General features: G+C 43.5%; 5 protein-coding genes across 6 annotated transcripts in view; 2 read left to right on the top strand and 3 right to left on the bottom strand.

Annotated features, from left to right (window-relative positions):
* The window catches only part of LOC129829724 (arf-GAP with GTPase, ANK repeat and PH domain-containing protein 2-like), a 47121-nt gene extending 36672 nt beyond the window's left edge, over positions 1-10449 (top strand). Inside the window, exons 8-17 of the mRNA XM_055891602.1 lie at positions 326-502; positions 749-829; positions 934-1038; positions 5059-5335; positions 5476-5607; positions 6185-6336; positions 6643-6733; positions 7021-7243; positions 9135-9426; positions 9626-10449. Coding sequence (XP_055747577.1) covers positions 326-502; positions 749-829; positions 934-1038; positions 5059-5335; positions 5476-5607; positions 6185-6336; positions 6643-6733; positions 7021-7243; positions 9135-9426; positions 9626-9757 — 1662 coding nt within the window. The 3' untranslated portion in view covers positions 9758-10449. The remainder of the gene's footprint in view (positions 1-325; positions 503-748; positions 830-933; positions 1039-5058; positions 5336-5475; positions 5608-6184; positions 6337-6642; positions 6734-7020; positions 7244-9134; positions 9427-9625) is intronic.
* Positions 10450-10562: 113 nt separating this feature from the next.
* Positions 10563-14867, top strand: LOC129829723 (zinc finger and BTB domain-containing protein 39-like). The gene is made up of 3 exons (XM_055891600.1): positions 10563-10654; positions 11054-12733; positions 12919-14867. The coding sequence occupies exons 2-3, from the start codon at positions 11084-11086 to the stop codon at positions 13831-13833; spliced, it is 2565 nt and encodes an 854-aa protein (XP_055747575.1). The 5' UTR covers positions 10563-10654; positions 11054-11083; the 3' UTR covers positions 13834-14867.
* A 1113-nt stretch (positions 14868-15980) lies between these two features.
* Positions 15981-18451, bottom strand: LOC129829722 (G-protein coupled receptor 182-like). Its single transcript, XM_055891599.1, has 2 exons — positions 18361-18451; positions 15981-17850 (listed from the first exon to the last, which is right to left on the bottom strand). The coding sequence occupies exon 2, from the start codon at positions 17845-17847 to the stop codon at positions 16756-16758; it is 1092 nt and encodes a 363-aa protein (XP_055747574.1). The 5' UTR covers positions 17848-17850; positions 18361-18451; the 3' UTR covers positions 15981-16755.
* Positions 18452-18517: 66 nt separating this feature from the next.
* LOC129829721 (phosphatidylinositol 5-phosphate 4-kinase type-2 gamma-like) lies at positions 18518-48343 on the bottom strand. Of its 2 annotated transcripts, XR_008755441.1 has the most exons (11): positions 47902-48343; positions 42227-42324; positions 41920-42016; positions 39643-39792; positions 34833-34979; positions 34418-34456; positions 30402-30515; positions 29944-30208; positions 29635-29738; positions 26026-26161; positions 18518-18605 (listed from the first exon to the last, which is right to left on the bottom strand). XR_008755441.1 is itself a non-coding variant. In XM_055891598.1 (10 exons), exons 1-10 carry the CDS (start codon positions 48052-48054, stop codon positions 26081-26083), a joined length of 1248 nt encoding a protein of 415 aa, XP_055747573.1. In that variant the 5' UTR covers positions 48055-48342; the 3' UTR covers positions 24791-26080. The 2 variants fall into 2 exon arrangements, 1 of the variants encoding a protein (XP_055747573.1); XM_055891598.1 differs by lacking the exon at positions 18518-18605 and having other exon boundaries at positions 24791-26161; positions 47902-48342.
* A 6729-nt stretch (positions 48344-55072) lies between these two features.
* Positions 55073-59736, bottom strand: LOC129829720 (insulin-like growth factor-binding protein 5). The gene is made up of 4 exons (XM_055891597.1): positions 59108-59736; positions 58049-58083; positions 56847-56966; positions 55073-56575 (listed from the first exon to the last, which is right to left on the bottom strand). The coding sequence occupies exons 1-4, from the start codon at positions 59436-59438 to the stop codon at positions 56462-56464; spliced, it is 600 nt and encodes a 199-aa protein (XP_055747572.1). The 5' UTR covers positions 59439-59736; the 3' UTR covers positions 55073-56461.
* Between the last annotated feature and the right edge of the window lie 11446 nt (positions 59737-71182).

The following is a 71182-nucleotide window of genomic DNA, read 5'->3' as shown; positions in this document are numbered from 1 at the left end:
CATAGAGATCTGACATTTACTAAATTATACTGATTGGCCCAAGGCGGGAGTTTTTTGTTCATCTGGGGGCTTAAAAGAGGCCCTTGATGGATTCAAAGAATGGTTCAAAAAGTTTGGGAACCACAGATGTAGGATTTATTCTAGTAGATACCAAATGTATTCAGGAGGAAGAGCATGTTGTCTGGTCCGTTTGTCTAGTTTTCTCTGTTTCATCTCATTTGTCCACACCCCATCCTCTCTGTTTTCCTTGTGCCACTCTCCATCTGCCCTCTTGTCCATCCCCCTGTCTGTCCCCCTGTCCCCCTGTCCTCCCTCTCCCTCTCAGGCCAGTAATGGAGGACTGAATAGTGGCTACCCCTCCTCTCTACCCTGCACCCCTGTGATCAGCCACAGAGAGCTGCGGGGCGGGGCAGGGGCGGTGGCAGCAGTAGAGGGGGCTGGCAGTATCACCTCCTCAGGGTCCATGAGAAACATCCCTCAACGGCGGACCTCTCTGTTCAAGGTCAGTTACTGTTCTCAGAATCTCTGGTGATTAAATTATTGGAATATTTCATCAACGGAACAATGTTCCAAAGATCCATATAATTCAAACAAGCTGATTTCAAAACAGAGCTAAAATAAATGTACAGTTTAACATACAGTAATAGTCACACAGTTTCGCATCTGTCCTGTACACTTGTGTCAGTCCATATTTATACCTGTCACACTCTCATCTCTAACCCTATAATGTTGATACAACTTCTCTCAGAACCGTCGAGGCAGTGGCAGTGAAAAGAATGTTGACCCGAAAGGTGACGTGGGCAGTGGCCGGGCCATCGCTATCAAACAGGTCAGTGTGACACACACTGGATATTGTGTATAATGAATAGATTAGTTCCAGTTCTTCTGTCATGGAAGGGAACTTAATGACATTGAACCCATTGTTTGTAACAGAGTATACTATGGAAGCGGAGTGGGAGCTCACTGAACAAAGAGTGGAAGAAGAAATATGTCACTCTGTCCAACAACGGCTCCCTGGTCTATCACCCCAGCCACAATGTAAGTCACACCACAATCAACCAGACCAACACCAGTAACATGATCTCATCTTAGTTATAAGATAACAAAAATATATACAATACCAGTCAAAAGTTTGGACACACCTACTCATTCGAGGGTTTTTCTTTCTTTGTATTATTTTCTACATTGTATAATAATAGTGATGACATCAAAACTATGAAATAACACACATGGAATCATGTAATAACCAAAAAAGTGTTAAACAAATCAAAATATATTTTAGATGTTAGATTCCTCAAAGTAGCCACCCTTTGCCTTGATGGCAGCTTTGCACACTCTTGGCATTCTCTCAACCAGCTTCATGAGGTAGTCACCTGGAATGCATATCAATTAACAGGTGTGCCTTGTTAAAAGTTAATTTGTGGAATTTCTTTCCTTCTTAATGCGTTTGAGCCAATCAGTTGTGTTGTGACATGGTAGCGGTGGTATACAGAAGATAGCCCTATTTGGTAAAATACCATGGCAAGAACAGTTCAAATAAGCAAAGAGAAATGACAGTCCACCATTACCTTAAAAACTTCTTGTCAATAGGGGGGCGCTGTTTTCACTTTGGAAAAAATCGTGCCCAATTTAAACGGCCTCATACTCTATTCTAGATCATACAATATGCATATTATTATTACTATTGGATAGAAAACACTCTCAAGTTTCTAAAACAGTTTGAATTATATCTGTGAGTAAAACAGAACTCATTTGGCATCAAACTTCCATACAGGAAGTGAAAAATCTGAAAACGAGGCTCTGTTTCAGGGCCTGCCTATTCAACTGGCTTTTATTTATCGATATGCATGCACTTCATACGCCTTCCACTAGATGTCAACAGGCAGTGGAAGGTGGAATGGGGTGTCTAGCTTGATCTGAGGTCGAATAAGAGCTTTTGGAGTGACAGGTCCGGTATTTTCTTTGTCCTCGAAGGCGCGCAGGGGAGCTTGACATTGTTTTCTGAAAGGCGTTCGGTATACACGGCGAATATCTCCGGCTCTGATTTTATTTGATACATATGATAATAACATCATAAAGTAGGTTTTTTCAACCGAGTTATCAGTTTATTCAACGTTTATTGGGACTTTTGGAGTTTTCCGTTCTTTGCGCCAAGAGAGGATGGGAATGTTAGCAACCTTGGCTAGCATTGTGGCGCGAATTCGACAGAAGAAATGGACATTCTAAAACCAAACAACGATTTATTCTGGACCAAGGACTCCTTGTACAACATTCTGATGGAAGCTCAACAAAAGTAAGAAAACATTTATGATGTTATTTCGTATTTCTGTGGAATATGTAGAATCCAACAGGGCGGAGAATATGTGAGCGCTGTCTCACAATAATGTATTTTGTATGTTGTAGTAAAGTTATTTTAAAAAATCTAACACAGCGGTTGCATTAAGAACCAGTGTATCTTTCCTTTGCCATACAACAAGTATTTTTATGTAAAGTTTATGATGAGTTCTTTGGTCAGATTAGGTGAGTGTCCAAAATATCTCCGGACATTCTGGGAAAATGTTGCTACGTATTCACAATGTATAACCACGATTTGCAGCTGTAAATATGCAAATTTTCGAACAAAACATAAATGTATTGTATAATATGATGTTATAAGACTGTCATCTGATGAGGTTGTCCAAAGGTTAGTGATTCATTTTATATCTTTTGATGGTTTTTGCGAAAGCTACCTTTGCGGTGAATAAATGCGTTTGTGTGTTTGGCTATTGTGGTAAGCTAATATAATTCTATATTGTGTTTTCGCTGTAAAACACTTAAAAAATCGGAAATATTGGCTGGATTCACAAGATGTTTATCTTTCATTTGCTGTACACCATGTATTTTTCATAAATGTTTTATGATGAGTATTTATGTATTTCACGTTGATCTCTGTAATTATTCTGGCTGCTTTGGTGCTATTTTTGATGGTGGCTGCAATGTAAAACTATGATTTTATACCTCAAATATGCACATTTCCGAACAAAACATAAATGTTTTGTATAACATGTTATAAAACTGTCATCTGATGAAGTTGTTTCTTGGTTAGTGACTAATTTTATCTCTATTTTGTCGGTTTTGTGAAAGCTACCTATGCGGTGGAAACATGGTGAAAATATGCGTTTTTGTGTTTGGCTATTGTGGTTAGCTAATAGAAATACATATTGTGTTTTCGCTGTAAAACATTTTAAAAATCGGAAATGATGGCTGGATTCACAAGATGTTTATCTTTCATTTGCTGTATTGGACTTGTGATTTCACGAAAATTATATTATATGATATCCCTGTCCCGTTAGGCTAGGCTATGCTAGTCAGCTTTTTTGATGAGGAGGATCCCGGATCCGGGAGAGAGAAGCGGTAGAGGTTTTAAGACACGAAGGTCAGTCAATCCGGAACATTTCAAGAACTTTGAGAGTTTCTTCCTGTGCAGTCGCAAAAAACATCAAGCACTATGATGAAACTGGCTCTCACGAGGACCGCCACAGGAAAGGAAGACCCAGAGTTACAGCAGAGGATAAGTTCATTAGAGTTACCAGCCTCAGATTGCAGCCCAAATAAATGCTTCACAGAGTTCAAGTAACAGACACATCTCAACATCAACTGTTCAGAGGAGACTGTGTGAATCAGGCCTTCATGGTTGAAATGCTGCAAAGAAACCACTACTAAAGGACAGCAATAAGAAGAGGAGAATTGCTTGGGCCAAGAAACACGAGCAATGGACATTAGACCGGTGGAAATCTCTCCTTTGGTCTGATGAGTCCAAATTTCAGATTTTTGTGAGATGCAGAGTAGGTGAACGGATGATTTCCACATGTGTAGTCCCCACCGTGAAGCATGGAGGAGGAGGTGTGATGGTGTGGGGGTGCTTTGCTGGTGACACTGTGGGTGATTTATTTAGAATTCAAGGCACACTTAACCAGCATGGCTACCACAGCATTCTGCTGCGATACGCCATCCCATCTGGTTTACACTTAGTGGGACTATCATTTGTTTTTCAACAGGACAATGACCCAACACACCTCCAGGCTGTGTAAGGGCTATTTGACCAAGAAGGAAAGTGATGGAGTGCTGCGTCAGATGACCTGGCCTCCACAATCACCTGACCTCAACCCAATTGAGATGGTTTAGGATGAGTTGGACCGCAGAGTGAAGGAAAAGCTGCCAACAAGTGCTCAGCATATGTGGGAACTCCTTCAAGGCTGTTGGAAAAGCATTCCAGGTGAAGCTGGTTGAGAGAATGCCAAGCATGTGCAAGGCTGTCATCAAGGAAATGTGGCTAATGTAAGGGGTGCGTACTGGCGGCAGAGAAGTCAGACGCACGAGAGCAAAAACTGTGTTTCCAACGGTGCAATTTAATAATAAAAACCCACCCGGAAACCAGAACAATCAATAAATGGGTACAAAACCCGACGCACACCAGACATAACGTGCACAAGCACTTACAATAAACAATACCGGACAAGGACATGGGGGGAACAGAGGGTTAAATACACAACATGTAAGTGATGGAATTGAAACCAGGTGTGTGGGAAGACAAGACAAATGGAAAATGAAAGGTGGATCGGCGATGGCTAGAAAACTGGTGACGTCGACCGCAGAATGTCGCCCGAACAAGGAGAGGGACCGACTTCGGCGGAAGTCAGACAGCTACTTTGAAGAATCTTACAATCTAAAATAGATTTTGATTTGTTTAACACTTTTTTGGTTACTACATGATTCCATATGTGTATTTCTTAGTTTTGATGTCTTCACTATAATTCTACAATGTAGAAAATAGTTAAAAATAAAGAAAAACCCTTGAATGGGTAGATGTGTCCAAACTTTTGACTGGTACTGTATATATATATTTTTTTTATGATGTTAAATTAGTTGAAATCTATTTTGATGTGAGAATTCACTGTGTTGAGAACTGTAATACACAGTAAAATTGCAATATTTCGGAAAAAAACTACATTTAATTTCCAGTCTAGTGAAATTTAGCAAATCATCCTAGTTTAACAGGTATGATCTTGGTGGTTTCAGGACTATATACAGAATTCTCACGCTAAAGAGATCGACCTACTGCGTGTCACAGTGAAGGTTCCAGGGAAACGCCCACCAAGGGCAGTCCCCCCTTATGGGCCCTCCCCTGGCCTGAACGGTGTGGCCAAGGATGCTGCACCCACAGAGAGCGCCAGTGCCCCATTGTTGCCACCAAGCCTTGTGCCTGTTGAAGAACAGCCTGGTGCGTTGTCTTCTCCCGGAGATAGAGGAGTAAAACGTTGTCCATCAACACTGTCCAGCAAGTCACATAGTGCTGGTATGTCAGAAATGTAATAATAATAGGTTTCTAATATACAGTATGTCAATGTGGGCTTTGGAGCATGATAGTACCAGAGCTGCAAGTTCCCTCAACACATAACAAACAGTGTTTTATGCATCTTTGTACCCCAATGTCAGATGCTATTGAAGGAGCAACCAGTCCCCCTTTTGGAAAAGATGGTCAATCCTCTCCAATGATGGACAAAAGGAAGAAAACAAGGAAGAAGAGTATGAACCAGAAAGGCGACACAGCCATTGGACAGGCTGAAGGTGAGCTCTGGGCCTCCTACTGTACATCTCTACCAGATTATTCTGCACTCTTTATATAAATCTATTTTGCTGTTATTTTCCTTAATCTCCTGCTAATCTGGGCTAAACTGTTGTCCTGAAGCCAAGCACAAAATGTGGAAATTAAAAAGCTTTGGTACGTTGAGAAACATTAACAAGACAGGTAACAACAAGGAACAGTGAGGAGCTGACTGGCTCACTGAATCTACCTGTGTTTTATGCCTGTTTGTCTGTCTGTCTCTCTACCTAGCAAGTGTATTACACATTTTGTATTGACCTGTGATTTGTAAGGTTTGTTGTTGGTTTTCGTTACTTTCTTTCTCTCAATCACCCTTTTTCAACTTTTTGCATCATGCACAATGTTTGCCTGCTCGGTGTCTTTTTTTAAAATGATCAGCGAACATCTCATGGTGATGAAGTGAGTCTGTGTTTATGCTGGTTACATGTGCTTTTTGTGTATGTACTGTAAAGAAGTGTTAACCAGGATTTGAATTTACTAAGTGGGGCAGACTAATGGTATTACATTTTCCCATTTTCCCTTGCCAATGTGTCTTTGTAGATGAGGAGAATACTGGCTTCATCATCGTGTCCAGCACGGGGCAGACGTGGCACTTTGAGGCCCAGAGTCTGGAGGACAGAGATGCCTGGGTGACGGCCATAGAGAGCCAGATACTGGCCAGCCTGCAATCCTGTGAGAGCCTCAGGAACAAGGCAAGGAACTGACTGGGCAGCACCCTGGGATGTGTGGAAATATGTACTGTTTAAAAATAGTATTCAAAGATGATTTCTTATAATAGACTATACAAATGGAAATAGTTTAAATAGTTTTGAATGTTTTATAGTATATAACATGTGTATATGTTCCCTGTGGAACCCTACTGGGGTGCGAAGATAAAGCTGATTGGCTGTGTACTGGCAGGCATTGCGGTCCAAGTTGCTGATTCCTTAGAGACGTATTCAGTCACAATGCACATCCACTTCATACTTGTGGAATGTCAACTATGTGTTCTTTCATAGGCACGGAGGAGCAGCCAGAGTGAGGCAGTTGCCATACAGGCCATTCGCAATGCCAAGGGCAACAGCTTCTGTGTGGACTGTGGAGCACCAAGTGGGTTTCTAGACTTGACCTCCTCTCTCACTCTTTATATATCTCTCTAACTCTCTAGTTAAAAACGTATTCTATTCAATGTCCATGCATGTGCAAAGAGTTCATTATTATACTATCTACCAGATACGGCCATTCATTTTTTTCGGTATTAATGAAAAAGGAGTCATTAGTGCAAAATGATTGATTACGTTAGAAGCAGCCTTTCTTTTACTCAATCCCTTACTCTCGATCTCAATCCCTTACTCTCGATCTCAATCCCTCTGCTCTGGTTTGGATGTCCTCTCCAGACCCCACGTGGGCCAGCCTCAACCTGGGTGCGTTGATCTGCATCGAGTGTTCAGGGATCCACCGTAATCTGGGGACACACCTGTCCCGCGTCCGCTCTCTGGACCTGGATGACTGGCCCAGGGAGCTGACACAGGTCCTGACTGCCATTGGCAACCACTTGGCCAATAGCATCTGGGAATGCCACACCCAGGGCAGACACAAACCCACACCCAACGCCACACGGTGAGGGTCCTGGTTCAGTATAATAGATAGGAAACATCTGGATGCTTTATTTATGGTCACCTGTTTCGTGAGAGTTCAAAAGAAAAGCCAATATTTTTGTCCAATGAAGACCATTATTTGACTAGAATAAGATTTAAATAGTTGAATCCAAGAATGAGTTGCAGACGATCAAATCGAAGTTTATTTGTCACGTGCGCCGAATACAACAGTGAAATGCTTACTTACAGGCTCTAACCAATAGTGAAAAAAAGTATTAGGTGAACAATAGGTGAGTAAAGAAATAAAAACAACAGTGAAAAATAACAGTAGCTAGGCTATATACAGTAGCGAGGCTACATACAGACACCGGTTAGTCGGGCTGATTGAAGTAGTATGTACATGTAGATATGGTTAAAGTGACTATGCATATATGATAAATAGAGTGTAGTAGTAGCGTAAAAGAGGGGTTGGGGGGGCACACAGTGCAAATAGTCCGGGTAGCCATTAGATTACCTGTTCAGGAGTCTTATGGCTTGGGGGTAAAAACTGTTGAGAAGCCTTTTTGTCCTAGACTTGGCACTCCGGTACCGCTTGCCATGCGGTAGTAGAGAGAACAGTCTATGACTGGGGTGGCTGGAGTCTTTGACCATTTTTAGGGCCTTCCTCTGACACCGCCTGGTGTAGAGGTCCTGGATGGCAGGCAACTTAGTCCCAGTGATGTACTGTGCCGTAATCACTACCCTCTGTAGTGCCTTGCGGTTGGAGGCTGAGCCATTGCCGTACCAGACAGTGATGCAAGCAGTCAGGATGCCCTCGATGCTGCAGCTGTAGAACCTTTTGAGGATCTCAGGACCCATGCCAAATCTTTTTAGTTTTCTGAGGGGGAATAGGTTTTGTCATGCCCTTGTCACGACTGTCTTGGTGTGCTTGGACCATGTTAGTTTGTTGGTGATGTGGACACCAAGGAACATGAAGCTCTCAACCTTCTCCACTACAGCCCCGTCGAAGAGAATGGGGGCGTGCTCGGTCCTCCTTTTCCTGTAGTCCACAATCATCTCCTTAGTCTTGGTTACGTTGAGGGATATGTTGTTATTCTGGCACCACCCGGCCAGGTCTCTGACCTCCTCCCTATAGTCTGTCTCTTCGTTGTTCAGGCCTACCACTGTTGTGTCGTCTGCAAACTTAATGATGGTGTTGGAGTCGTGCCTGGCCACTCAGTCGTGGGTGAACAGGGAGTACAGGAGGGGACTGAGCACGCACCTCTGGGGATCTCCTGTGTTGAGGATCAGCGTGGCAGATGTGTTGCTACCTACCCTCACCACCTGGGGTTGGCCCGCCAGGAAGTCCAGGATCCAGTTGCAGAGGGAGGTGTTTAGTCCCAGGATCCTTAGCTTAGTCATGAGCTTTGAGGGCACTAGGGTGTTGAATGCTGAGCTGTAGTCAATGAATAGCATTCTCACATAGGTGTTCCTTTTGTCCAAGTGGGAAAAGGCAGTGTGGAGTGCAATAGAGATTGCATCATCTGTGGATCTGTTTGGGCGGTATGAAAATTGGAGTGGGTCTAGGGTTTCTGGGATAGTGTTGTTGATGTGAGCCATTACCAGCCTTTCAAAGAACTTCATGGCTACGGACGTGAGTGCTACGGGTCTGTGGTCATTTAGGCAGGTTGCTTTCGTGTTCTTGGGCACAGGGACTATGGTGGTATTACAGACTCAGAGACATGACACTGACATGACACAATCAGGGACACTTCACTGACATTGAAAATATCAGTGAAGACACCTGCCAGTTGGTCAGCACATGACCGGAGCACACGTCCTGGAAGATACTGTATGTTGCCACAGAGATCTCTCTCTTGATCCATGAGCAGTTGCCATGGTAACTCACCTGTATGTTTGTGTCTCTCTCACAGAGAGGAGAGAGAATCATGGATCCGTGCAAAATACGAGCAGCGTGTGTTTGTGGCACCCCTGCCTGCTCTAAGCCCCACAGGCCCAGGGGACACTGCGATGTCTGTGTGTCTGCTGTCCGCGGTGACAGAGAGGGATTTGCCCAGGCTCCTACTGCTCCTGGCCCACATCAACAAGGAGCAGATCAACACTGCCCTGGCCAACGGAGGAACACCCTCACAGCCACAGCCTCACACCTCCCTGCACGCTGCCTGTCAGCTGGGTGATGTGGTAATGACACAGCTGCTAGTCTGGGTAAGGCCCTGGTCTGGACAAATTATTTGTTGATGATGATCTTCCCCAAGCACTGGACACAAATTGTTAGCCTTTAGCCCAAGTCAAGTGGTGTCACATGAAATTAATTAATTAATTCACCTATTCTCAATTATTATATTTTGGGGTAATTTTATACCGAATGTAAATGGTGAATTGCTGAATCTCTCCCTCCCTGCAGTATGGAAGTGATGTGAAGGCCAGGGATCCTCAGGGCCGGACAGCCATGACCATGGCTAGAAAAACTGGGAGCAAAGAGTGTGCTGACATTCTCCTGCAACATGGCTGCCCTAACGAAGTCTCCCCCAATTGACACACGGGTGTCTCCCGTAGACCTAGCACTGCCAGCCTCAGCAGCCTGGGTCATGCCAATTCCAAGAAGAGGGTTTCGTATCTTTAACGCACACAAAGGCTGGTGAAAAAAGCTTCTATGGATGTGGTTTTGAAAGTGAGGAAGGCAACAAGAATACAAAGAAAGTACTCCACTTACAAAAGTAAAACCCAGAAAGAGAACATATCAAGCAACTAAAAAAGCAATATTCATTCAATTTTTAAAGGCAAATATATTGCTGAAATTGTCAATGGTTGTCTGTTTACAAATACAAACAAACGAGAAAATATGTGGGTTAAATCTGTAATAAACTATATCTGTTTAGATAATACATTTGCCTGTTTTACAATATTGAGAAGTCATACTGACATACAATGACCGATTATAATGATTTTGTAATATATACTGTACTTTTATGTAATTTTGCCTTCTGGAACATCTAAGACTTGTTTGTAGCCATGCAGGGTAACACTTACAATTCAACAAAATTGACTGCAATTGTTTTCTTTGATTTCCAGAGTACTTTATCAATAGACCATAGGATTTTATCTGACTGTATACTTTCAACCATTTTCTGTTTCTTATTTGTTACAATGTATCTATTTGTCATCTATTTTTCTCACTGTTTCTATTTGAAACGTTTATGAACTGTAAGTAAATAAAATATCGACAAAAGTAAACGTTTGTTTTTATGGCCCTCTGGCTCCTGTGTGCCACTGTCATCCAACCGCTGGGGGGCAATACTGCCAAATATTTGGCATTCAAGCAGCCTTCCAAGCATTATTTTACGTCATTGTTGTGCGACTGATAACGACCGATAATAAAAAAGGAAGCTAGCGAAACCGTTGACTAAATGGTCGAACATACTGCCTTCTATTGGTAAATAATATCAACATTATTTATGAAAGACTCTGTCTATCCTTGTAGAAAGGTGTTTAGAGGTTTGCATTTTGTAGAGTTTGGAATTGGATCATGGCAAACGTAGAAAACTGATCTGCAGCTAGCGTTAGCTGGCAAACTAGGTAGCCTAACAAATTAGCATTCAATGAAACTTGAAACGTTACAATGTTTCCCTAGTTTATTATGTATTCGAGCTCTAATAACTACCTGTTAGTTCAATAAGTATTATCTATTTGTTTTACAAGCATGGCACTCGACAAAGCTGCACTCCCCTTAATCTCACAATCAATCAATGGCGCTTGATACTGGATTATGTTATTGCGGACTGATTTAGGCTAGACAATGACGCTGTTGGCTTCCCCTTGTCTCTTCTCCTAGTTGGGATTTGAGTAACACCGCCAGGGAGGGATGAGGATTCGGCTGCAGGGCTCAGGCCACGCCGCTGGCCTCCTCGCCGAACTCAACCACTGCCGTCTGTCTCGCCTCTTCTGTGATGTCATCCTCCAGGTGGGGAGCCGCGCCTTTGCAGTGCACCGCGCCGTGCTCGCGTGCGCCGGAACCCACTTCCGCAGCCTGTTCTCGGGCAGGGGGACCCAGATCGTAACCTCAGGAGCCGGAGCCACGACAACGTACACTCTGGATTTTGTGTCCCCGGCCAATTTTGAGAAGGTGCTGACTTTCATCTACACGGGAGAGATCTTCACAGACCTGATAGATGTAGGAGTGCTGTATGAGCTGGCAGAGAGGCTGGGGGTGAGAGAGCTGGTGAGGGCCTGTCACGCTACCTTCCCTGACCTGCAGCAACCGGGCTCTGGCTCTGCAGACTGTGTGGTGGATGGAGACCTGGACCCTGACATGGTTGCAGCTGCTGCTGCTGGGTCATCCGTGTGCTCGTCCTCTGCAGCGTCTTGTTCCTCCCTGTCATCATCTGCTGGTCCCTCGGCTGCTCCTACTCCAGCGGCGGCCCCCTCACCTCTCCCCCAGGGCAGCAGGGTGGCCAGGCTGGGCCGGGGTGGTGGACACACAGCCCCTCTGTCCTTGTCCCTCAAAGCAGAGGACGTCCAGTCTCACCTGGGCTATGGACAGATGGCCGAAGACAAACGGCTACAGCTGACAGGAGATCAGCAGAGTTCAGTAGACATGTCCACTGTAGCTGTGGGGGCTACACCTGGACCTCCCCTGCAGCTGAAGACTGAGGAGGTGGTGGTGGGAGACGGGGTTGGTAACGGTGAGGAAGAACAGATGGTAGTTAGTGGGAGTAGGGCTGGTTCTGTACCTCCATGTGTGTCTGACTCCTGCTCCTACCCCGACTCGTCAGCCCAGCTGGGAGAGGACATCTGTGGGGTGAGGGAGGCCCCCATGTCCTCCTCTGGAGACCCCCTGGACAGCCTGCAGATGGGAGTGGTGGAGGCTGGGGTGGGAGGGGTGAGCTCTGACCACGCAGGGGTCATCTTTGGGGGGGAGGATGATGAAGATGATGATGAAGAGAACGAGGAAGAGAGAGAGCATCTGCAGGGAGATGAAGAAGGGACTGATGGAGGAGTGGACCAGTGGAGACAGCTGGCTGGAGAGATCATCGAGTTGAGCGATGGCGAGAACTACATGGAGGAGGAAGATGAGGAGGAGGAGGATGAAGACGAGGAGTTGGTGTGTGTGGAGAACGGAGCAGCGGTCAGTGCAGGAGGTGTGAACACTGGCCAGGTGTCGTCGGTGCAGGGTATAATGGCGTGTAAAGCCTGTGGAATGGCACTGTTGGCAGACTCCGCTTCCCTGAGGGCCCACGCAGAGACCCACCTCTCTGAGACAGGGGCCTGCAGGGTGTGTGGGGCATCTTTCCCCGGAGACCGTGGTGCCAGCATCACCCACGCCCTGTCCCATGTGGTGTTCTCTTGTGACATGTGTCATCTCCAGTTCAACAGCCAGGCCAAGTTGGTACGCCACCGGCGCCAAGCTGCAGCCAGGTACACCCTCCCCAGTCAGCTCCACAACGCCACCCAGGGGCACAACGGGGAGCTGCAGTGTGCTGTCTGTAACAAAGCCCTCACCAAGGACTTCCAGGTCAGTTTGGTTTGCTCCACTTTTCCTGAGTGATTGCGTTTTGGCTAATGGCGACGGTAAAATATATAGATTGACATAGCTCAATCAAATTCATTGAACTTGAGTACACCTATTGCATTGAAGTGGCTAAGACATCTCTTATCCCTCCTTGTATTGTTGACATACTGTCTCTCTCCTTCCCCCAGGTCATCAGGGATCACCTGCTTAGTCACGTGTCTATCCAGTCACTGAGCTGCGGTGTGTGCCAGCTGCCCCAGCCCTCCCTGTGTGCCCTGCTGTGGCACGCCCTCACCCACCTCTCCCTGCCAGTCTACTCATGCCCGCTCTGCGCCTGCGGCTTCCTAGATCGCCCTCTGCTGGACAGACACATGTTCCTGCATGCTGAGGAGGCCGCCACTGACAGAGAGGCCATGAGGGCTCATAAAGCAGCCGGACCAGAGGGAGAGGAGGAGCTGCGTTGCTTCTTATGCCCACAGACCTTCCGCTCCGCCTCAGCCTTCCAGTACCACCTGAGCTTTCACACCAACGAGGCCCAGGGCAGCCAGGGGTGGGCAGGGAAACGAAAGGCTGACCAGATAGAGTACCCTTCCTCTTGCTCCTCCTCCTCCCCCCTGGAGGCAGGCAGCCTGGGGAAGCTGGGCAACATGGGCTTCGGCCTGGGCTCCTTCAGCCTCTCAGACAAGCTGCTCCAGGGGGCTGTGGCGGCTGGCTTTCCCACGGGCCTCCTGTCCAATGGGAACTCCATGGGTGGCACCATCCCCCGGGAGAAATGGTACCGCTGTCGCTTCTGTGGCAAACGCTTTGCCCACTCTGGCGAGTTCACCTACCACCTGCGCATCCACACTGGGGAGAAGCCGTACCAGTGCAAGGTGTGCCTGAGGTTCTTCCGAGGGCGCTCCACTATGATCTGCCACCTGAAGACCCACGCCGGGGCACTCATGTACCGCTGCACCATTTGCGGCCTCTACTTTTCCACGCTCAAGCTGGTGTCCTCCCACATGGACGTCCACAAAGACCACCTGCCTCCAGACTTCAACATAGAGCAAACCTTCATGTACAACGACCACTCCAAAGAACCCCTCCCCGCCCTGGACACCTGATCAGCTACTCCTCTGGTGTCTCTTTCACTTCCTTTTCTTCCCCCCGTCTCTTTGTCTGCCTGTCTCTCGCCCCTTCTCTCCCTCTCTTTTCCACTCGCTTTCAATACCTCTTTCTGGTTGTGGACCATATCTATAGCCGTGTAGAATGTATTTCACTTGTTTTATGTCTGTATTTCAGATGGTATTATGGATCGAAGAGACCTGTTTTGTAGCATAGTGTAGCTGGAAAGGTCATCTTTCTTGGAAGAAGCTTAGCCACTTGGTGGCAGTATATCTATTGTGGTCTATGGAAGGAAGGACGTGCTACTGTTTACAACGCAAGTCCATTGGCTTTTCCTAAGTTGCAGTCAAACTTTGTCTTAAGTGTCTTCTTACTCAGTTTTACAAAAAATGAATAACATTTTTCTATCACTGTAAGCATTTTGTCAGTTACATGTTCATCCATTTTTATATTAAACACGTGACCGACCATTCATGTGTGTCTGAGTGAAACACAATATTTGCCACGCTGCACCAAGCATATGTAACCATTAACATAGGTTAAGTGTACCCGACCAGTCATACTTTGTAACTGAAGAATGGGAGGATGAATGAGGCCTTGCTGTATCTGTTCCCTAGGAAACCATTTAGGTAGATCTTCCTCAAAGCATTTGTTATGTTGTGATAGACTATAATGCAGACATTATATAGTAGTTCATATGTGTTACTGATCAGATGGTATGAACGGTAGTTTCCAACCAGAGTGCCATTTAGTCACGCAAGAGGTTTAAAAATTCACAGGAAGTCATGTCTGCCTTGTCTCAGCATTTCAAAGGCACTACGTTATGAGTATTGTGTTTTGTAGACTTGTGGTCCTTCAAGTGCTCACTGGGTATGATGACATTTAAACAACTATTTGGTGTCTCACCTCATCAGTTGGATTTAAACTATTTTATTTATTATTTTATGTACTTTTTTTAAATGAGAACTATGAACGTTGGCCTTTATATCTCGTTTCTAGTTCTGAAAAGAATAAAGTAAATATAACAAATAAATGTTGATCTCATTGTCTAGTTACTTTGACCTAACCCTAATGCTTTGTTTTTTCTTCATTGTATTTGATCTGTTATGTCCGCTGCCACAGAATAGTACATTCATCATTACATTTTAATGATGCATATGCATTATGCACAATTTGCGTGTTTATCTAGATCCTGCTTTAGGGACTGGTGACCTTTGAACCTGTAACGGTGTTCTGTTCTTGGTATGCTGCTTCCTCCCATTGTGCTGTATGTGAAGTGAAACCTAAGCCTTTTCTCCCTCTTATTACCATGTCAACATCGTTAAACCAACATAAAATTCCTTCCGGACTTCCCAGTGAAAGCAAACTCAGGCAAGTATTAAACTAAAAAAATGACTGATTTTGTGCAATCAGACCTGTGTTGAAATAATACTCAGGCTGTTTTTTTATATTACTTTCAAAGACATTTGGAAGTATTTAGATATTTATTATGAAAAGACTAGTTGAATATTGCAATGTATTTGGAAATACACTAACGTGCATTTAATAACCCATGCATTTGAAGATAAGTACTTAAATACTTTAAAAAGTAGGCTATTTATAGGAAATTTAAATACTTTCAATAGAAGTAGTTGATTTGGGACAGATTTGAAAATACTAAAATAAACAGAAAATAAGTATAAATAACTAATCAAATATATAATTTTACCCAGGTCTGCATAAAAATAAAAGTTATAACATTTAAGAGATGTTTTCCAGATACAGATTAAACCTAGTCCTGGACTGAAAAGTTAATTTAATGGAGAATATCCATTGAAAGTGCTATTTAGTCCAGGACTATGCTTAATCTCTGGGAAACCAGCCCATAAAAATGTAAAGATGGTGCAGTGAAATGTGTTGTTTTAAAAGGTCAGTCATAGTAGTAAGGCAGTCCGTAGCAAATTAGGGTTAAGTGCCTTGCTCAAGGGCACGCTGACAGTTATTTTCACCTTGTTGGCTTAGGTATTCGAACCAGCGACCTTTTGGTTACTGGCTCAACACTCTAGGCTACCTGCCTCCTACTACGTGAGCTATTCATAGTCTTGCCTTAATTTTCCCTATTGTAAATAATCAAAAGGGGATGTGGATATTGATATTAACACAATCATTATGTTTGAAATACTTTTATTCAGCTTTCAACACATTTACAAATTCAGCAGAAAAAAAACAGTTACTGTGGAAATTAAGATTTGTTTATGTGTTTGTGTAATCAAAATGTTTTACATTTAGCAGTTGCATTTCAATTTTACAAGTTGTTTATACTCAATAGTTATAAGTATCAGTCTTATCTACGTTACACAGAGGAAAATGTTTATTTGCGAGGAAGCTTCTCTTCACCCTGCGATGTAATGACTAATTCTGTCCTCCAGAAGTTCCTAGATATTGGTGCCACAAGTTCCTGTGGAAGTTCAAAGAAAAAAAATCTGAAAGCGTTTCCTTCCTTCCTCTGTTTACAACATTATTGATGTGCTGAATGAGAAAAACGGGAGACAGATGAGGGACAGAGAGCCCATCATTTACATTACTATTTCTTAGTGACCAAGGCTGAATCCTGATTCTCCACAATTCTCCCTAAATGTGTACTTGCACACTGCTGGTCATGTTCTCTTTTGTTTTATAATGGAAGAAACTCCCTTCAGCCAATGCTTACACCAATCAAATACTTTGAAATGAAAGTGTGCAAGTGTACACTTTGGGAGAAGGGTGAACAATCTGGACCCAAGAGAGTCAGACTAAGAAACCTTGTCTTGTGCCCTGTCTTTTAGCCTGTGAAGGCAGCACACGCTTCAGTAACAGCTCAAGTGCTTTTTTCCCCTTTCCTCCATTGTCCTTCAGTGATGATAGCTAGTTAAGTCTCAATGTGACACTGGTGCTTCCTTTTTCTACATCCCAGCAACATCAGAGTGACTGGTGCTCATGTTGCTAAGCTTGCGTTGTTTCTTCCTAGTGTCTGGTCCTCCTGCGTTGGGTGCATTTTCTTGGGGATTCGACCCTCCTGGGCCCTCCCTGGGTGCATAGTGGACCACAGCGTTGATCAGGTTGGAACGGAAGCTCTTGCTGAGGAAGTTGTAAAGGACAGGGTTGGCGATGCAGTGGAAGAGTGACAGGCCCTCAACCACACTGTAGGAGTTGTAGAGCACCTCCACTGTGTTGCAGCTGAACACGTGAGGGTCCAGATCATCCACCATCATCAGGAACAAGACCATGTGGTACGGCAGCCAGCAGAGGACAAACACCAGGGAGTAAACATGCACCAGCCAGACGTCCCGTTTTCCCTGCACGTCTGGAGCGGAGCGCACCGCTCGGGCTATCAAGATGTTACAGGTGACGATTACGGAGGCCGGCCCAAGGAACTGGAAGATGAGGCAGAGGAAGGAGACGGAGACGAACCACTCGGTGTAGTTGTTCTCTGGCAGCATGTAGCAGCCCGGCTCGTCCCACTCCAGCAGGTCCATGTGGACGTTCTCCAGCAGAGCCAGGAACAGGGCGAGGAGCCAGAGACCACCGCAGAGTAGCCAGCGGCGACGTCTGGCCACGGGGAAGCAGGCGGGAGACGAGGGCCTGGACAGGGACAGGTAGCGCTCCAGGGTCATGAAGGCCAGGAAGAAGGAGCTGCTATAGAAGTTGATCACGTAAATGAGGTGGGTGACTTTACACAGGAAGCGGCCCCACAGCCATACCTTGTCCATGGTCACCTCCAGCATGTAGAAGGGCAACATCAGAACCACCATCAGGTCCGACAAGCTCACGTTGATAACGCAGAACAAGACGCCGTTGGCCGAGTGGCGCCGGCGCCAATTGACCCAGACCACCAGGGTGTTTTCAGCCAGCCCCACCATGAACAGCAGCAGGTAGAGGAGGAACAAGGCGATCCGCTGATAGTCCTTATCCAGGTTGAGGGTGCACTCGTAGACGAACCAGGGCGTGCCATTGAAGAAATTTAACGAGGAGTTGTGCAAGTCAAATTCGTTCATTGTCTATTGAAAGCAGAGGAAATTGTTAGCCGTGTTAGGAGTTTAGAATTCGGATAAAGTCAGACATAATGTAAGCAGTGGAGGACGTGCAGTGGTGAAACATGCATTTCTGTCTGGTTTTGAGCTGCAAAATGAAATGTGAGGAGCATTTCACACCAGAGAATTGTCATGAAGAATATATATATATATATATATATAGTTATTTTTTTTATCTACCTGAGACAAAGTCAGACACTATGGCGTATGTGTATACTAGCTAATTTGAGATAATCATAATTTGCTGTTCTCCCCCCCAGTTTTCCTCTTTACTTATCATAATGCAGCCCAAAAATGCATGAATAAATTACTTTGTGTAGACCATAATGAGATAATTAAATAATAAATATGAATATTCGCAAATTAAGTTTTTCATTTTTCACTCTTAGAGTCTATCAAGTCTAAACTCAAATCATTGAAAATTCTACTAGAGGTGAAGAACAGCAGGAAGCCATACTGTTGTGATACATACAGTACCTTGATGTGCTGTGGCGAGGAGAACCTGGTGATAGATGATGAGTGGTTAGGAAAGGTCCCTCAGGGCAGGGGGTTCTGGTGGTCTGCCTGCCTGGGGAGTTAGCTGAGGCTTGGAGGAGCGAGGAGGCTGGACTGGCTCTGGGGTCCTGGAGAATCTGTGCTTAGTTCAGGCTGACTGGACTGACAGACAAAGCCCTCTCTCCTCCCCCGTCCTGTCTTCTCAGTGCCAGAGTTGACCGGACATCCTAAGAAGGGGGTGGGGGTTGGTAGTGTGGAGAAGAGCAGGAAAGCCTTGATGGCTGTGGAGCTGCTAGGGGGGAAATACTGGCCTATGTCCCAAATAGCTCCCCATTCCCGATTTAGTGGAGTACTTTTTATTGCCTTGTTAAAACTAATGCACTATATAGGTAATACGGTGCCATTTGAGAAGCTGTTACGGGGTCAGTGTGACTAGATGGAACAGGGGAAGCAGCCTACCTAGAATCTCTACCTTTACCTCCATAACAGCTGCAAATTTAGCATTGTTGCTTAGTACATCACACATATTGTATGCTCCTCAACACTTTATGATATTTTCCTTCACATATAAAGTAAGTGGTAAATACAGTGCATTTGGAGAGTATTCAGACCCCTTGCCTTTTTCCACATTTTGTTAAATCAAAAATTGATTAAATAAATGTTTTTCTTATCAATCTACACACAATACCCCATAATGATGAACCAGAAACAGATTTGCAAATGTATTACATTTTAAAAACGAATAACTTATTTACATAAGTATTCAGACCGTTTGCTATGAGACTCAAAATTGAGCTCAGGTGCATGATGTTTCTACAACTTGATTGGAGTCCACCTCTGGTAACATGATTTGGAAAGGCACACACCTGTCTATATAAGGTCCCACAGTTGACAGCGCACGTCAGAGCAAAAACCAAGCCATGGGGTCGAAGGAATTGTCCAAAGAGCTTCGTGACAGGATTGTGTCGAGGCACAGATCTGGGGAATGGTACCAAAATAATTCTGCAGCATTGAAGGTCCAAGAACACAGTGGTCCCCATCATTCTTAAATGGAAGAAGTTTGGAACCACCAAGACCCTTCCTAGAGTTGACCACCCGGCCAAACTGAGCAATCGGGGAAGAAGGGCCTTGGTCAGGGAGGTGACCAAGATCCCGATGGTCACTCTGACAGAGCTCCAGAGTTCCTCTGTGGAGATGGGAGAACCTTCCAGAAGGACAACCATCTCTGCAGCACTCCACCAATCAGGCCATTATGGTAGGCCAGATGGAAGCCACTCCTCAGTAAAAGGCACATGACAGCCCACTTGGAGTTTGCCAAAAGGCACATAAAGGACTCTCAGACCAAGAGAAACAAGATTATCTGGTCTGATGAAACCAAGATTGAACTCTTTGGCCTGAATGCCAAGCGTCACGTCTGGAGGAAACCTGGCACCATCCCTACGATGAAGCTTGGTGGTGACAGCATCATGCTGTGGGGATGTTATTCAGCGGCAGGGACTGGTCAACGTAGGAAAGTACAGAGAGATACTTCATCCAGACGCTTATAAGAAATCCTGCTATGCCCTCAAATAAACCATCAAACAGGCAAAGCGTAAATACAGTACTAAGATTGAATCCTACTACACCGGCTTTGACGCTCGTCGGATGTGGCAGGGCATGCAATTATTAAGGACTAAAGAGAAACACCGCTGTGAGCTGCCCAGTGACGCAAACCTACCAGACAAGCTAAATGCCTTTTATGCTCGCTTCAAGGCAAGCAACACTGAAGCATGCATGAGAGCATCAGCAGTTCCAGACGACTGTGTGATCATGCTCTCCGTAGGCGACGTGAGCAAGACCTTTAAACAGTTCACCATTCACAAGGCCGCAGGGCCAGACGGATTACCAGGACGTGTACTCACTTCACTGACATTTTCTCCCTGACCAAGTCTGTAATACCTACATGTTTGGCTGCAGGTAGCCAAGTGGTTAGGGCGTTGGACTAGTAACCGAAAGTTTGCAAGATTGAATCCCCGAGCTGACAAGGTAAAAAAATCTGTCGTTCTACCCCTGAACAAGGCAGTTATTTTCAATGACAGCTTAGGAACAGTGGGTTAAGAATTTGTTCTTAACAGACTTGCCTAGTTAAATAAAAGGTCAAATAAAAATAGACCACCATAATCACTGTGACCAAGAAAGCGAAGGTAACCTGCCTAAATGACCACAGAACCGTAGCACTCACGTCGGTAGCCATGAAGTGCTTTGAAAGGCTGGTCATGGGTCACAACACAATCATCCCGGAAACCCTAGACCCACTCCAATTCGCATACAGCCCTAACAGATCCGCAGATGACGCAATCTCAAATCCCACTCCACACTGCCCTTTCCCACCTGGACAAAAGGAACACCTATGTGAGAATGCTGATCATTGACTACAGCTCAGTGGTCAACACCATAGTGACCACAAAGCTCATCACTAAGCTAAGGACCCTGGGACTAAACACCTTCCTCAGCAACTGGATCCTGAACTTCCTGACACACACACTACTGAGCCTCATTTTGACTTGTTTTAAGGACATTACATCAAAGTTGGATCAGCCTGTAGTGTGGTTTTCCACTTTAATTTTGAGTGTGACTCCAAATCCAGATCTCCATGGGTTGATACATTTGATTTCCATTGATATTTTTTGTGTGATTTTGTTGTCAGCACATTCAACTATGTAAAGAAAAAAGTATTTAATAAGAATATTTCATTCATTCAGATCTAGGATGTGTTATTTTAGTGTTCCCTTTATTTTTTTGAGCAGTGTATATACTAGGCAGTTTCAGAGGAAGGCCCAAAACATTGTCAAAGACTCCAGTCACCTAAGACATAGACTGTACGGTACCAGTGCGCCAAGTCTAGGTCCAAAAGGCTCCTTAATAGCTTCTACCCCAAGACTGCTGAACAATTAATCAAATGGCCACCTGGACTATTTACATTGACACCCCACCCATTTGTTTTTACACTGCTGCTACTCACTGTTTATTAACTATGCATAGTCACTTTACCCCTACCTACATGTACAAATTACCTTGACTAACCTGTACCCCCCGTACATTGACTCAGTACCGGTACCACCTGTATATAGCCTCGTTATTTTTATTTAATTTAGTTTTATTTAGTAAATATTTTCTTAACTTTATTGCATTGTTGATTAAGTAAGCATTTCACGTTAAGTTTGTTGTATTCAGCACGTGTCAAAAACTTGATTTAATGAAAGCCTGCTCCAGAGTGCTCAGAATCTCAGACTGGGGCGAAGGTTCACCTTCCAACAGGACAACAACCCCACACAGCCAAGGCAACGGAGTGGCTTCGGGACAAGTCTCTGAATGTCCTTGAGTGGCCCAGCCAGAGCCCGGATTTGAACCCGATCAAACATCTCTGGAGAGACCTGAAAATAGTTGTGCAGCAACACTCCCCATCCAACCCGACAGAGCTTGAGAGGATCTGCAGAGAAGGTGAAAAACTCCACAAATACAGGTGTGCCAAGCTTGTAGCATCATACCCAAGAAGACTCGAGGCTGTAATCGCTGCCATAGGTGCTTCAACAAAGTTTTTTATTTGACCTTTATTTAACTGGGCAAGTCAATTAATAACAAATTCTTATTTTCAATGACGGCCTAGTGGGTTAACTGCCTTGTTCAGGAGCTCAGAGACAGCTCAGGGATTTGATCTTGCAACCTTTCGGTTACTAGTCCAACGCTCTAACCACTAGGCTACCTGCCGCCCCAAAGTACTGAGTAAAGGGTCTGCATACTTATGTAAATGTGATATTTCAGGTTGTTTTTTTAACCTGTTTTTGCTTTGTCATTATGGGGTAGTGTGTGTAGATTGAGGGAAAAAAATAAAAATAAGGCTGTAATGTAACAAAATGTGAAAAAAGTTAAGGGGTCTGAATACTTTCTGAATTTCTCTGTCCAGTTATTCTGTGGCGAACAACAAAACTATAATTCTACCAATGGTCTAAGATTAAACTTGAGTAAAAACACAGTTTAGTTGGTATGAAGGGGGCTGTGTGATAAACCAAAAAAAAAAACTTGCCACTTAACATAAGACAATCCCAGGAAGCCCTTTTAGCCGTAGAGGAGTGATGAATGGCAGAGAGTAGGGGGACATTGGAAGCCTGTGGTACATGAAACCTCACTGGAGTGAGCGAGCCCTTTTATCTGAACCCACCTCCATCTCTCCCTGTCTGTGATGTTAGTCTCAGCACCCACTTTGAAATCACTACTTTAACTACAGTAGCTTGGCAGCCACTCTGCACAGCCAGTTGTAGGCAATTATTTTACTTACATGTCAATACATTGTTTCATCTACCTTGGAAGGGGTGTATTTCCCGAAAGCTCTGTAGCATTAACGTCATCCTTTGGCCGACCTATGAACTTAGTGCTATGAATTTGGGCGGAAATCACCCCTAGTCAGTTTTCCCATTGAAATAGTGAGTCAGATCATTAAGTCGTCAACACCTGTCAGGTTAGGTGACAAAGCAAAGTACATGATATCAGCATTGGGAAACCACTTGACATCATTGGCATAGCATTGCATCAACTTATTTGGTGCTTTTTTGCTGTAATATAACTTTAGTTCTCACCATCAGCTCCATTTAACTTCTGTGTAATTTGTTTGTTTTCATTGATTTTATGGGACCCAGGGCTCCCTGTAAAGCACTGGCTGTTGTCAATGAGTGGACTATCCTGGCTAAATAAATCAAACTAAATGAATGAGCAGTCAGCACTATTGTTCTGTTGAAAAGTTCAAGTAGCAACAGCCACCACAGCCTTCCAGGGGTCGGAGTGATAAGGAGCAGCACAGGGAAGACATTTGTGTTGGCTGAGGCTCATGGGACATGTTCTGAACACAGTGTTTCAACTTCCACCTCTATTTTTTTCTCTCCTGAGTCTGCCCATCCTGCTTACGTCCCTTTGTTAAGAGTTGTCAATTCCTCTCTTTTCCTAAAGCAACAGGAAGAGGTCTGTCAGCAGAATTATGGCTCCTGACCTCCTCCAGTCCGTATGTTGGGCTCGGCCTGTTATCTGTGGCCACTGTAAAACCCAAATAACCCTAGTGGTAGCACTAACCAAACTAACCCCCCTATCAACTGTAACGCTAACCAAACCCCCTATCAACTGTAACGCTAACCAAACAAACCTCCCTATTAACTGTAACGCTAACCAAACAAACCTCCCTATCAACTGTAACGCTAACCAAACGAAACCCCCTATCAACTGTAACGCTAACCAAACTAAACCACCTATCAACTGTAACGCTAACCAAACTAACACCCCTATCAACTGTAACGCTAACCAAACTAAACCCCCTATCGACTGTAACGCTAACCAAACTAAACCCCCTATCGACTGTAACGCTAACCAAACTAAACCCCCTATCAACTGTAACGCTAACCAAACTAACACCCCTATCAACTGTAACGCTAACCAAACTAACACCCCTATCAACTGTAACGCTAACCAAACTAACCCCCCTATCAGCTGTAACGCTAACCAAACTAACCCCCCTATCAATTGTAACGCTAACCAAACTAACCCCCCTATCAACTGTAACGCTAACCAAACTAACCCCCCTATCAACTGTAACGCTAACCAAACTAACCCCCCTATCAACTGTAATGCTAACCAAACTAACCCCCTATCAATTGTAACGCTAACCAAACTAACCCCCCTATCAACTGTAACGCTAACCAAACAAACCTATCAACTGTAACGCTAACCAAACTAAACCCCCTATCAACTGTAACGCTAACCAAACGAAACCCCCTATCAACTGTAACGCTAACCAAACTAACACCCTTATCAACTGTAACGCTAACCAAACTAACACCCCTATCAACTGTAATGCTAACCAAACTAACACCCCTATCAATTGTAATGCTAACCAAACTAACACCCCTATCAACTGTAACGCTAACCAAACTAACCCCCTATCAACTGTAATGCTAACCAAACTAACCCCCCTATCAACTGTAATGCTAACCAAACTAACCCCCCTATCAACTGTAATGCTAACCAAACTAACCCCCCTATCAACTGTAATGCTAACCAAACTAACCCCCTATCAAACTAACACAAGAAAGCAATGCCTCTCTCCCCTACGTGACCTAGATATTGTATTGATATGTAGGCTGTGTGCCGTTTTGAAATGTATGTACTGTAGTTCTGTCCTTGAGCTGTTCTTGTCTATTAATGTTCTGTATTATGTCATGTTCCATGTTTTGTGTGGACCCCAGGAAGAGTAGCTGCTGCTTTCGCAACAGCTAATGGAGATCCTAATAAAATACCAAACTCACAACCATATCAACTGTACCACTAACCACACACCAAGAGAGATGTGTATGTGTGACTGCTGTAATGTAAAATCTATATAAAAAACACATTTCAGAAAATCTTTGTAAAATATATTTTGATCCAAAAGCTGATTTGCAAAAATACAAGATGTGCAATCACAATGGTTACAAGGCTTCACTTACTCATACTGCAACTATTCAGCCCGTCAATGTATTCTACTTCTATACTAGAAAACGCATCACATCTTTAAGGCAATCAAATTGCATAAAGCAGCTGAAATGTAGTGCTATATTCTATGAGTAACACATAATACCCAAGCTAGCTCTTCTGTGGAGTCTCTTCAAATGTCATAATAATAATAATAGTCGTCATCAAATCTGACCAAGCATAGACCATCATCTACCTCTACTCATCTTTTATTCTAGCTTGGTCCATTGCTGTCATTGTCAAGCAAACATGTTTGGCATGACAATGTGAGAGGGAGTTGGAATGATTATACTTATATTCCCCATAACAATGATCTTAAGAAGTCCTTTAAAAATGACTCAGTTTGAGGCACCAAAAGGTATTCAAAAGGACATTGTCAGTCCAACAACAGGGTCTGGTTTCAAGTCCACTCATGATAGCATAATGCTACACATGATCCAATGTGAGATGATGATGGAGGACGTTCATGGCAAATCCCAGAAGACTGAGACAAATTGCTCTGATATTTACTGTAGGGTTCACTACAATGATATGTTCCTATGTCCAGTTATATTAGTATATTCAGTAGATCAGACCAATCCAGGGTTGTGTTCAGTAGCCCGTAAATAACCATGATTTCTTATTGAACAAGTTCCGGTAGTTAGTCATTGGTAGTACAGCACCTCCCAGTTTCCCGCCGTTTCCTTCTGTTTGGTGCCTAATGGACACGACCCAGGATTTCAACTGACTGGGTTAAAGGGGCAATCTGGGATTCAAACAAACAAAGTGGTCGATGTATCAATCCCAGGTTGTCCCTTTAAGTCTAATCTATCCTTTTCAGTGTAACATCTCTGAGGACACAAAGCAGCAGTATTAGCCTAAGTACCCTTTTGCTACAAAGTCAGTCAAGAGTGCTTATCAATATGGAATCACATTAATCTTATCAATCTAAAAATAAATATGTATCAGTCAGTAATACATTACAACAATGGAAACAGTCAAGTGTGGGATCAAAATAACATGATCTGTGTGTTTAGAGTTTTTGGGTCAATGTTTCATGATATAAATGTACATCAGAAAAAAAACAAGGCAAAAAGTCCCAGAACAAAAGTAAAAGAGAGAAAGAACAATACAAACCATCCAATCTAAATGGGAAAGGGTTGGTTGTATCAGTGGTGGTTATAATGTCCTGCTATGCCAAGATGTTGGAGATGAAATCACGAAATCGCTTGGCGTACTGTTCTGGGTGGACAGTGGAGATTTCAGCACCAGCCTGAAGACAGAGGCATAGAGAAGGGTACACGTCAGACTGAGTAGCTCATATAATGGGAATGAAAAGCGTCAATGAAATGCTCATTTTTTGGATAAAAGTTAAACAAATAAGATAGTGCCTACAGGAAGTATTCATACCTCTTGACTAATTCCACATTTTGTTGTTACAGTCTGAATTCAAAATGGATTAAATGTTTTTTTTTTTAAATCTCACCCATCTACACACAATACCCCATAATGACAAAGTGAAAACATGTTTTTAGACATTGAAAATGAAGTGGAAAACTATCACACACAAGTATTCACACCCCTCAATCAACACGTTTGAATCACCTTTGGCAACAATTACAGGTGTCAGTATATTTCGGTAAGTCTCTAAGAGTCTTGAATCTGGATTGTGCAACATTTTCCCATTATTCTTTTCAAATTTCTTTAAGCACTGTCAAATTTGTTGTTGATCAACAATTTTCAGGTCTTGCCATAGATTTTCAAGTAGATTTAAGTCTAAACTAACTCAGCCACTCAGGAACATTCACCGTCTTCTTGGTAAGCAACTGCAATGAAGATTTGGCCGTGTGTTTTAGATTATTGTCCTGCTGAAAGGCGTATTCATCTCCCAGTGTCTGGTGAAAAGCAAAATGAACCAGGTTTTCCTCTAGGATTTTGCCTGTGCTTAGTGCAATTCCATTTCTGTCTTATCCTGCAAAACTCTCCAGTCCTTAACAATTACAAGCATACTCATAACATGATGCAGCCACCACTATGCTTGAAAATATGGAAAGTGGTACTCAGGAATGTATTGTATTGGGTTAAACATAACACTTTGTATTCAAACCTTATCTCAGAGCATTTTGTATTATTCTGTACGTAAATCCAATACCTCCACTTAGTATGATATGTTATGTTTCATATGGTATGTATTAATTTTTAGATGTCCATCACCTATTTTGTATGATATTTTTTGAATTACAATCCTTTTATACATTACGAATTTGCAAAATGTACAATGTTACAGATTCTAGCTAGGTGGCTATGTTAGCTAGGCTAGGGGTTAAGGTTAAGTTTAGAAGTTAGCTAAATCTAACCCTTTAACCTAAAAGGTTTAAGGTTAGCTAACATGCTAAGTAGCTGCAAAGTAACTAAAAAGTAGCAAGAAGTTGAAAAGTTACTAATTAACTAAAATGCTAAAGTTGTCCATGATGAAATTCAAACTCGCAACCTTTGGGTTGCTAGACGTTCACGTTATACGCCCACCCATCCCGACAAACCACCCTACTTTCGTTTATGCCTTAAGTAACCATCCGTCTTATGTAACCATACCAAACATATACTATTTTGATTGTCCCGGATTTATTTTTTATATGTTACGTCTAGTTTATGAGACCAGGCTGTATATTCAGGACAAAAAGTTAGTTACCTTGCCAAATTTCTTCAGTATTACTTTAGTGCCTTGTTGCAAACAGGTTTGGTGCATGGTTTGGAATAGTTTTACTCTGTACAGACTTTTTCCCCAATCTGTCAATTAAGTTAGTATTGTGTAGTAAATACGCTGAACAAAAATATAAACATATAAAGCATTGGTCCCTTGTTTCATGAGCTGAAATAAAAGATCCCAGAAATGTTCCATAAGCACAAATATTTTGCACAAATTTGTTTACATCCCTGTTAGTGAGCATTTCACCAAGATAATCCAACCACCTGACATGTGTGGCAAATCAAGAAGCTGATTAAACAGCATGATTATTACACCTTATTACACTTAAGTGCACCTTGTGCTGGGGACAATAAAAGGCCCCTCTAAAATGTGCACAACACCACAAATGTCTCAAGTTTTGAGGGAGCGTACAATTGGCATGCTGACTGCAGGAATGTTCACCAGAGCTGTTCTCAGAGAACGTTATGTTCATTTCTCTACCATAAGCCGCCTCCAACGTCATTTTAGAGAATTTGGCAGTGCGTCCAACCGGACTCACAACCGCAGACCACGTGTATGGTGTCGTGTGGGCGAGCGTCAGCTGATGTTAACGTGTCGCAAGGATTTGTACACAATTCCTGGAAACTGAAAGTGTCCCAGTTCTTCCATGGCCTGCATACTCACCAGACAAGTCACCCATTGAGCATGTTTGGGATGCTCTGGATTGACGTGTACGACAGCATGTTACAGTTCCCGTCAATATCCAGCAACTTCGCACAGCCATTGAAGAGGAGTGGGACAACATTCCACAGGCTACAATCAACAGTCTGATCAACTCTATGTGAAGGAGATGTGTCACGCAGCATGAGGCGAATGGTGGTCACAGCAGATACTGACTGGTTTTCTGATCCACGGCTCTACCTTTTTTTAAGGTATGTGATCAACAGATGCATAGCTGTATTTCCAGTCACGTGAAATCCATAGATTAGGACCTAATGGACTTATTTCAATTGACTGATTTCCTTATATGAATGTGTAACTCAGTTGGATGTTAAGTTTATATTTTTGTTCAGTATACAATGTTATTGATCCATCCTCAGTTTTCTCCTATCACAGCCACAAAACTCTGTAACTGTTATAAAGTCACCATTGGCCTCATGGTGAAATCCCTGAGCGGTTTCCTTCCTCTCCGGCAACAGAGATAGGAAGGACGACTATGTTGTGACTGGGAGTAATGATACACCATCCAAAGTGTAATTAATAACTTGATGCTCAAAGGGATAATTTGTGTTTACCCATCTACCAATAGGTGCCCTTCTTCGCAAGGCATTGGAAAACCTCTCTGGTCTTTGTGGTTGAATTGGTGTTTGAAATTCACTGCTTGACAGAGGGAACTTACAGATAATTGTATGTGTGAGGTACAGAGACAAGGTAGCCATTCAAAAACCATGTTAAACACTATTATTGCACACAGAGTGAGCTTATTATGTGACTTGTTAAGCCACATTTTTGGGCCCTAACAAAGGGATTAAATACTTAGACTCAACTTTCATTTTTTATTAATTAGTCTAAATGTTCAAAAACAATTATGCTAACATTATGGGGTATTGTGTGTAGGCCAATGACCAACAATCTACATGTAATTCATTTTAAATTCAGGATGTAACAACAAAATGTGGAAAAAGTCAAGGGGTGTTAATACTTTCTGAAGGCACTGTATTCTAATGGGAGACCCTTAACCCTCTAATCTCAAAGATGTGATCAGCACAACATTGAAACCAGGGAAAACAAGAAATTGCATTGGGAATAGGTCACTTTCAATTATTGATTAATAGGGAATGATGTTAGAAAAAGCAATAAATGTACAGTATGCACTAGGATGTATCACATGATGGGGAGTCCCATAGGGTGGTGCACAATTGGCCCAGCGTCGTCTGGGTTTGGTCGGTGCAGGCCGTCATTGTAAATAAGAATTTGTTCTTAACTGACTTGTCTAGCTAAATAAAGGTTAACATTACAGTATGCACTGAGTATCTCATCCCTTCGCCCTTTTCACTCACCCCATGCTTGACAGTTTTGGCTGCGTGAGCGGCTTTCTTCTTGGTGTCGTACTGTGTTAGAACGTCTATCAGACCCATGAAGTACACCTCCTTCTGAGGGGCTCCTGAGGGGGGAAAACAGACCAGATGCTGAATAAAGTCACTGCTTAAAAACCCAAATGACCCAACTTGCAGTGTAACTTCGAATCCAGGAATAGAGTCAATTCCATTTAAAAATCATTTAATTCATTAGGGAAATTGAGAATCCAATTGCTTAAAATTACTGACTTGATCCAAACCCTGTAATTTCCCAACTTCCCTAAAACTTACCAGGGGCACTCCTTATGGCATACACATCCACATAGGGGTCAAACTCCCCGGGCCCCAGGGGCTTGCAGGAGGCCATGTAGCCAGCGATGCCCTCAGGAGACGTGCCGTAGGAGCACGCGTTAGGGACCTGCGTCAGGCCATTCTCAGTCTCCCCACCCTCCTCAATAGAGGGCTCCTCTCCCTCCTCCTCTTCCCGCTCAGCCCGCCCCAAGTCATGGATACCCAGGAGCAGGCTGTAGTCCATGATCTTTAGCTTGACAAGAAACTATAGAACAGGACACACACACCAGATGATTACTATGAATGGAGATAGTGGTATAATGGCAACAAACAGCTAGAATGTTTCTACTGCCACCTTGTGTTAGACTCAATAGAATAGGACAACAGTTTCTAGAACTTGAGAGGTCAATGTAGAAATAGACTGAATTCTAGTTCTAAATCTGTGGAGGTCACATTACCTCCACATCTCTGTTGAGTTTCTCCATGACCTTCTCCTTCTGCTCCTCGTTCACATACACCTTCTGCATGTTGTTTCTGAAGTCCATGTCCTTGTAGGTGGGCAGCTCTTTCACCTGAGGGACCGTTATGAAACAAACGCATGAGAACTTTCCCAAGCATGTCAAGTGGCCCCTAAAACTAAACTCTGGACCTCGAAGCCCATTCCACTGCATTTATTTTTATTTTTCAAGGATCATCAATTTGTAATATTATGCAATTGTTTCTAGTCTCCACCTGTAGATTGCCACAACCTCATGAGGAAAAAAACAACTAACTTAATATTCAAATCAAATCTTATTGGTCACATACACATGGTTAGCATATGTTATTGCGAGTTAGCAAAATGTGTATGCTTCTAGATCTGACAGTGCAGCAGTATCTAACAGGTAATATCTAACAATTCCACAACAAAACCTAATACACACAATCTAGTAAAGGAATGGGAATATATAAGAATAAAATATATGGATGAGCAGTGACAGAGTGGCTAAGATGCAATAGTGTAGGATACAGTATATACAACTTTCAATGCAGAATTACTTTCCCCATTGTTCCTCAACTGCAGTGTATGATATACAATTTTAGAGTCTTTACTTTTATCCAACGTAAAAAAAATAAACATTTTGCTACATAAGACCGAATCAAGGTGGTGGGGTCACATGTACTGTGGGTTAGTGTCACGATACCAGCATTTTGACTTCAATTCCAATAGCAGATTTAGTATCACGATGCTCGATACCATGGCAAAAGAAGGTGTATTAGCCAAAATCACAGAATGGCACTTGATCCAGACAAATCTTTTGAGCTCAAACTCATTACATTTTACATTTTTCAGAGACAGCCATGTATGCATTAATGCAGAATCCAAAACTCAGTCCTCGGGACCCCAAGGGGTGCACATTTTGGTTTTTGCTCTAGCACTACATAGTCAACTAATCATCAAGCTTTGATCATTTGAATCAACTGTGTAGTCTTAGGGGGAAAAAAATAAACATGCACCCCTTGGTTTCCCGAGGACAGAGCTTGGGAAACGCTGTATTAATGAATGAATTGCATCATAGAATCAATTTGACTTCATTTTTACCAATGTAGCTCCATAACATAATGGTAATCATTTATTTGAATTCTATATCTATTGATAAACCAGGTACAGTGGGGCAAAAAAGTATTTAGTCAGCCACCAATTGTGCAAGTTCTCCCACTTAAAAAGATGAGAGAGGCCTGCAATTTTCATCATAGGTACACTTCAACTATGACAGACAAAATGAGAAAAAGAAAATCCAGAAAATCACATTGTAGGATTTTTAATGAATTTATTTGCAAATTATGGTGGAAAATAAGTATTTGGTCAATAACAAAAGTTTATCTCAATACTTTGTTATATACCCTTTGTTGGCAATGACAGAGGTCAAACGCTTTCTGTAAGTCTTCACAAGGTTTTCACACACTGTTGCTGGTATTTGACCTCCCGGGTGGCGCAGTGGTCTAGGGCACTGCATCGCAGTGCTAGCTGCGCCACCAGAGTCTCTGGGTTCGCGCCCAGGCTGGGCTGGGTTCGCGCCCAGGCTCTGTCGCAGCCGGCCGCAACCGGGAGGTCCGTGGGGCGACGCACAATTGGCATAGCGTCGTCCGGGTTAGGCCGGTAGGGATATCCTTGTCTCAGTATGTAAAATGTAATAAAATGTATGCACTCTACTGTAAGTCGCTCTGGATAAGAGCGTCTGCTAAATGACTAAAATGTAAAAATGTAAAAAATGTATTTTGGCCCATTCCTCCATGCAGATCTCCTCTAGAGCAGTGATGTTTTGGGGCTGTTGCTGGGCAACACGGACTTTCAAGTCCCTCCAAAGATTTTCTATGGGGTTGAGATCTGGAGACTGGCTAGGCCACTCCAGGACCTTGAAATGCTTCTTACGAAGCCACTCCTTCGTTGCCCGGGCGGTGTGTTTGGGATCATTGTCATGCTGAAAGACCCAGCCACGTTTCATCTTCAATGCCCTTGCTGATGGAAGGAGGTTTTCACTCAAAATCTCACGATACATGGCCCCATTCATTCTTTCCTTTACACGGATCAGTCATCCTGGTCCCTTTGCACCCCCATGCTTCACAGTAGGTATGGTGTTCTTTGGATGCAACTCAGCATTCTTTGTCCTCCAAACACGACAAGTTGAGTTTTTACCAAAAAGTTCTATTTTGGTTTCATCTGACCATATGACATTCTCCCAATCTTCTTCTGGATCATCCAAATGCTCTCTAGCAAACTTCAGACGGGCCTAGACATGTACTGGCTTAAGCAGGGGGACACGTCTGGCACTGCAGGATTTGAGTCCCTGGGGGCGTAGTGTGTTACTGATGGTAGGCGTTGTTACTTTGGTCCCAGCTCTCTGCAGGTCATTCACTAGGTCCCCCCGTGTGGTTCTGGGATTTTGCTCACCGTTCTTGTGATCATTTTGACCCCACCGGGTGAGATCTTGCGTGGAGCCCCAGATCGAGGGAGATTATCAGTGGTCTTGTATGTCTTCCATTACCTAATAATTGCTCCCACAGTTGATTTCTTCAAACCAAGCTGCTTACCTATTGCAGATTCAGTCTTCCCAGACTGGTGCAGGTCTACAATTTTGTTTCTGGTGTCCTTTGACAGCTCTTTGGTCTTGGCCATAGTGGAGTTTGGAGTGTGACTGTTTGAGGTTGTGGACAGGTGTCTTTTATACTGATAACAAGTTCACGACTGCCGTCTTCACGACTGTCTTGGTGTGCTTGGACCATGTTAGTTTGTTGGTGATGTGGACACCAAGGAACTTGAAGCTCTCAACCTTCTCCACTACAGCCCCGTCGAAGAGAATGGGGGCGTGCTTGGTCCTCCTTTTCCTGTAGTCCACAATCATCTCCTTTGTCTTGATCACGTTGAGGGAGAGGTTGTTGTCCTTGCACCACACAGTAAGGTCTCTGACCTCCTCCCTATAGGCTGTCTCATCGTTAAATGGGTTTCCATCGCATTTTCAACTCTACTGATGTTTCTCACAAAAAAATGGTGTTATATAGCGAGATTATATTATGGACAAAATAGTAAGATTTGTATTTGTCAAATGACAGCCAAGCATCGATTATCATGTCCCCAAAATAAGACCCTTGATATTTATTGGAAAGGGGCATCAAGCTCATCACCTTGCACTTTCACCACCCTGTTAAATTCATCATCATTTAGTTAATCTGTAGCCTAATAAACTGCATGCTTTCACAGAGTCATAGAGGGAGGACCACAGAACATGTTATCACGTGACTAAGTTTACTTCAATATGATGGTTATTATATCAATACAAACCCAAAAAGATCCCACCTTGTCTAGCGTTTTGTCGACATAAAAAGGTTGGATGGAAACCTGGTTAATGATTATGTTTTTTTGTTGACAATCAGCACATTTTGCATTATGGTACCACAAACAAAGTACTATGGTAGTGAATTGATGTTAGCGTCATCTGTAAGAGAGCAAAAAAAGTTGGAAGCTTCCGGTATGTTCTGTTCTTGCATTGTAAAGTGTTCTAGCCTGTAAAGGACATTGCTTTGCGAACAGTAATTAACAGTTGCAACATTATTCAACTGTTTGCTTCTGTACAGCATGAGAGGGGAGCTAACATGATGCATCCCAGACTCCCAGTGAGTTCAGTGGTTCCTCAATACAGGCTAGATCTAGCAATGGATAACTGGAGCAGGCACGGTGCTCTCGTGCCATAAGGCGATATTGTCTACAGACTTGATCCTTTCTCAGTCAGTAGACGACGTGAAATGCGTATGATAGAAGTACCGAAAGTAACAAATTCTAGTACCAAAATGTTTTTTAAATGTTATAGGATTTAAAAAGTTCTGAACTTTCGGTATACCGTGCAACACTACTGTGGGTGCCTAACAGAGCTAGTCCTTAAGGCAATTTTCACATGTATGGTTGGTTGGGTGAGATAGACATTCTTAGTTGGCTTACCCGCTCTTTGTCACTTGCTTCACGAGACACCAGAGAGCCCTGAGTATCAATAAGATTAGAATTGAATAGGTAAAGTCAGGGATTATACAAGTGTAAATCATGAAGTAGCGTAAGGAGCAAGCATTACAGAACACTACCGGTGTACAAGCAATATACAACAGGTGACTAGAGTTGCAAAATTCCAGTAACTTTCCCAAAATGACCAGGTTTTTAAGAAATAAATCCTCCAATCAGGATTCCTGGAAAACCTGGGAATTTTCAGTAAGTTACCGGAATTTTGCAACCCTAGGTGTTTCTCTCTCTCATCTGGATGTTGTACTGTGTGTGTGTGTGTGTGTGTGTGTGTGTGTGTGTGTGTGTGTGTGTGTGTGTGTGTGTGTGTGTGTGTGTGTGTGTGTGTTTGGCTCAGTCTCACCTTAAGGTCGTACTTCCTGTGCACCACCAGTCTGTGGCTGAACATGTTCCTCATGACGATCAGGTAGGTCTCCTCATTCTCTACACCCACACGGTACATCCCCAGGAACTGGGGCAGCAGAGTGCTGCCGTGACACTTCACTATGTGCTGCAGCCATGGAGAAGAGGGGGACAAATTAATGGCGAATAGACTGTGATTGTGTCTGAAATAACTCCAAGGGCCCTGGTCAAAAGTAGTGCATTATATAGAGCAATTTTTTAGTTTGTTTGTTGTTTACAAGCAAACGTCACGTTTGAGGGATGCACACACATCCCGCACCAAAAAGCTCTGTAGCAGGATCGCTAACGCTTAAGTCAGGACCTTGACAAATAGTGAGTGAGTGATGACAATAAAAACACGCAAGACTATAGCTCTGTTCAACAAGTATATTATTCTTCTGGCTTTACCCATCTCTATTTGTGATATTTTACCTTGCCTGGCTGGCTTGCTACAGTAGGTAATCAATCCTCTGATGAAATCTGTGATGTATCTGATTACATGTTTGTTAACTTGAATGAGCTGCATTTGAAGTTGCACGTGATCGTATCCACTGCTAGGTGGACTTCTCGCAACTTCTCATAAAGCGGCAGGGAAATGGTTCTGTGGAATAGGATGCCATCTGGAACACACCAGTACTATACATTCACATGACTCCTTTCACCTCTGGTTGAATATGAAAATGAAACTTTTTTCTACACTGGAACCAAATTGCTTGCTCTTACTTTTTCTCTTTGTCTTGCTCTTTCTCTCTATCCAAGTTACAAATATGTCCCCACTTAGTCTGATCAAAAATGTGTCAGACTAAGTGTCAAATTGAAACAGAGGTGGTCCCTGCAGATATCTCCTTACTATTAACCTTTCTGGCGCAGGCGTTCCGCTAGCGACCCACCTCGACAACATCCGGTGAAATTGCAGAGCACCAAATTCAAATTACAGAAATAGTCATAATAAACATTCATAAAAAATACAAGTGTTATGCATCAATTTAAAGATTAACTTCTTGTTAATCTAGCCGCTTTGTCAGATTTCAAAAAGGCTTTACGGCGAAAGCATACCATGTGATTATCTGAGGACAGCGCCCCGCTTACAAAAGCATACAAACATTTTACAACCAAGTAAAGGAATTTAAAAAGTCAGAAATAGCGATAAAATTAATCACTTACCTTTGAAGAACTTCATATGGTTGCAGTCACAAGAGTCCCAGCTACACAATAAATGTTTGTTTAGTTCGATAAAGTCCCTCTTTATATCCCAAAAACTCTGTTTTGTTTGTGCGTTTCGTTCAGTAATCCACTGGCTCAAAGGCGGTCAAAACATGCAGATGAATACATCCTAATAGTACCGGTAAAGTTCGACAAAACATGTCAAACGATGTTTATAACTAATCCTCAGGTTGTCAATTGTCTAAATAGTCGATAATATTTAAACCGGATAATAGCGTATTCAATAGAAAGGAAAAACAACAAAGGGCCCGCAATCGGTCACGCACGCAAACCAGCACTGCATGATTCTACAGTCCACTGACAGAAAGGTCTCATTCTTCTTCATTTTTCAGAAAACAAGCCTGAAACAATGTCTAAAGACTGTTGACATCTAGTGGAAGCCATAGGAACTGCAATCTAACCCATTAGATACTCTATAAGCGTTCAATTGAAAATACCCACATCAAAACAATCCCACTTCCTGGATGGATTTTCCCCTGGTTTTCCCCTGCCATATCAGTTCAGTTATACACACATGCATTATTTTTAACAGTTTTGGAAACTTTAGAGTGTTTTCTATTGAAATCTACCAATTATATACATATCCTAGCTTCTGGGCCTGAGACCAGGCAGTTTACTTTGGGCACGCTTCTCATCCAGACGTCAAAATACTGCCCCCAAGCCAAAAATACTGCCCCCAAGCCGGGTCTCCCGGGTGGCGCAGTGGTCTAGGGCACTGCATCGCAGTGCTAGCTGCGCCACCAGAGTCTCTGGGTTCGCGCCCAGGCTGGGCTGGGTTCGCGCCCAGGCTCTGTCGCAGCCGGCCGCAACCGGGAGGTCCGTGGGGCGACGCACAATTGGCATAGCGTCGTCCGGGTTAGGGAGGGTTTGGCCGGTAGGGATATCCTTGTCTCAGTATGTAAAATGTAATAAAATGTATGCACTCTACTGTAAGTCGCTCTGGATAAGAGCGTCTGCTAAATGACTAAAAATGTAAATGTAAATAAGAAGTTTTAAGCAAAGCTTCCCTCAAGAAGGCAGGGGCTGTACTAGACATAAAAAATTACAAGGCAGTGATGTTTAAACAACCAGTGACCCTTGAACTTACTACCTCAGGCCAATATTGTTTAAACATTTTAGACAAAGAGAACACACAGAGTTCAAGTAAAAATGAGATTCTGATGGACACAGAGAACATGGAGATTCTGACCAACACAGAGCACATGACCACATAGGAAAAACACAAAGTATTGTTGATAGACTTCGGAAATGACTCAGCAGTTCTGGGAATAATGAAAAGACTATTTCCATTCTACGGCAGATAGTGAACAGTTGTGACACATGCCAGACATACAGCAAAGGTAAGCCCAGACCAGCTGTTAGTTTGCCACTGGCTTCCAAGTACAATGAAACCGTGGCTGTAGATCTACATGAGCTGGGACCAAGTGTGTGGTACCTTCACATAACCCACCACTTCACACGCTTCAGCGCTGGAAGCATTGTGAATATAAAGAAAAGCACTTCATTCATTCCTGGATAAGAAACACATTGATTTTGTCCACCCCACACCAGACGCGATCAGGACAAGCAGGTTGAAATATCAAAAACTCAGAACCAATTATAATAATTTGGGGACAGGTCAAAAAACATTAAACATTTATAGCAATTTAGCTAGCTAGTTTGCTGTTGCTAGCTCATTTGTCCTGGGATATAAACATTGGGTTGTTATTTTACCTGAAAAACACAAGGTCCTCTAGGTCATCTCTCCTCCTTCCTTCAGGCTTCTTCTTATTATTATTTTGGACATTATATGGCGTTTGGCAAAAACTTTAGGTGCATTAGCGCAACAGACATGAGTGTGGACCTATGTTCATCTTCAATCACCCACATGGGTATATGCTCAGAAAAACCAATGAGGAGATGGCACGTGGGTATATGCTCCTAAAACAAATGAGATGGGAGAGGCTGGACTCGCAGCGCATTGAGTGTCACAAATAGAACATATTTCTATTTTAGCGCCTGGACACGCAGACGCTTGCGAGCAGTGTGGGTGCAATGATTGAATAACGTGTACATTTATTTTGCAACGCTTACGCATGCCATGTGTCCGGTCTGGTCAGTGTGGAAACAAAAAAGAAAAGTGTATGGCCTGGCAGATGCATCACTCTACTGGTACAACAAAGTCAAGGCAACAATGCTGAATACAGGTGGGAAAATGGCACAAGTGGATCCTGCAGTCTTCTACTGGCTTGATCAAGACTGCAATGTGACTGGAGTACTTGCCAGTCATGTTGATGACTTCATCTGGGGGGCTCACAGACCTTTGCTACAACTGTGAACACCTCAAAGCTGTTTTCCAGGTTGGCCACAAAGGAGCAGCTGTCTGACTGTCTGACTAAAAAGGGAGCATCCGGTCTTGTGCTCCTAAAGGCACCCAGTAATGGAAAGTGGCAGCTTGAGAAATAAAAATAAAAACTGTTACACAACCCATTTGTAATGGAGAACTTAAATAATACTTGGGACATTTAATTATTTTGTTGATGTTTTATTTGTCTTTAAAGAAAAGTGGGAGATTGGTAAGTTCATGTTTTAAGTATCCCTATATTTCTGTTATTACGGTGCTATCACTCTGTTATTAGTACGCCTGCGCCGTAGTCTCACTGGAGATGGACCTGGCTGGAGTGTGAAGGTGACTATGTACTGTGGAAATACGGGGAAGTAAACGTTGTTCAACTGGAACCTTGTCGTTGTATCATTTTTAGTTAATGGCAAACCTCAACAAATAAATAAATAACTGACTTCGCTGATAGCAAGTACATTACCCCTCAAAATAGTTATGACTGATATGTGGTTGTCTCCCCCAAATATCTTAAGATGAATGCATTACTTGTAAGTCGCTCTGGATAAGAGCGTCCGCTGAAGGACTAAAATGTAAATGTAAAGCTTTCAAATTAAAATGTAGCCAAAATGTTTTCCCTCTCATGAACACGAATTGATTAACGCCAAGTTCAATGAGACTTAAATTTGTGAAAAAGTATAAATGACTAACATTTGTCCATTCCAAAGATGGAAACTGTATTGAGGTGGGAAAAAAAGATTCTCTCCTCGCCTAGTTTTGCTATGCAAAACATGAGGCATGGATGAACAGTCCTACATGATATACCCCCCTACTACTATAACCTAACACTAGTTCCGCCAGAGTACACAGACCAGACCATATGATTCAGTAGAAGATGCTAATTTGCAATTCAAGGAAGCCCATGTTGCTTTAATGCTTTTGATACAACCAATCAATGTTTTTGTTTATCAAATGCACTGTTCATTTCACCCAGCAGTACTAGAGATCATTGCAACACTTGACCATAATAAAAAGGGCAACTTTACCCTCCCTTGGGCTGTATTACAAATTGCACCCTATTCCCTATGTAGTGCGCAAATTTTGACCAGGACCCATAGGACTCTGGTCAACAGGAGTGCACTATAAAGGAGATATGCCATTTGGGATGAATCAATTGAGTTTTGAACTGAAGTTAATTGAGCTGTCCACAGCCCGGGGGTTATTACATTACCTGGTGGTATTCAGACAGGATGCCGTGCATGTCTGCCACGTCCTCACTAGAGATCTGCTTGATGACCAGCGTGCGGTCATAGGAGGTCAGGAGGATCCCCTCCCCCTGGGCGTCCCCACCTCTTACAGGAGGGCTACGGGTCAAAGAGACCTACAGGGATGAGAAAAAAACAGGGTCGTATTCATTAGTTCACACCTTTTTTTGTGCTTCTACATCTGCATTGCTTGCTCTTTGGGGTTTTACATTCAGTTTCTGTATAAGCACTTTGTGACAACTGCTGATGTAAAAAGGGCTTTATAAATACTCCCGATTGATTGGAAAAGTTCAGGAAGTCCCTCCCCATATCAGTCCGTTTTCTTCTGTTGATGATGACTATCTTAATATTTAACCTATTGCTTTAGTAGTCATTTGGCTCTGGATGGATTACTGGCATCCATACATGCACATAGGGAGTGGATGAAGAGGAATACTCCCTTTTGAATAATGCGATGTGTCAAGATGTATCAAATATATTTATACACACACAAAATTTGTATAACCAAACATTAGGAACACCTATCTAATAGTTAGTTGCACCCCCCCTTTTGCCATCAGAACAGCCTCAATTCGTCGGGACATGGACTCTACAAGGTGTCGAAAGCTTTCCACAGGGATGCTGGCCCATGTTGAATACAATGCTTTCCAAAGTTGTGTCAAGTTTTCTGGATGTCCTTTGATTGGTGGACCAGTCTTGATACATGTGAAACTATTGAACATGAAACTCAGCAGCGGTGCAGCACGACAAACCGATGCGCCTGGCACATACTACCATACCCAGCTCAAAGGCACTTAAATATTTTGTCTTGCCCATTGTCGCTCTGAATGGCAAACATACACAATCCATGTCTCAATGATCTCAAGGCTTTAAAATAGTTATTTAACTTGTCTCCACCCCTTCATCTACACTGATTGAAGTGGATTTAACAAGAGACATCAATAAGAGATCATAGCTTTCATCTGGTCAGTCTGTCATGAAAAGAGAAGGTGTTCTTAATAATGTTTTGTATGCTCAGTGCCTTCAGAAACTTTTTCAAAATGTTGTTACGTTACAGCCTTATTCTAAAATGGATTACATAAAACAAAACCCTCAGCAATCTACACACAGTACACCATAACGACACATTTTTCAAATGTCTAAAAAAAATCTAAACAGAAATACCTTATTACGATGGGATTCAAAATTGAGCTCAGATGCATCCTGTTTCCATTGATCATCCTTGAGATGTTTCTACAACTTGATTGGAGTCCACCTTTGGTAAATTAAATTGATTGGATATGATTTGGAAAGGCACACCTGTCTATATAAGATCCCACCGTTGATAGTGCATGTCAGAGCAAAAACCAAGCCATGAGGTTGAAGGAATTGTCCACAGAGCTCAGAGACAGAATTGTGTCGAGGCACAGATCTGGGGAAGGGTACCAAAAAATGTTTGCAGCATTGAAGGCCCTCATGAACACAGTGGCCTCCATCATTCTTAAATGGAAGAAGTTTGGAACCACCTAGAGCTGGCCGCCCTGCCAAACTGAGCAATTGGGGGACAAGGGCCTTGGTCAGGGAGGTGAACAAGAACCCGATGTTCACTCTGACAGAGCTCTAGAGTTCCTCTGTGGAGATGGGAGAAACTTCCAGGAGGAAAACTATCTCTACAGCACTGCACCAATCAGGACTTTAGGGTAGAGTGGCCAGATAAAAGCCACTCCTCAGTAAAAGGCACCTGACAGCCCGGTTGGAGTTTGCCAAAAGGCGCCTAGACTCTCAAATCAGGATCGAGGCAAAGATAAATGGAGCAAAGTACAGGAAGATTCTTAAAAAAAACTGGAACCCGATCGAATATCTCTGGAGAGACCTGAAAATAGCTGTGCAGCAAAGCTCCCCATCCAACCTGACAGAGCTTGAGAAGATCTGCAGAGAAGAATGGGAGAAACTCCCCAAATACAGGTGTGCCAAGTTTGTAGCATCATACCCAAGAAGACTCGAGGCTGTAATCGCCTCCAAAGGTGATTCAACAAAGTACTGAGTAAAGGGTCTGAATACTTTTGTAAATGTGATCAGTTTTTTATTTTCAAAAAATTTTCAAAAAATCTGTTTTTGCGTTGTCATTATGGGGTATTGTGTGTAGATCGATTAGGAATTAAATATTTTTTAATTTAAATTTAATTTTTTAGAATAAGACAAAATGTGGAAAAAGTCAAGGGGTCTGAATACTTTCTGAAGGCACTGTACATCAACACTCGTACCTGGTAGTCGAGATCCTCAATTCCGAAGCGCTCCCTAAGATTCCGGAACACTTGAGGACAGTATTCTTTAAACTTGAAATGTCCTGGTAGATTCTCTCTGCGAAAAAAAAAGGGGTGGAATTCACACATTTGCAGTGTTTACTAGCCTCTCCTTCTCTATCGCTCCCTCTCTCCCTCCAAACTTCTGTCCAAGCCTCATTCGTTTTGGCATTTTAAACAGAGTAGTGACATAGACCTACTGGTAGATAGGCCAATTGTATTATGTATATTTAGAGTAAGTATTAACAAGAGTGAGCGAACACATTACTTGTTGAAGAAGTGGTTGTTGACTTTGATCTTAGTGTTGGCTTTGAAGTCATCAGGCAATAGCATGACAGGAACAGGCACTTGGTTTAGGTCATTTATCTGCAGAAATAAGTACTCCCATTAGCTCGAAGACTTTCATCATGGTTAGTGCCATCAGGGACCCCCACAAACCTAACCCTTACCTTAAAGTGTTACTGACAGTGTTTTAGCAACATGAAATCATATTAAAATCAGTTCATATACACCTCTAGGAAGAATACGTTTTTAAAAAACTATTATTATTTATTTTTTTTACAAGCGAGCACTTCGTAATTTTCACACATTCATAGAATGTTTGGGAATGACGTAGAGTATGGCATGTGAAAATGATACAGGGGGAAAGCTGGCCGTGCATTAGGACAATTAATAGACACTGCAGTTAATAAAACCTAATAAAAACATTGGTCTTGTCCAGGACCGGACTCTACACCATAGCCAATCAGAGATACCTCAGGCCTATATGCAAATAAGCCATTAGCCACACGGGGCTGCCATCTTTAACTCTGAACTAGTGATGGGAAGTTCAGCTCTTTTAACTGACAAAATCTTTGACTCGTTCAGCCAAAAGAACGAATCTACTAATTTCTTTCATTTGAGTCAGTAATTCCCAGAGCACGCAGGACCCCTTACCAACGAACGATGAACTGAAAACTTAATAGTCATGATTCTACGAGCTTCTGGTTCACATGTTGTTCACCATAGGGGGCTTATTGGAACTGTCATTTGTGACAGACTTGTAAACGTGTGCTTTAAAACAATGTACATTACATGACCAAAAGCTCGTAGAACATCCAATTCCAAAATCATGGGCATTAATATGGAGTTGGTCCCCCCTTTGCTGCTATAACAGCCTCCACTCTTCTGGGAAGGCTTTCAACTAGATGTTGGAACATTGCTGCGGGGACTTGCTTTCATTCAGCCACAAGAGCATTAGTGAGGTCGGGAACTGATGTTGGGAGATTAGGCCCAAAGGTGTTCGATGGGGTTGAGTTCAGGGCTCTGTACAGGCCAGTCAAGTTCTTTCCCTTCACTGGAACTAAGGGAACTAGCCCAACCCATGAAAAACAGCCCCAGACCAGTATTCCTCCTCCAACCATTACAGTTGGCACTATGCATTGGGGCAGGTAGCCTTCTCCTGGCATCCGCCAAACCCAGATTTGTTCGTCGGACTGCCAGATGGTGAAGCGTGATTCACCACTCCAGAGAACACGTTTCCACTGCTCCAGAGTCCAATGGCGGCGAGCTTTACACCACTCCAGCCATCACTTGGCATTGCGCATGGTGAATTTAGGCTTGTGTGCAGATGCTTGGCGGAAAGGTGGCATCCTATGAAGATGCCACGTGAATGACTCTTGGCAGAATGCATTGCTTGATTGCCGTGAGGGTGATCAGTAGCCTAACGACTCAAGCTAAATTATTTCGCTGCTCTGTTGTTCGCTACATACTTCATATTGCGGAGAAGAAACTAACCTCCGTGAGCGTAGCGTTTGGCCGGAGCAAGGGCTTTCCTGCATCTGCAGGCGGCTCAGGAACTCCGCTACTCAGAAACATTCACTGTCTTCTTGGTAAGTAACCACCGTGTAGAATTCAAATCAAATACATTTTTATTCGTCACATGTGCTAAATTCAACAGGTGTAGATCATACTGTGAAATGCTGACTTACAACTCATTTACCAACAATGCAGTTTAAAAATAAGAGTTAAGAAAAATATTTACTAAATAAACTAAAGTCAAAAATTAGAGCAACAATAACGAGGCTATACTCCGGGGTACCGGTACCGTGTCAATGTGCGGGGATACAGGTTAGACAAGGTAATATGTACATGTAGGTAGGAGTAAAGTGACTATGGATAGATAATAAACAGCGAGTAGCAGCAGCATAAAGGGGGGCAATGCAAATAGTCCAGGTGGCCATTTAATTAGCTGGTTAGCAGTCATGGCTTGCGAGTAGAAGCTGTTAAGAAGCCTTTTGGCAAGTGCTCTGGTACCGCTTGCCGTGCGGTAGCAGAGAGAACAGTTTATGACTTGTGTGACTGGAGTCGTTCACAATTCTTTGGGCCTTCCTCTGACACCGCCTAGTATATAGGTCCTGGATGTCAGGAAGCTTGGCCCCAGTGATGTACTGGGCCGTAATGGTATGTAATTGTTATGAAAGTTGTATTGTTAATTTTGTTTTGTATTTAAATGCCACTTTAAACACGTACATGACACTGCAACAAAATTTCCCCATGGGGTCAGTAAGTATGTAAGTATGCACTAGCCTCTGTAGCGCCTTGCGGTCAGATGCCGAGCAGTTACCATGCCAGGCCGTCACGCAACCGGTCAGGATGCTCTTAATGGTGGAGCTTTAGAACCTTTTGAGGATCTGGGGACCCATGCCAAATCTTTTCAGTCTCCTGCAGGGGAAAGGTGCTGTCGTGCCCTCTTCACAACTGTCTTGGTGTGCTTGGACCATGATAGTTCATTGGTGATGTGGACACCAAGGAACTTGAAACCCTTGACCCACTCCACTTCAGCCCCATTGATGTTAATGAGGTCCTGTTTGGCCCTCCTTTTCCTATAGTCCACAATCAGTTCCTTTGTTTTACTCGCATTGAGGGAGAGGTTGTTGTCCTGGCACCACACTGCCAAGTCTCTGACCTCCTCCCTATAGGCCGTCTTATCGTTGTCGGCGATCAGGCCTACCACTTGTGTCGTCAGCCAACTTAATGATGGTGTTGGAGATGTGCTTGGCCATGCAGTCGTGTGTGAACAGGGAGTACAGGGGGGCCCCCGTGTTGGGGATCAGCATGGCATATGTGTTGTTGCCTACCCTTACCACCTAGGGGTAGCCCGTCAGGAAGTCCAGGATCCAATTGCAGAGGGAGGTGTTTAGTCCCAGGGTCCTTAGCTTAGTGATGACATTTGTGGGCACAGTGGTGTTGACTACTGAGCTGTAGTCAATGAACAGCATCCTCACATAGGTGTTTCTTTTGTCCAGATGGGAAAGGGCAGTGTGGAGTGCGATTGAGATGGGTCATCTGTGGATCTGTTGGTGCAGTATGCAAATTGGAGTGGTTCTAGAGTTTTCAGCATGATGGTGTTGATGTGAGCCATTACCAGCCGCCTTTCAAATCACTTCATGGCTACCGACATGAGTGCTACGGGGCGGTAATCATTTAGACAAGTTACCTTCGCTTTCTTGGGCACAGGGACTATGGTGTTCTGTTTGAAACATGTAGGTATTACAGACTCGGTCAGGGAGAAGTTGAAAATGTCAGTGAAGATACTTGCCAGATGGTCCGCGCATGCTTTGAGTACTCCGTCTGGCCCCGCAGCTTTGTGAATGTTGACCTGTTTAAAAGGTCTTGCTCACGTCGGCTACATAGAGCGTGATCACACAGTCGTCCGGAACGGCTGGTGCGCTCATGCATGCTTCAGTGTTGGTTGCCTTGAAGCGAACATAAAAGGCATTTAGCTTGTCTGGTAGGCTTGCGTCACTGGGCAGCTCGCGGCTGGGTTTCCCTTTGTAGTCTGTAATATTTTTCAAGCTCTGTCAGCCAGTGTAGTAGGATTCAATCTTAGTCCTGTATTGACACTTTGCCTGTTTGATGGTTCGTCTGAGGGCAAAGCGGGATTTCTTATAAGCGTCTGGATTAGTGTCCCGCTCCTTGAAAGCGGCAGCTCTAGCCTTTAGCTCGATGCGGATGTTGCCTAACAGTCCATGGCTTATGGTTGGGAAATATACGTACGGTCACTATTGGGACGACGTCGTTGATGCACTTATTGATGAAGCCGATGACTGAGGTGGTTTACTCCTTAATGCCATTGAATGAATGCCGGAACATATTCCAGTCTGTGCTAGCAAAACAGTCTTGTAGCGTCCGCGTAATCTGACCACTTCCATATTGAGCGAGTCACTGGTACTTCCTACATTAGTTTTGCTTGTAAGCAGGAAACAGGAGGATACAATTATGGTCAGATTTACCAAATGGAGGGCGAGGGAGAGCTTTGTATGCATCTCTGGTTGCACATGTGGCATGCTGGTAGAAAAGGAGGTAAAATAGATTTGAGTTTGCCTGCATTAAAGTCCCCGGCCACTAGGAGCGCCACTTCTGGATGAGCATTTTCTTGTTTGCATATGGCCTTAAACAGCTCGTTGAGTGCGGTCTTCGTGACAGCATTGGTTTGTGGTTGTAAAGACAGCTACGAATAATATAGATAATTCTCTTGGTAGATAGTGTGGTATATAGCTTATCATGAGGTATTCTACCTTAGGCGAGCAATACCTCGACACTTCTTTAATATTAGACATCGTGCACCACCAGTTATTGACAAAGACACACACCCCCACCCCTAGTCTTAACAGACGTAGCTGCTCTGTCCTGCCGATGCACGGAGAAGCCAGCCAGCTCTATATTATCCGTGCCGTCGTTCAGCCATGTCTCGTTGCAACATAAGATATTATAGTTTTTAATGTCCCGTTGGTAGGATAGTCTTAATCGTAGATTGTCCAGTTTGTTTTCCAATGATTGCACGTTGGCAAATAATACAGAGGGATGTGGTGGTTTACCTACACATCGGCAAATTCTTACAAGACACCCCGCCATCCTCCCCTTTTTCCTGTCTTTTCTTCATGCTGATGACGGGGATTTGGGCCTTCTCTTGACAAGGCAGAATATCCTTTGCACCGGACTCATTAAAGAAAGAATCTTCGTCCAGTTTGAGGTGAGTAATCACTGTTCTGATGTCCAGAAGCTCTGTTCTGTCATAAGAGACGATAGCAGCAACATTATGTACAAAATGAGTTACAAACAATCTGGGAAAAAACTAACAAAACAGCAGTTGGTTAGGAGCCCGTAAAACGGCAGCCATCCCCTCTTGTGCCTTATGGCGTCAGATCTATTACTACATTCATGTGAATTTGGAAGGGTCACCCAAAAAGTCACATATTACAGCTCTTATAAAGTTGGTTGTGTAGCATAAACTAGGAATGTTATATTTTGAACTAATATAATTTACTGATTGTTTAATATCTGCATAGTAGTTAACGCTGTCAGTTCCACTTCAACCGTTTTAAATGTCCACTTCAATGGAGTGACGTCAGAGTTGGGACGTCTCAATGATCCCCGTTTAGACTGTTCCCTTTCATCATGGGGATAACAAACATGGAAGGTGTAAACATGCAGTTGATAGAAAGCAAACAAGCTGGAGATGAGTCTGAGGACTGAGTATATCTCATGTGTATGGCAGTCTACGGCCCTGTCATTGCTTTCTAGAGACCACACGGGCTAACTTTTATATAATGAGCAAAGCCCATGATGATGTGACACACACTTGACAGTCAACGTTCAATAATAGTTAGCCAGCAGCAAGTTGGCTAACGTTAACCTAACTAACGTTACTTAGCCTTCTAGTGCTATCTAGCTTGTTCTCGGTACAGTTCGTTTAGCTCACGTAAACGTTAGCTACATTTTTACTGAATGCGCATTTGTATTTTGATAGCTAATTAACGTTAGCTAGGTAGGTTAGATAAGTTAGCTTGGTAACTAGCTAACGGAATGTCAAAATTAGCTAAGTTAGTTAACGTTAGCTAGCTAATAGGCTAAGCTAACGTTATCAAAACGGACAATGACAACATAACGTGTTATACTCACTGAATGGTTTACACCCCACATAAAAACGCTCAAGACTGGGTCACTGGCACGAAATACCTTCACCTTCTGCTGCACAAAATGTTTCTTTTTGGTTTTGGTTTTTGGGGCCAATATCACCATTGGACTGGAAACAGCGTTACCGACAGAGGCCATCGCGAAGCTTGCCTTGCTTGGGAACTTTTTTTTAAATACTCCTGATTCTGATCTTCCGCAAACTCAAACTTTATTTTTTCTTCTCCCGATTCTGATCTTTTGCAAACTGACTTCCTCGTCACCGCGTAATGCAAATCAAAGGTTAACCGTGCCGCGCACAGATCCTTCTAAATTTAGGTTAGTAGTTTTAGCCTACATTTGCACTTGTTCTAACACTAATTTTGGATTTCAAATTAGTCTGTCTACTCAATACATATTCCAGTCCAGCTATTCTCGAACAATTATGGGGAACTGACATGCAGTCAGTCCCCTGTTGGTCCAACTGTTCAGGTGTGATAAACCGAAGATATGTGTTACAAATAATATAATGTGATCAGATGGGCTGATAACATGTCCCTTTCATGAGTTATTACTTACCATAACTATCCTTTCACAGTATTTCTGCTATTACTGTATCAATGCAGAGAATAAAAGCAGACTATGAAAGTAAGTCAGCTAAGTCATGTATCTAATATATTCCATTCTAACCAAAATTTTACTTTTTGATTAATTGATCATAGAGGAATTGCAGCCCTCATGCGCTCTCTCTCAAAGCAGTGCTTTGTGCAGAACTTTCTGCCAACCCATATAGGCCACCACTCAGTGGTGATTTTCGCATGTAAATCTTGGTGGGGCAAACCCTGACAAAATGTGGGCGTTGCATGCCAGCAAAACCACTACACAACACAACACTAACCAATACATTAATTGCACTATAACGGTGAAAAACAGTGCCCATAAACTGTTAGGGCCTACATAAAGCTGTCCCAACAGCAGTCCCAACACCTTACCACTGCTACACCTGTCAGTGGAGCCTTGTCTGGCAGCGAAACAGTTCATTCAGCCTCAATTCCTGCCTTTAAAAAAAGCATAGCTGATATGGCTGACTTGCTTAAACAAATGTGGTTTCTACTGACAATTGAGATGTACAAACTATGGCATAAGGGGACGACAAGCGGATAAGAGGCCATCCATAATTCCGATTAAGACATTAATGAGCGAGCTAGGATGGATGTAGTCAATATAACTATTTGTTCAGCACTTTTGAAATGTACAGCGAAATAATTCAGAACATGGGCTGTTCTTACAGTGTTCTCCCTGTATACCAAGTCAGAACTGTAGGATAAATAAAGGGGGCATATTAGCAGACAATGAAAGCTTTTACAATATTCGATGATTACATTTCTGAAACAGGTTATAGGCTACATGTGCACCGCCAAGTCAGAACAGTAGGCAACATTAAGAGGGGAAAAAATATCTGATTATTAGGGCGAGGCACATGAGCTACTAACAGCTTACTACACAACATACACTTAGTATTACTTTCTTAGCTACAGTATACATATCTCCCTGGCATATTACATAATTTATGCAGCAGCATACAATACATTTTTGGACTCACCTTGTTGTACTGTGCTAACTTGAACAGGAAGGTGGCACGGTGGTCCTTCGTAAGCACATTTTGTCATCAAGCTTTGTCATCAACGTTTGGCATTCTCTGGATTTATGGTGCTTTCAAGACAAATGGGAACTCAAGGTCGAATCATGAACAAGTGTAACAGATTGAAACGCTATTAGCGCGGACCACCGCTAACTAGCTAGCCATTTCACATCCGTTACACAAGGTCAAATCATAATGACATCAGTGATCTTCAGCTCGTGACTCTAGAAAGAGGCCTGAGTTCCTGATTTACAACTCCGAGTTGGAAGACCATTCAAAACATATTTTCCCAGTCAGAGCCTGTTTTTTCCTGAGTTCCCAGTTGTATTGAACTCACTGAAGACAGATTTCACAGTTCTGAGTGAATTTGTTTTGAGCGCGGCAGAAATCATGCTGGATTGACAGCATGGCCAATTATGAATGTTTATAATTTTAAGCTTGCAAAAGAGAACCTTAAACTGAGAATTGGGACCACACACCCACTCCACTGTATATCAGGCTAGTGATTGCTTTGCAATGCTTGCAGTTAGCCACTGATTCCTTCCAAACCACTCATTGTTGAATTTGCGATTTCCAACTTGTTGTGTAATGTTTATGTCCAATGGTCGATGAGCACCGATACATTTTATCTATAATTTCTCTTCATTATTTTACTTAATATGACAAGGATTAAAAAGGATTGTCAGGAGATTGTCTACTTGATTCATGATGATGACTGCTAGCTAAGATTTTCAAAGTATGATGTTGACATGATCAGTCCAATCAAAACTACTGTTGATGTATGTCACGCCCTGGCCTTAGTATTCTTTGTTTCATGTATTATTTTAGTTAGGTCAGGGTGTGACATGGGGAAGGTATGTGTTTTTTGTATTGTCTAGGATGGTTGTGTGGTTTAGGGGGTTAAGTAGAGTAGATGGGTTAGTGTTCAGTGTAGGTGTCTAGGAAAGTCTATGGTTGCCTGAATTGGTTCTGAATCAGAGACAGATGGTTATTGTTGTCTCTGATTGGGAGCCATATTTAAGGCAGCCATAGGCTTTAGCTGTTTGTGGGCAATTGTCTATGTTGAACGTTTGTTGCTTGTCTGTGCACTTACGTTATTTAGCTTCACGGTCGTTTGTTGTTTTGTTAGTTTGTGTATAGTGTTCGTTTTGTGTTTTCTCTCTCTTCTCAATAAAAGAAGATGTATTTTCCACACGCTGCGCCTTGGTCCACTGTCTATCAAGAAGACGATCGTGACAGAATTGCCCACCAATCTAGGACCAAGCGGCGTGTCAAGCGGCAACAGGACCCACCTACCCAGGATTCATGGACATGGGAGGAGATACTGGATGGAAAGGGACCTTAGGCACAACCGGGAGAATACCGCCTCCCTCGTGAAGAGCTGGAGGCAGCTAAAGCCAAGAGGAGGCGATATGAGGAGGCAGCACGGAAGCAAGGCTGGAAGCCCGTGAGTACAACCCAAACATTTCTTTCGGGGGGCCTTAAAGGGAGTGTGGCGAAGTCAGGTAGGAGACCTGCGCCTACTCCCTGTACTTACCGTGGAGAGCGAGAGTACGGGCAGACACCGTGTTACGCAGTAGAGCGCATGGTGTCTCCTGTACGCGTGCATAGCCCTGTTCGGTACATTCCAGCTCCACGTATCGGCCGGGCTAGATTCAGCGTTGAGCCGGATGTCATGAAGCTGGCCCAACGCATCTGGTCACCAGTGCGTCTCCTCGGGCCGGCTTACATGGCACCAGCCTTACGCATGGTGTCCCCCGGTTCGCCTACATAGCCCGGTGCGGGTTATTCCACCTCCCCGCACTGGTCGGGCGACGGGGAGCATACAACCAGGTAAGGTTGGGCAGGCTCAGTGCTCAAGGGAGCCAGTACGCCTGTACGGTCCGGTATTTCCGGCGCCACCTCCCCGCTCCAACCCAGTACAACCAGTGCCTCCTCCACGCACTAGCCCTATGGTGCGTGTCTCCAGCCCTTTACCACCAGTGCCTACACCACGCACCAAGCCTCCTGTGTGTCCCCAGAGTCCTGTGCGTCCTGTTGCTGCTCCCCGCACTAGCCCTGAGATGCGTGTCCCCAGTCCGGTACCACCAGTTCCGGCACCATGCACAAGGCCTAATGTGTGCCCCCAGGGTCCAGCATGCCCTGTTCCTTCTCCCCGCACTAGCCTGAAGGTGCGTGTCTTTAGCCCGGTACCTCCAGTTCCGGCACCACGCATCAGGCCTACAGTGCGTCTCAGCCGGCCAGAATCTCCCGTCTGCCCAACGGCGCCTGAACTGCCCGTCTGCCCAACGGCGCCTGAACTGCCCGTCTGCCCAACGGCGCCTGAACTGCCCGTCTGCCCAACGGCGCCTGAACTGCCCGTCTGCCCAACGGCGCCTGAACTGCCCGTCTGGCCAACGGCGCCTGAACTGCCCGTCTGGCCAACGGCGCCTGAACTGCCCGTCTGGCCAACGGCGCCTGAACTGCCCGTCTGCCCAACGCTGTCTGAACTGTCCGTCTGCCAAGTGCCGTATGATCTGCCCGTCTGTACTGAGTCTTCGAAGCCGCCCGTCTGTACTGAGCCTGCAAAGCCGCCCGTCTGCCATGAGCCTTCAGAGCCGTCCGCCAGACAGGAGCCGCCAGGGCCTTCCGCCAGACAGGAGCCGCCAGAGCCTTCCGCCAGACAGGAGCCGCCAGAGCCTTCCGCCAGACAGGAGCCGCCAGAGCCTTCCGCCAGACAGGAGCCGCCAGAGCCTTCCGCCAGACAGGAGCCGCCAGAGCCTTCCGCCAGACAGGAGCCGCCAGAGCCTTCCGCCAGACAGGATCAGCCAGAGCCTTCCGCCAGACAGGATCAGCCAGAGCCTTCCGCCAGACAGGATCAGCAAGAGCCTTCCGCCAGACAGGATCAGCCAGAGCCTTCCGCCAGACAGGATCAGCCAGAGCCTTCCGCCAGACAGGATCAGCCAGAGCCTTCCGCCAGACAGGATCAGCCAGATCCATCAGCCAGCCATGTGCAGCCAGATCCGTCAGCCAGCCATGTGCAGCCATATCCGTCAGCCAGCCATGTGCAGCCAGATCCGTCAGCCAGCCATGTGCAGCCAGATCCGTCAGCCAGCCATGAGCAGCCAGATCCGTCAGCCAGCCATGAGCAGCCAGATCAGTCAGCCAGCCATGAGCAGCCAGATCCGTCAGCCAGCCATGAGCAGCCAGATCCATCAGCCAGCCATGAGCAGCCAGCTCCGTCAGCCAGCCATGAGCAGCCAGATCCGTCAGCCAGCCATGAGCAGCCAGATCCGTCCCTCAGTCCGGAGCTGCCGTCCCTCAGTCCGGAGCTGCCGTCCCTCAGTCCGGAGCTGCCGTCCCTCAGTCCGGAGCTGCAGTCCCTCAGTCCGGAGCTACCCCCCCCTCAGTCCGGAGCTACCCCCCCTCAGTCCGGAGCTACCCCCCCTCAGTCCGGAGCTACCCCCCCTCAGTCCGGAGCTACCCCCCCTCAGTCCAGAGCTACCCCTTAGTCCGGAGATACCTCTCAGTCCGGAGCTACCCATCCGTCCGGTGGCGCCCTCTGGGATGGTCTTCAGTCCGGGGCTTTCTACAAGGGCCGACGCTCCAGAGGCGCCACCAAAGCGGGTATTGACAATGGTGGAGTGGGGGCCTCGTCCCGGACCCTCCCCTTCTGTTTCAGGTTCATCGGCCGGAGTCCGCATCTTTGGGGGGGGGGGGGGGGGGGTACTGTCACGCCCTGGCCTTAGTATTCTTTGTTTCATGTATTATTTTAGTTAGGTCAGTGTGTGACATGGGGAAGGTATGTGTTTTTTGTATTGTCTAGGGTGGTTGTATGGTTTAGGGGGTTAAGTAGAGTAGATGGGTTAGTGTTCAGTGTAGGTGTCTAGGAAAGTCTATGGTTGCCTGAATTGGTTCTCAATCAGAGACAGCTGGTTATTGTTGTCTCTGATTGGGAGCCATATTTAAGGCAGCCATAGGCTTTAGCTGTTTGTGGGTAATTGTCTATGTTGAACGTTTGTTGCTTGTCTGTGCACTTACGTTATTTAGCTTCACGGTCGTTTGTTGTTTTGTTAGTTTGTGTATAGTGTTCGTTTTGTGTTTTCTCTCTCTTCTCAATAAAAGAAGATGTATTTTCCACACGCTGCGCCTTGGTCCACTGTCTATCAAGAAGACGATCGTGACAATATAACGTGATTTGATGTCATTTTATCTGTGGCCAATGAGCTTGAGCCTTCTTGGATGGGCACTTCTAATGTAACTCAATGGCAGCATCCAAGGGGCTTGAATTTCCGAGCTCTACCCTTAGATTTGGCAGTGATGTAGAGTCCCCATGAGTGACAGAACACTGAGCCAATCACGCCGCAACTAGAGAACATTACCAACCCCTATGCTCCTGAGCTAGGTTGAAACACCTGCATTTTGGAGCTGCCTTACTCAAGAATGCAAAAAAGAGACCATGTTGGTATGGAGGCTTTATTAAATCACTGTCCCTAATGATGGGTCGCCACTGCCACCACCTATGGCTAAATTAGATTGAATAGATTTTTGGGGGTTGAAATGACGTGGAAACAACGTTGATTCTACCACTATGTGCCCAGTGGGGAGATGTGTGCATCCGGCTAAGAGCTGTTCTTATGCACAACCCGGAGTGACTGGATACAGCCGTTAGCCTAGGTATATTAGCCATATACCACAAACCCCCAAGGTGTCTTATTGCTATTATAAACTGATTACCAATGTAATTATAACAGTAAAAATATTTTTTTTGTCATACCCGTGGTATATATGATCTGATATACTACAACTTTCAGCCAATCAGCATTCAGGGCTTGAACAATCCGGTTTGTAATAGAGGATATACCACAAGCAATGTTAATGGATAAGCATTTTGATATGTCTTCCATCTGAGCACATTTTAAATGGTTGATTCTGTGCACAGAGAAAGTAGCTATAGGATGTCTCCTATATTCACTCTCCTACGAATAGCAAATGTAACCACCCTAGATACAGAAGCAGGACTTGTGGTGTGATTTAACAAAGGACGCTGCTTACTTTCCTTTATCATCTTCTGCGAGACCTGCATTTCAAATTATTATGCATGGACAAATTGGATATTCTATGCTGTTTCCTTGGAAACAGGCATGTGTCATTGTGTACTGTAAGTGCCAGAGCAAATGGTCCTTTGTATCCCCTAGACATGGTAGAAAACCTGCATCATACTGATGCCTATTCATTCTATTAATTCCTAACCTGTTGATTTATTTGTAACTTGATCTGGAGGTACAGTTATTAGATATTTTTGGAGAGACAGTTATTAGATCTTAATTTGAACAGAAAACAAATACTTGAAATCAGGGCGATGATTTTAAATCAACTCTGTCATAAGAGAACAAAGTGGCTAGCCGAGTAGCTATGCTGTGCTACATTTAGCTGCTACACATGTGTGGTGCTTCAGACTGTGACTATGACTAAGCACCTTTGTAAAATTAATGCGATCCAATCCCACTACAGCTACTGCACTGGTGGAGCTCACAAATAAAACACACCGTAATGCTCTTTATTATATTAATATATGTATTTATTTATTGTTATCCAGTTTGATATCATTAGATTTTATTTGAGCTCTTACAGGCCCCCTGTGCATGGACCTAGCATCACAGCAAAGAGATTGGCACAACAAGATTGGTGAGAAATAGACACCATCTAATCACACAGTTTATCACAGTTTATCACAATTTAACGTTTTTTATGAGGACTTGGGAAAGACAATTAAGTAACTGTAACATATTTAAACTTCATTTACGAAAATTTGCATTTTAATAGGATGTGCCAAAAGCAAAACATTACCATTATACATTCCAATATTAAATGGTCAAAGTATAAATAAAATAGAAATCTTGAAGTAAAAATCATAACAGTTGAATTGCTCAGATGTGTGTGATCAATTTTGCCATGAGGGTGCTACTGCCGCCAAAGCACAATGTTGTCCCTAGCAATGAAATTAAATAACCTCTGTTTAAAAAAAAAAAACTGCTGACAATATAAAAATACATGGCATTGTAGTTAATTAAATTAACGAACAATTTATATATAAAATATTATATTGATGTATATAAAAATATGCTTAACAACTTCTTGAAAAGCGTAACAGCCATAAGCGTTTTTTGTCTACCACTTCAGAACACACTGTCAACCACAAAAATCCCAAATATGTACAAACAATCAGCTATCAGAGCAGTCGGAACGTCATTTCAACAACAATGGACTGTTTCACATCACTGTTTTTCTGACGCGATTATAGGATAAGTGTCAAATTCAAGCAGTACTACATATTCCAAAATAAATTAAATAGAAAAGGAATATTCTTATATTGTATTAATTAAATATCATAATGTCAGTGTATCTTTGGAGAGAGGATGGTGACGTAGACATGTTTTCAAACATTGTGTCACACCAACACCAGCGTAACAGTATTTCAGCCAACTGAGTCAATAACAAACACAGGCAGCGTCAGCTATCCTATAAAACAGAACATCTACAACGAACGGACGAAGCCAGGACAAGAGCCAGGGAATTAATTATGGAGAAATACAGCTGAGATATCAGTTAGTTGAGGCAGTGAGTAACAAAGTGGTAATGTGAGCTAGGTAAGCTATAGCACATTGTTACACTGAATGATTCAGAGGACTGGTATTGTAGCTGCAAACTGTTGAACATTAAGCTGGATATTGCTACTGTAGTACTGTAGGTATGTGTCTTTGTTGAGATGTTTCTTGACTAGAGGACTGTAACCTAATTTTGGGTAATTTCCATAGGAAGTGGTTAATCCCTGGTTTCTCCTGTCGAGGCAGTGTCTAGCACAAGCTAAAGCCACCCCCTCTCCATGTCCTGCTCCTCCTCCTATTCCCCTCCTCTAGGCTCAAAGTTGTGGGACAGAAACCTCCCTCAATCTCCATCGCATGGTAAAGTGCCGTCTTCGCTGGCACGTGAGTGCAAGGCAGTACCCAGCTCGTCCACACACCAACAGAGGCCACGCTGTATACCCTTGGAGGAACGACACTGTGTTGTGTGACAGGAGAGAGAATGATATGTCATCATACCACAGACCTATTGTCTGCATGCCCACAGCCCAGAGGACCTGAAAGAAAAGTCTTCTTTATTCAGAGCCTCTGGCTGTGGAGACATTTTTGGTCTGAACTGAATAGAGAGATAGCATGCTACTAAATAGAGAGATAGCATGCAACTCTCTGGATCGCATAAACACACACACAGGCAAATATACATACACAGGCAAATATTCACGTCAGCAAACATGTTGCTCTGTATCTACCTGCTTTTTCCTGTAGAAGCCCTGAGTATCACAATTGGGGATATAGATGTCACGATCAGACAGGAAGATAGTGAGCTCAACACCACGCAGAACACTATTGAGCAGCTTACGGCAGGGTGCCTAAACAGAACAAGGATACATTGATAAACACAGTAACTACACCTTGATAAATACAGTAACTACACATTGATGCATACAGTAACTATACATTGATAAATACAGTAACTACACCTTGATAAATACAGTAACTACACATTGATGCATACAGTAACTATACATGGATAAATACAGTAACTACACCTTGATAAATACGATAACTGCACATTGATAAATACAGTAACTACATTGATGGACACAGTAACTACACATTGGTCAATACAGTACCTACACATTGATAAATACAGTAACTACACAAGCAGAAATGCTTATTAAATGACAGAAAATGCAGAGAACCCTTAAGTAGCCTATTGAAGTAGCTACAACATGTGTGGATATCATAGTACATGTATGTCAGTGATGGTGCATGAAGCCAGAAGCTTAACATATTATATGTCACATACTATCATGTCATTATATAATGATATTGTTAGACAAAGGCTGTGCCTTTTCAGGTCACTGAGACAGCGGCTGTGACTATATATACAAGGAAAGTATTCATAACATTTCTAAAAACTTGTTTTTGCTTTGTCATTATGGGGTATTGTGTGTAGACTGGTGAGGGAAAAAACTATTTAATACATTTTAGAATAAGGCTGTAACGTAACACAATGTGGAAAAAATTAAGGTGTCTGAATACTTTCCGAATGCACTATATTTGTTAAATTGTAGAAACAAATTGTGTGTTGTGTTTGTGTTTTATCGCAGGTCAACGTCATCTTGTAAAGTGAAAAATCCAAGCCACCACAGTCGAGTCTAAACTTGACTGATTCACATCATGGCCTATTGGTTCTGCCACGCAGCTGCATACACATCATGCCCCATATGGCTTCAGAATGGCTGCAGAATGCTGTCACTGTATCACCCAGATAGCACAGTAGCTTCAGTAATAACTAACACCCCCAGGCTCCTTCCATCATACAGTATCTATCTGTATGAATATGAACACATTATGTAATCAGCTCTACATATTTTCTCACATTTAAACAGGTGTGGGTAAGTGTACATAGAAATCATTATTATCTTCATACTTGGATAAAACATACCTTTTCTATTTCACCACTATGCGAAGGATGTGGACCTATAGGAGAGATCAGCATATTAACAAGAATATATTAAATCAGGGCATTATTAGGAACCTTAACCCATCTCTAATATCATTATATAAGTTAGAAGTATTTTATTTCAAGCTGTTGCAAGACATGAATCATCAAGCATATACTGGATACCGGTGTATATTTCCCATGAGTATAGTTCCTGTAGCATGTCCTTACTAAGGGATCGCAGTGGCTTAGTCTGAACAGTAGGTGGAGAGCTTGCAATGAAAAGCAGCATAATCTGAATGTGGGTGACAGCGTGACACTCATCTGTGCTGTCAAGAAAATGCACACGCACAGATCACAACCTCTCTTTGAAATGCCTGTACAGTACCATAACCATACACATCACATGTATCATGAGGCATACCTACACACACACACAAATACACATACTTACAGACACACACACATACTTACACAAGCTACTACGTACTAATATGCCTAAACAGCCTCACAAATGTCTGTTCATCATAGTGTAGCCTAAATTCCATTTATTCCATGACGATGATATGCTGCTCAAGGCAATGTTTGAGACTTCTAGTTCCAAAGTCCCTCAAATTAGATTTTGGTCACAAGTAGGATTGCAAAATTCTGAGAACTTTCAATAAATTCCCTGGTTTCCTGAAATCCCGGTTGGAAATTAGGAAACCTCCAACCAGGATTCTGGAAAACCAGGGAATTTATGGAAAGTTCCCGGAATTGTGCAACCCTAGTCACATGACTCCAGAGGCACTGCAGCATAGAAATCAAGACCATGCAGCCCTTTCAAATCCATGTTTAGTACTTGCCATGCATCTAACATTAAATGTCATACTCATATGATAATACAGTACTAGCATTTCTATTTGGTGCACGCCAACGTCACATACAATATTCACACTGATGATGAGAGATTGTGTGTCCTACTACGTGCTACTAATCTGTAGTATAATTGCCCTAACACACACAACACAGAGCTGAATTGAATACTATTAGAGGTGCTGGTGGTGTGTGTCTCAGTCTTACCTGTGGGGTGGGGCCTCTCCGTGGGACTGGTCCTGCTGTGCTTGGTGCAGAAGCCCCTGCCCTGCAACAGAGCCTGGAGAGGGCTGTGTTCCTGAGGAAGAGGCACGCAGCGCAGCCCCTTGGCACAGCTCATGGTGTACACACCACAGGGCTCTCCCTGGGCCAACATTGATGTACTGCCTGCCTGCCCAATATGGTCGCGGGGGGCCCGACCTGGTTCTTTACATGACAGACAACCCTTGTAGGGTCCCAAACGGTTAGCTAGAGTCGAAGATCCGCAGTGAGCAATCAACAACAAGATAATAGTCGTTAAGTTAGATAGGAGAGGCATTTTCTGTCCAGGTCTCAGGTTCAGCTCCACACTCTCTCTTTCTCCCTCCCTCTCTCAGTCAAATGTGGCTAATGCTATTTCTTCTCTCCTGTTTTTCCGTCTTCTTTCCGTCTCTTCAGCTTTGCTTGATGCTTAGCCGGTTTATCTCAAGACAGCCAGGAGTCCTCTGCAGTGCTAGAGGAGACAAACGGAGATCGAGACACAGCAAAGCAGCAGCTTTTAAAGATCTGAAAGGCGGTGATAGAGAGGGAGAGAGAGAACACAGTTATGACACCTTCAGGGGCTGGGACTCAGAGAGAGAGAGGGAGAGGAAGGCAGAGAGGGAGTAGAGGAAGAGGTGGGGGTGGATTATCTTCCTTTTGGAAGTTATCAAAATCTCCCCCACCTCTTCCTTTCAACCCCCCCCCCCCCCCCCCCCCCCATTAAACAGTAGACATTATGGGGAGAAATTGTAAGACCATTCTGGTCATATTTGCCATGGTAGCAATTAAACAAAGCTATTGCATTGCATTCAACTATACGGACTGCAACGTTTAGCCCTATAAGACTTGTTCTAGTGCTCTGTCAACCCCGACCAGTGAAGAATACAGAATACTGATTGGATCTTGCAAAAGAGGCACTAAATAAAAAGATAACTTTGATAAATTAAAACGACAAAAGTTGATCGAATTGCAGAGAGAATAATGAACTGTCCGTGTACAGGAGAAAGTTAAAATAACCAAACAAATAGCTTATTTTATCAGTACAATGTAATAATGATCTACCTAGATGTGTGCCAACTGTTAGTCAAGAAAGGTTCCCAGAAGTAGAAGTGTTTTAATATAAACTGAAAGTGGATTGCCATGAAAAACATGTTTCAGCAGCTGGTGTATCTTGTTCTTAACTTGTGTAATGCATGTGCATAACTATAACCCATTGGTTTGCTCAACTTTTTCCAGATCAAACAATGCTGAATGGATTGGTATCGCTCCAACAGGGGGACTATCCCACCTCCTGACAAACTATAGTGAACGTGATCGTTGAGACCAGGGATGACAGGGCTTGATGATGGCCGGACTGGGTATTTAACACATTATACACTGAACAAAAATATAAACGTAACATGCAACAATTTTAAAGATTTAACTGAGTTACAGTTCATATAAGCAAATCAGTCAATTCAAATATACTGACCATATAAACACGATATGTAAAGTGTTGGTCCCATGTTCCATGAGCTGAAATAAAAGATCCCAGAAATGTTCCATATGCACAAAAAACATATTTCTCTCAAATGTTGTGCACAAATGTGTTTACATCCCTGCTAGTGAGCATTTATCCTTTACCAAGATAATCCATCCACCTGACAGGTGTGGCATATCAAGAAGCTGATTAAACAGCATGATCGTTACACAAGTGCACCTTGTGCTGGGGACAATAAAAGGAAACTCCAAAATGTGTAGTTTTGTCTCACAACAAAGTTGGCTCTAACCAGAATATTGGTTGCAAAGAAAAATCCATATCTCAGACTGGCCAATAAAAAGAAAAGATTAAGATGGGCAAGAACACAGACACTGGACAGAGGAACTCTGCCTAGAAGGCCAGCATCCCGGAGTCGCCTCTTCATTGTTGACGTTGAAACTGGTGTTTTGTGGGTACTATTTAATGAAGCTGCCAGTTGAGGACTTGAGACATCTGTTACTCAAACTAGACACTCTAATGCACTTGTCCTCTTGCTCAGTTGTGCACCGGGGCCTCCCACTCCTCTTTCTATTCTGGTTAGAGACAGTTTGCGCTGTTCTGTGAAAGGAGTAGTATGCAGAGTTGTACAAGATCTTCAGTTTCTTGGCAATTTCTTGCATGGAATAGCTTTCATTTCTCAGAACAAGAATAGACTGACAAGTTTCAGAAGAAAGTGCTTTGTTTCTGGCCGTTTTGAGCCTGTAATCGAACCCACAAATGCTGATGCTCCAGATACTCAACTAGTCTAAAGAAGGACAGTTTTATTGCTTCTTTAATCACCACAACAGTTTTCAGCTGTGCTAACATAATTGAAAAAGGGTTTTCTAATGAAAAATTAGCCTTTTAAAACGATAAACTTGGATCAGCTAACACAACATCCCATTGGAACACAGGAGTGATGGTTGCTGATAATGGGCTTCTGTACACCTACGTAGATTGTCCATAAACAATCAGCCGTTTCCAGCTACAATAGTCAACATTAACAATGTCAACACTGTATTTCTGATCAATTTGATGTTATTTTAATGGACAAAAATGTGCTTTTCTTTCAAAAACAAGGACATTTCTAAGTAAACCCAAATGTTTGAATGGTAGTGTACATACTGACCGTAATAGAGAAAGGGCTGAGGCAGGCAGCAGCTAATAATGCAATCCATCCATTCAACCGTTCAACATTTGCTTCACGGCCCAATCTTCAAGAGATCACTCTCACCCATCCTGAGACTCACAACTCTTCATATTTCATACCACTTACAGTTCCATTCCATTGTTCCAGAATTCAGCCATGGCTGAAGAATCTGAATTCCATACTTCCATAATTGTGATCATAGTAGGCATAGAACAGCAAAAGAGATGGGGCTATAATGCATATGACAGTACATTTTATTTGTCTTGTCCAAATACATCAAACAACAATGTAATGCATAAACCAGCCTTTGCTGGAGGATCATAGAATTAGAATGATTCAATAGAATTAGAATCTCTAACGAACCCATAGAATTAGAATTATTCAATAGAATTAGAATGACTCTAATGTACCCATATAATTAGAATAATTCAATAGAATTAGAATGACTGTAATGTACCCATATAATTAGAATGATTCAATAGAATTAGAATGACTCTAATGTACCATAGAATTAGATTGACTCATCTATTTATATGGGTTAGAGCGCCATAGGTTAGAAATCCACTCTTACCTATAGAGCATATTATTCATAGTGTTGGGTGCTGTAGTTTGTCTGAGGTTACTACCATCGTGTAGCCCAAAGCACTTAAGTAAAAAATACTTTAAATGACTACTTAAGTAGTTTTGGGGGGGTATTTGTACTTTACTATTTATATTTTTGACAACTTTTATTTTTACTCCACACATTTCGAAAGAAAATATCCACTACATTTCTAAATAAAATATGTACTTTTACACCCATGCATTTTCCCTGACACCCAAAAGTACTCATTACATTTCAAATTCTCAGGCAGAACCGCAATATGGTCCAAATCAAATCAAATCAAATCAAGTTTATTTTATATAGCCCTTCGTACATCAGCTAATATCTCGAAGTGCTGTACAGAAACCCAGCCTAAAACCCCAAACAGCAAGCAATGCAGGTGTAGAAGCACACACCTGTCAATGTAATGTGTTGTCATCCCTACTGCCTCTTATCTGTTGGACTCACTAAACACAAATACTGTGTTTCTAAATTATATAAAAAGTTATATTGCGCTGTCTGGTTTGCTTAATATCAGGAATTTGATGTATAGCATTTACTTTTATTTTGTGCTTTTACTTAACTATGACAATTGAGTACTTTTTCTACCACTGTACTTAAGTACATTTAAAACCAAATACTTTTAGACTTTTACTCAAGTAGTATTTTACTAGGTTACTTTCACTTTTACTTGAGTCATTTTCAATGAAGGTATCTTTACCTTTATGATAATTGAGTACTTTTCCGCCACTGCCATGGTGGAGACTCCTGTAAGGACACAATTCTGTGTTTATATACTGTTGTTACGAGGCAACATGAACATTATGACATCATTTCAGAGAGCATAAAACAGGATTTAGAAAGATGTCAATAGTTCCGGAACCCCACTTGGTGAAAACCTGTTTAGTCGTCAGCCACCTGGTGTTCTTATTAGGGATGATTGATCTTGGCACTAAGAGCAGAAATCATCTTCAGTCTTATGTTCCCATCAGTGAGCTACAACAGCTACAGCCCTAGCTAGTCTGTTTCCACACGTTTTGTCAGGAGAATCCAAGAGACACGCCAGACCAATGGGGGCTCTCTTTTTCCACACTCCCTGGATTACTAATTTTTCCTCTGGAAACAGGTCTCTGTACATGGACTGACAGACAGACAGACCTATTCTATTTCATGATAAATCACATTTTATATTTTTGATATGGAATTGGTTTAACAGATTGTCAGTCTCTCTCATGGCTTGTTTTGATTGACTCACTGTAGTGCTCAACGTCGCCGGTCAACTAACCACCGGCCCTGGCAACCATCATTACGCACACCTGGACATGATTATTTCTTTGATTTCTCTCCCTTTATTTAGCCCTCAGTAGCCATCGTTCATTAGGTAGTATTGTTTTGTTTCACGTTCTGTACGCTTTTCTTGTTCTGCATTTATTCATTTTTAAACTCACCTTCTGCACCTGCTTCCTGACTTCTGTTGTAAGTAACAGTCACTAGGAAGCGCTATACTTCTGCAAAGTTTTTCTACTGTAGCTTTTTGGAGTCTTACCTAATGAACACAAGTGTATTTTCTAAATGAATTAATGAGATACTGGACAAAAGGTAAGCATTTCACAAGAATAGTGGAATGCTAGAGCAGAGCCTACACAGCAAGGTGGCTAGTAGCTAGTGAATCTGTGTGTCTGATGTGAGCAGCTAGCTTGCCAGAAGATACCCGCCCCACCGTTACGCTTGTTCACACTGAGCTGCACTGGGGTCAGAACGCAATCATGGTTACATCCCTCAATGCAGGGATGGGATATGCCACTGTACTTCAAATTTTGCGGTTATCCACACTGCTCCATTTTTTCCCCCCCTAGAAAACTTCCCTTTTAGTCCTCATGCTAAGTAGTGGTTGCCACTGCAGCCATTTTGGAATGGCACATCGCGTAGAACAACAAAGGTGCTGATTGGCTGACGCTGCCATTCCAAACATGTTTGGCCTGTCAAATGACAGCAACATAATTGGCAAGAGCATTACAGAGCTGGGACCACCATTTTTTAAAAAGGGTTAGGCTAATGCATCAATATACCGTCTCAGCAAAAACAGGGTTTCTCCCCAAGCTGTGTGCCCTTGTCTGGGGATGAGGTTATTGAGGTTATGCCTACCATGCATGTCGATGAATTAAACTGTCACATGACAGCGAGGTAGACTGGCAAGTGGTAGTTTTCATGTGGTCAATCTGCGTGCTTTGGTTTATTCACAAACACGATTTCGGCCTTAAAGTACAGTTCCTCAAATCAATATGCGGTCTCAATAAAAACCGGGTTGTCCCATGAAAAGATGGTTAGATGGGCTTCTGCGACCCAAATCGCACCCTATTTTTCTATACACATTTTAGTCATTTAGCAGAAGCTCTTACCCAGAGCGACTTAAATATATATTTATTTTAACTAAGCAAGTCAGTAAAGAACAAATTCTTACTTACAATGACGGCCTACCGGGGAACAGTGAGTTAACTGACTTGTTCAGGGGCAGAATGACAGATTTTAATGTTGTCAGCTCAGGGATTCGATCTAGCAACCTTTTTGGTTACTGGCCCAACGCTTTAACCACTAGGCTACCTGCCACCCCGAAGTTACTTCATTCATCTTACCATAGCTAGATGAGACAACCTTATTTCACGATCGTAGTAAGTACATTTTGCTCAATAAAGAAGGGAATGGGGTTCCATTTGGGACATAGTTTAGGGCCTATGTCTTAAACTGTCTTATGACAGGGAGGTAGACTGTACTAGACTGGTGAGTGAAGGGCATCGTGTGTACTGGACTGGCATTGTGTGTGTACTAGACTGGCATCATATGTGTGTGTGTGTGTGTGTACTAGACTGGCATCGTGTGTGTGTGTGTGTGTGTGTGTACTAGACTGGCATCGTGTGTGTGTGTGTGTGTGTGTGTACTAGACTGGCATCGTGTGTGTGTGTGTGTGTGTGTGTGTGTGTGTGTGTGTGTGTGTGTGTGTGTGTGTGTGTGTGTGTGTGTGTGTGTGTGTGTGTGTGTGTGTGTGTGTGTGTGTGTGTGTACTAGACTGGCATCATGTGTGTGTGTGTGTGTGTACTTGACTGGCATCGTGTGTGTGTGTGTGTGTGTGTGTGTGTGTGTGTGTGTGTGTGTGTGTGTGTGTGTACTTGACTGGCATCGTGTGTGTACTAGACTGGCATCGTGTGTGTGTGTGTACTTGACTGGCAGCATCATGTGTGTACTAGACTGGCAGCATCATGTGTGTACTAGACTGGCAGCATCATGTGTGTACTAGACTGGCAGCATCATGTGTGTACTAGACTGGCAGCATCATGTGTGTACTAGACTGGCAGCATCATGTGTGTACTAGACTGGCAGCATCATGTGTGTACTAGACTGGCAGCATCATGTGTGTACTAGACTGGCAGCATCATGTGTGTACTAGACTGGCAGCATCATGTGTGTACTAGACTGACAGCATCATGTGTGTACTAGACTGGCAGCATCATGTGTGTACTAGACTGGCAGCATCATGTGTGTACTAGACTGACAGCATCATGTGTGTACTAGACTGGCAGCATCATGTGTGTACTAGACTGACAGCATCATGTGTGTACTAGACTGGCAGCATCATGTGTGTACTAGACTGACAGCATCATGTGTGTACTAGACTGGCAGCATCATGTGTGTACTAGACTGGCAGCATCATGTGTGTACTAGACTGACAGCATCATGTGTGTACTAGACTGACAGCATCATGTGTGTACTAGACTGGCAGCATCATGTGTGTACTAGACTGGCAGCATCATGTGTGTACTAGACTGGCAGCATCATGTGTGTACTAGACTGACAGCATCATGTGTGTACTAGACTGGCAGCATCATGTGTGTACTAGACTGGCAGCATCATGTGTGTACTAGACTGGCAGCATCATGTGTGTACTAGACTGACAGCATCATGTGTGTACTAGACTGGCAGCATCATGTGTGTACTAGACTGGCAGCATCATGTGTGTACTAGACTGACAGCATCATGTGTGTACTAGACTGACAGCATCATGTGTGTACTAGACTGGCAGAATCATGTGTGTACTAGACTGACAAGTGAAAGGCATCATCTTAACTTTATGTGTGTGTCTGCCTTGCTGCATTTTTGAAAATTAAATAATCTATTGTTGTATGGTCTACCTGGAGTATGTGTAAAATAAAACATATTTTGTATTTTTCCATGATGTGCCATTCGTGCATCCAAAGATTTAGCCAACGACCACTCAACCAGATCTTTTTCACATTTAAAGGGAATTTCAATATTATGTGCATTTAAACAGTAAATATTTTGGTTCTCTCGATCATTCATTTTGAAATGTTGGGGATTACACACAATATGAGAGAGGGTTCTCTCTACATACCATCATTCATGGTCGTGCCCAAGATTGCTTTTCCATCCATCCTCAGTAATCTTATCCTCCTGGAATCTTATTGCTGACAATTTTCTAAACGTCATATTAAATTCCCTCTGAGAGCCCCCTGCTGTCTCTGTTCATCAATGTGAAGCCACTACCTCAAAAATGTGTGTGTGTGTGTGTGTGTGTGTGAGGGAGGGAGGGTTAGTGGCGGGCATCGCTTGCTGAAGGTCTCTGCTGCTTGAGATGCAGTTGTTGTTATTCAACTGAGTCAGAGAATATTGCTGTGCATTTATTCAGCTGATGTGCTCATATGTAGGCTAGGGCTATAACCTAGCCTGACCAACAGCTCCCTCCTCTCTGTCATACAATCCAGTTTGCAAAAAGTGTTCTGGTGATTTAGCACAGGAAAGCCTGCTAGCATTCTGTCGTAAATTAGAGGATGGGAGAAGGGTTGTAGCACGGTAATTTATGAGACTGAATGTGGAAGCGAAAGTGAGGCAGGCAGGAGGAGTAGTGGCATGTATTCTTCTAGTGGCAAGTTGGGCAAGCTTGATGGACTTCCTCTCCTGGGTTTTAGAGTTGGAAACTAAACATTATCCAGCTATCCTGCCTGGCCCTAGGCTGTGCACACAAACCTCTACCAAGATCTCAAGGAATGGGTAGACACTGGTTTCTTTTCATTCCGGTTTCGTGGAAAAGAGCAACACAGCAGCTCAAACTTGTGGTAACACTTAAAATTAGGTATACTTTAAGGATAAAGGTTTTATACGTAGTTGATAATTATGGATAGTTTATATGTTAGGCCTACATATAACCTCTTTATAAATCCTTTTAAGTATGTAAAGTGTTACCATAATAGTCCTATAGCCTCCTGCAAGGATTTGCAATGCCTGCAACTATTCACAACTGATTTGCAACTTATGTTGCAAACTTAACCTAATATGAGAATATTAACAGTGCAGTGTACTGTAATTATATGCACAATTTATGCATAAAGCCTTTATCAGTAACGTCAGGGCTGACAGTTTGTTGACGGTGATGTTCCTCATATTCCTGACCAATGTGTACTTGTGCGAGATGGAGGCCATTTTCCAAGCAAGTTTCTCAGAACCTGAACCCCCTTCATCAAAGAAAAGGGTAACACAATAATTCTCACACGCGATTCACAGTTGCAGTCTGATAGCTATCTGCAGGTAAGATTAAATTAGTTTGACATTAGAAGTTTAGAGTGACCATTAAAGAACTCCACATCCATACTTTGTGATGCCGTTATCAATTCTCCGTCGTCATGACGCACATCCTGTAAAATTCCCCCAGATTTGGACAGTATGGAAGCTTTCTTTCCCCATAAAGGTCATGTTCCTGTCAGAATATGCGTCACTGGAATCTTCATGTTTCCTCATTACGCTTTCACAAGTGATTCATTTCACCTCCGTCAGACACTGCCCCTGTGTACTCAAATCTAGGCTTATCTGTCCTCTGCGATTCTAGCAGAAGAACATCTTTGATCTGTGGCATTCCACTTATTTCAACAGATTTATTTGAATTCCATTCCAATCGATTCAAACTCCATTCCTATTTCATCAGCCTATCTAAACCCAGATGCATCTGTGAATCTTTCATTCAGACATGTATAACCTTTTAAAGTACCTTCTACTAATGTAGTCAGTAGAACCTGTCAAGTGCAGTACAGCCAGTACAGTAAAACCCTACAGATTGAACTGAACTGGGAGTACATAGGAAAGAAGGAGAATGAGCCCTGGACTTTCACTCAGGGAAACCGAAGGTGTTCAGTTTCAGACTGTGAATAACCGAAGGTGTTCAGTTTCAGACTGTGATTAACCGAACGTGTTCAGTTTCAAACTGTGAATACTCATGCGGGATCCAGGCCAGATTCTGGGTTTAAATAGTAATTGTTTTCAGCATGTGTTTGAGCTTGCCTAAAGTGCGGGATTTGCACTTTTGGGACTATCATGTTGGTTCCATTGTGGGATGCAAGCTCAATCCATCACAGCTGAAGCATTATTTGAACCCAGGTAGGTCTGTGTGGAAGAGGTGTTACTGTATGTGTGCCTAAGAGAGGGAAATAGTTGCACAGGTTAGCAGCCAGAGACACAGGAGGACTACCCCCTCCTGTATGGGCTGGATCACCTTTCACCTAATTCTGCTTGGCTTTGTCCTGCCGGCCACTGGCTCTAACTCTAGCTGTGGTTCTGGCTCTCCCTGGCTGGCTGGCTGGCTGGCTGGCTGAGAGGGCAGAGTGGGGTGGTTACCCAGGGCAGTGGGGACGCTGGGGAGGCGGTCGGGCTGTCCAGCTGTCCAGCTGTAGACGGCTAGGTAGGGCCAGCCAGTGTGTGTGTGTGTGTGTGTGTGTGTGTGTGTGTGTGTGTGTGTGTGTGTGTGTGTGTGTGTGTGTGTGTGTGTGTGTGTGTGTGTGTGTGTGTGTGTGTGTGTGTGTGTGTGTGTGTGTGTGTGTGTGTGTGTGTGTGTGTGTGTGTGTGTGTGTGTGTGTGTGTGTGTGAGAGAGAGGCTGGGGTTGGAAAGTCAATGATTTAATAGCAGCTCCTGACAGTAGTTTTCCATTTAAGATTGTGACTCAGTGAAACTCTCACAGTAACTGTTGACTGTTTGATTTTCTGTTAGGCCTGTACATCTCATTGCTTCACAATCTAATTGTGAAACATCAGCATTGTGGCACACACCTGGGCCACTCCCGAGGACTGTGAGCTCTCGTTCTCCGTGGCCAATGTGAGTAAGACATTCAAGCGTGTTAACCCTCTCAAGGCTGCCGGTCCAGACGGCATCCCAACCCGCATCCTCAGAGCATGCTCAGACCAGCTAGCTGGGTTTTTTATGGACATATTCAATCTCTACAGTCTGTCCCCACTTTCTTCAAGATGTCCACCATTGTTCCTGTCCCCAAGAAGGCGTTGGTAACTGAACGAAATTACTATCGCCCCGTAGCACTCACTTCTGTCATCATGAAGTGCTTTGAGAGGCTAGTTAAGGATCATATCACCTCCACCTTACCCGACACCCTAGACCCACTGCCACAGTGGAGAAGGAGAAAAGCTTCAAGTTCTTCAGAGTACATACCACTGACAATCTGAAGTGTTCCATCTACACACAGCGTGGTGAAGAAGGTGGAACAGCTCCTCTTCAACCACAGGAGGCTGAAGAAATTTGGCTTGGCCCCTAAGACCCTCACAAACTCTTACAGATGCACAATTGAGAGCATCCTGTCAAGGCTGTATCACCGACTAGTACGGCAACTGCACCGTCCGCAACAGCAGAGCTCTCCAGAGCGTGGTTCGGTCTGCCCAACGCATCACCGGGGACCCACTGCCAGCCCTCCAGGACATCTACAGCACTCGGTGTCACAAGAAGTCCAAGAAAATCATCAAGGATGACAGCCACCCGAGCCACGGCCTATTCAGGTCAATACAGGTGTATCACAGTTGTGACGAGAGACTGAAAAACAGCTTCTATCTCAGGTCCATCAAACTGTTAAATAGCCGTTTCTAGCCGGCCTCCCATCAGTATCATGTCCTGAACTTAGTCACCTTCACTAGCCGGCTACCGCCCGGTTACTCAACCCTGCACCTTAGAGGCTGCTGCCCTATTTGATTGACATGGAACACTGGTCATTTTAATAATGGAACACTGGTCACTTTACATACTGTTTTACCCATATCATATGTAAATACCCTATTCCAGTCAAGGCCATGCTATTCAACTATTGCTGTACATATACTATCTACGTGTTCTTCAGATATACTACATATTCTATACACATACTGTCCATAATGTATATACATCCCGTCACATATACTATTTTGTGTGTGTGTGTGTGTGTGTGTATGTATATATATATACACTGCTCAAAAAAATAAAGGGAACACTTAAACAACACAATGTAACTCCAAGTCAATCACACTTCTGTGAAATCAAACTGTCCACTTAGGAAGCAACACTGATTGACAATACATTTCACATGCTGTTGTGCAAATGGAATAGACAAAAGGTGGAAATTATAGGCAATTAGCAAGACACCCCCAATAAAGGAGTGGTTCTGCAGGTGGTGACCACAGACCACTTCTCAGTTCCTATGCTTCCTGGCTGATGTTTTGGTCACTTTTGAATGCTGGCGGTGCTCTCACTCTAGTGGTAGCATGAGACGGAGTCTACAACCCACACAAGTGGCTCAGGTAGTGCAGTTCATCCAGGATGGCACATCAATGCGAGCTGTGGCAAAAAGGTTTGCTGTGTCTGTCAGCGTAGTGTCCAGAGCATGGAGGCGCTACCAGGAGACAGGCCAGTACATCAGGAGACGTGAAGGAGGCCGTAGGAGGGCAACAACCCAGCAGCAGGACCGCTACCTCCGCCTTTGTGCAAGGAGGTGCACTGCC

This window comes from Salvelinus fontinalis, chromosome 31 (assembly GCF_029448725.1).
Source record: "Salvelinus fontinalis isolate EN_2023a chromosome 31, ASM2944872v1, whole genome shotgun sequence".
In the NCBI taxonomy this organism is placed as follows: Eukaryota; Metazoa; Chordata; class Actinopteri; order Salmoniformes; family Salmonidae; genus Salvelinus; species Salvelinus fontinalis.
Note: the sequence above shows the minus strand (reverse complement) of the source record. Positions and strands in the feature narration are given on the sequence as shown.

Coding starts and splice junctions, on each gene's coding strand:
- LOC129829721 (XM_055891598.1), bottom strand. CDS start 48,054: ATGGCCTCTGTCGGTAACGCTGTTTCCAGTCCAATGGTGATATTGGCC. Junction 30,516..34,417: donor AAGCAAGTGACAAAGAGCGG/GTAAGCCAACTA, acceptor ACGGTCCCTCAG/GTGAAAGAGCTGCCCACCTA. Junction 26,162..29,634: donor CCAAAACTGTCAAGCATGGG/GTGAGTGAAAAG, acceptor CTCTGTCTTCAG/GCTGGTGCTGAAATCTCCAC.
- LOC129829720 (XM_055891597.1), bottom strand. CDS start 59,438: ATGCCTCTCCTATCTAACTTAACGACTATTATCTTGTTGTTGATTGCT. Junction 56,967..58,048: donor ATAGTGGTGAAATAGAAAAG/GTATGTTTTATC, acceptor TGTTCTGTTTAG/GCACCCTGCCGTAAGCTGCT. Junction 56,576..56,846: donor GCTTCTACAGGAAAAAGCAG/GTAGATACAGAG, acceptor CACACAACACAG/TGTCGTTCCTCCAAGGGTAT.
- LOC129829722 (XM_055891599.1), bottom strand. CDS start 17,847: ATGAACGAATTTGACTTGCACAACTCCTCGTTAAATTTCTTCAATGGC.
- LOC129829723 (XM_055891600.1), top strand. CDS start 11,084: ATGAGGATTCGGCTGCAGGGCTCAGGCCACGCCGCTGGCCTCCTCGCC. Junction 12,734..12,918: donor CCCTCACCAAGGACTTCCAG/GTCAGTTTGGTT, acceptor TCCTTCCCCCAG/GTCATCAGGGATCACCTGCT.